The sequence below is a fragment of the Chenopodium quinoa genome, unplaced genomic scaffold (genome assembly GCF_001683475.1).
Source record: "Chenopodium quinoa cultivar QQ74 unplaced genomic scaffold, ASM168347v1, whole genome shotgun sequence".
NCBI classification, from domain to species: domain Eukaryota; kingdom Viridiplantae; phylum Streptophyta; class Magnoliopsida; order Caryophyllales; family Amaranthaceae; genus Chenopodium; species Chenopodium quinoa.
The window spans coordinates 4,604,838-4,661,399 of record NW_018743175.1 but is presented as its reverse complement, the minus strand read 5'-3'; the positions used below and the strand labels follow the sequence as shown (position 1 = coordinate 4,661,399).

Here is a 56,562-nt window from a genome sequence, read left to right as displayed (position 1 = left end):
TATATTATATATTGTTAAAAACATTAAGTCAATGACGACCTATAAATAGTGGAATTTTCCAACTCTAGCTTATAAAAAAATGGAGAGAGTACTAATTTAGGAAATATTTTAAATATTTATCTAACGCTTCGGGGACATTCGTTAGCATGATCCTAATATTAATAGTATTTCACCAACATTTATAAATGTATAACAGTATTGAATTATTGATGCATTTAAGTTTCTTGTTTCTAAGGGCTCATGTTAAGATTTTAAAATAATTAGAAACACCTTTTTTTTTTTGAATAATGGAGCAATTTATTGGAGAAATAATAATTTATGAGCCCACAAAACAGAAAAATTGATTGATTGATTTATAAGAGAATCCAAATTATTGAGCTTGAGCTAGTCCAACCCAATACCCAAATACGAAGTATTACAGTACAGCAGTTCAAATCATAGACGTGCAAGTTTTCATTTTATTAACAATTTAAAGATATCAAATGTAACTATTAAAAAGTGACGGAAGAAGTAGCTAGTAATTAGATCCACATTCTTTTCCCTTGAAACAAATTTACACCAAATAATACCTTGTAGGAAATTTGAAACCTTGCTAAATAAGCACTCATATTAATGGTTGAAGTCATACATTAAGGGTTCAAGCCTTAGTGAATGACTATAACTAAAAAGTATGTACACTATTTGGTAACTAGATCAGAATCTACAAAGCTATGCCGAGTGAGGAAGGCGAAAATACAGTAATAAAACCTTAGTTGAATCTAAGAGCTAAAATTGAATAGTTAGTGCTCTCTTGGTTAAGCAGCTTTCAGGAATTATCCCTGATAGTGATGCTCGTACTGGGAAGATTGCACCTCATGATGATGGTAATAATTATAAGAATGAAAATCATGATCGTAACTGTAATATTGAGGCGGTTGTGGAGGAGAGGAAGCAGAGATTTCTTCTACTTGAGTTGGCGGGCTTGAGACGTGTGCTTGGTTCTTGTCAGCCCGAACTGCATCAACTTTGACCTCATCAAACTCAACTTCCTCAAAGGAATGGAAGATTGGATGCAAATATGCATCGGCGAGGTAGGGCTTTAGGGCTAGTTCAGCTCCTTCGGTGTGCTCCTGCTCATCCTTTTCTGTCGCTTCCTGTACAAATATTTTTAAAAAAATAAAAATAAATTCATTCATGTCGGCATTTCAATCACCAATCAAAGGAACCCACAAAATTAAGTACAGTAGATAATACACTTATAAAGTGGAGAAATTGACAAATGATGCTTGGTAATCAAACTAAAACAGGGAAATCAACGGGTGAACCCACAAGAGAGTTTTATCGACACCAGTAAATCATTATTAAATAAAGTAAACAGGAACCATAAAGGTGGGTGATGAGAATCGACCCCAAACTTCCTAGGAAACGAGAGGGAAGCTCTAACCACCTGAGCTATCCCTCACTCTCACTTTGGTCAATATCTTTTATACACATGAATCCATTTTTGAGATTCCTTAGAAAGATGAAGGATTGGCTCTGCTGCTTTAACACTGAATAGTAAATCAGTCCGAAAAGCTATATAAATTGTCGTCTTTAACTCAATCAAATAACCTTACCTCAAGAGGGTATTTGTTAAATGCAGGCTCAAAACGACTCTTGCAGTATCTGTGGAATGCAAAGGTCATTATTGGTAGAATGATAAGAAATGGAGTTGAATTCGCAGCCTTTTTTGTGCTGAGAAGTCCCATCAAAAGCAACTGTGATATCAAAAGGCTAGCAATAATGCGGCTGTGAACATGAGGCCAAAATGCACCAGCACTTTCATATCGTTGATTGTACACGTTGATTATCTGGACAATGACATAATATTAGATATTATATGGGCAAATAGTCATAACAATTAAATAGATTAGACATGATAAATGATATGTTAAACCCTCAACTAATGGACAAAATAACCATCTGTGAGAATTATATCATAAAAAGAGGAAAATGTAATTACCTGATGACGGTATACGAGGAAAGCAAAGAGAAAGAACACGATTATAAATGGCAGTAGTATGGGAGTAACCACAGCGTAGACAACACCAAGAAGGAAGTAAAGCTGCAGGGTCGGAAGAGTCTCTGGAATATCGATACTACCAGGATCCATGGCCCTATCTTTATCTCGCTCAGTTTTAACTATAAACATGTTTTTCAAATGGAAAATGACAAGTGGCTTCAATCGGAGAATCTCACTAGCAATGCCAGCCCAACCATCCACCATTATATATGTAATGAAAAAGGTAGCCTTCATTGGTATTGATACGCCAATATTTCTTGGAATCCTGAAGAACGAGACACATATGGTGTGAACAACCTAAGTGTACATATTTAGCATCAAAGTACGATATGTATATACATCTTCTTTTTCATCATGTTGCTAAATGTTGCTAGGCATAGATGAAAGTGAGCAGTCAAGTCAATGACTAATACAAAATGAATGAACCAAGGGGGGGGGGGGGATTCAGAGAAGGAAAGTATTACTGGCTAGGTGGTTGGTGGATGAAAGCATCAAGTTGCCCGAAAGCTGTTCCAGTCACTATGCTTCCCAAAAATACATTCACCAACATGAAATAGTAGTACTTTGCTGCAGCTCTACGCTCTAGTTTAGAGTAAGCCACATGTCCTTCTATCTTTGACATAAGCATCAAAAGAGCTGGAAGAATGTACAAGAAGATCTTAAGTGCTAGACCAGGAACGAAACCCTGTAGAAAAGACTTGATGATTTTCCTGCATTTGATGAAAATGACTAAGGTTATAAACAAGTAAACAGTAAAAACAATTAATAAAGTAAGCTCTCAAAGGGGTAGGGAACTAGGGATAGATAGCATATTCAGAGGTCATGGAACAAGAATATGAATAATCTTGTCAAGAAATGGAAAAGGATAGATACAGAACGTAAGTATATGCCAAGACTTGTTGCCATAAAAACATCAAGAACCTCAATATCATGTACTTACATTTCTATGACAGGCCTCAGGAAAGGAACAACTCTTTCCAGAGCTTCAAGATTTGCAAGAGATTGCACAAAAGCAATGGGAATCATGTAGAAAAAAACCAAGGCAAAAACAACTATCCCAATCACAAGTTTACGAATTGTGAGAGAAACAAATGGTATGGCTAGGTTACGCCAATAAACATCACGAGGCTCAGGTGCCCAGCTAGTCAACCACAATGTAGGATTTTTACTTTGTTCTGTCTGTGCACATACTGCTGCACCCCACCGTGAATTGAAAGAAACAAAAGCAACTGGCAAGACAGACTTTTGATGTTCGAGAATTCTCTGACGCTCCATTGTCATCTACAAAATTATTAGAACAAAATATGAATATATTTCAAGCATTTCATAGCCATTTAGATCAATTTTAACCATTACAAGGGTCCTATACCTATGTCAATAACTGGCACATATATATTCCAACTTCATACTTGTCAGGAAAAATTTTATTCCAAAGAAAGTACATGTAATAGATAACACATTGCGAATTGAGAAGGTAGATTTAAAAAAAAAAAAACTATCGCAATCCCCATACATGCATTAGAAGAGTTAGGTAAATTAAAATGAATATTGCAATGACTCACTTTTTTCTCTAACTGCTTCAATTTCTCTTTGTAATAGTCAATGGAATCAACTTTTTCTCCCCAAAGACCAAGAAATCCTGTCTGAATATAAAGGCAAAATCAACTTTATTAGTTTCAAGGCATAAACATTCGTAATGCCAGCAGCTTATACATATCAATACAAAGCTCAATCATGATCTCTAAATTGATATGGCATAATTGCTTATTACCTTGGTCGTTGGCCTTTTTTCTGGCATTCTTTCAAACTTAAGCTGGTTGTAGTCAAGCCAATTTTTGAGTTTATCTCGTTGCCTCACAAGTTTGGCAAATTTGTTTGCATTGTATACAGCCTAACAACAATAAAAACTACTAAATAAAAGTGCATTGATAGCAAACGGAACCCTATTTTTTCACAAATTAGCAAAAAATGTTGAATTTAAATATGTGATACATCAATATGTCATATAGCAAAGAAAAGGTATGTTACTCATTGAGCAGCATCAAATGAGCAAGGCAATAAGTTTAACCTGGTGACAGAGGTAGGTATTTCGATGATTTTTCTTGAAAAAACTATCAACAGAATCTGAGATTGAACGGCCTGAAGCACGTGGCACATTTCTGACTAATACCTGAACAAACACAATAAATCAATTCAAGGAAATGGTAACCATAAGACCACTGAATTGAATCATGTTTCTCTACAAACATGTTCATGAGCAACGGTCAAAAGAACTAAGGGCATCATACTAGAACTGCTTGGTATACAGGGTTTTGTTAAAAAAAAAAATCAGGATGTAACCCACACAAAGAATATACAACTCTGACGAACAAAAATAGCAGTACTCATCAATGAATAAAGGTCACCAAATAGAAGTATAATAAAACCAAAAAACAAAAATCCAAAAAGAGAATTAGCAATAGGTGATTTGACTTGCTGCATGCAGGGAGATGAAGTGTCTGCAAAGTTTACAGACTGCTTCAATTTCGTAGCAACTACCTACACAAACTCAATTAATAAAAAATAATAAGGCATTTAGGTCAGTATTTACACAATGAACCTAGAACAAGCAACTTATCTATCTTCTTCACATGTTAACAATTTAAACTAGTGACATATTGCTCAAGGCCTCAAGATTTCATAAGATTTGGCATAATGCAAGACATTGACATCAATTCAATAATACAGAGAATTTTATCGACATAATGCAAGATATTGGCATGACTTCATAAATTTTCTCTCTTTCGGAGGAGTGAAATGGTGGGGTAACCAAAATACATAAATAATGAATACTGAAGAAATATCACCAGTATGCAATAATACGTAAAAACTCCAAACTATTGCAGCTTTAGTCAAGAGGGATCTAAAAAAGAGACACATAGTGGAAGCAGCACATAATAATGGGTTACAAAAGATGTGGTTGTCACTAAAAGCTAGCAAAGGATGAGGCAAATAATACCGTATACTGCTCTGCACGCCTTTGCTGGGAAGCCAAAAATTGTAATCTCATGGATGCAACTGTATCATATTCCTTGTAAAGCATGAAGCAAGTCCAAAACGTAAACAGATATTGCATTGCAATATGCACAAAGAACCTGGAATTTACGAAATTACAGCTCTTGTCATCTCAGTAGATCAGCTCACTTTACTCATTAAACAATTGCATCAACAGAAGCATATTATCATCTTTTAGTTATAATCATGATTTTCAGGTCGTTAGTCCACTAAATTGATTTTGGGCAAGGCTAAGGTTCACACCGGGCAACAAATTGACAATAATGAACACTCACCTATATGATCTAGGAGGCACATTTGATATTGAAAGCTTGTCAATATCACTCGTGACCAATTCTTTCCGCAGAAAAAACAATGTTCCTCCTGATACATTGACTGGTACAAGTACCACAAGTGCTAAAATCATCATAGGCAGGAAAATTTTCAAGCTGTGGAGGAAAGAACGGGAACAATATTAGCATGATAACCACAATCTTGGTTAATCATTTGTAACACAAAATAGTTGGCAGCACCGTGAAAAAGTCTAATCAAAGGATTTAGGAACTGAGTTGATCATTATAATATACTAGTAAATGAATTTACTTGGTTCAACGCAAAGTTAGTACTACGTAAATCATATTGTATTAGGAGACGTAACCATTTACTCCCTAGAAATTTGAAAAGGTCTAAAACTAACATTACATTCCCAAGAAAACCAGAAATTTACACATTATACTCGAAACACCAAATTTCATACTTCCAAAGTTCTCAACAAGTCAGCAGTATAAAACGCCAGTCACTCCAAGATTCATCCATTGTCACTTTTCCAATGCCAAACAAGCAACAAATTGAAGCTATACATATTCAAACTAACACTTAAGCCGAAACACCAGGAAAAAGTGTCTGAATTCATGTCACTTTTTTTTTTTTTTTGCTGGAACTTTAAGTCACTCTTGGTAAAACAATAATCAATCTCTATTACAGCAAAAATGTAACCCTTTCTCAGTAGTCAATTACAACCCACAAAAACAAAATAAACATAAATGTATTATTAAAATAAAAAAAAAAAAAAAAAAAAAAAACACGCACCCCACTAAAAATACGAAATTAATCAAGCAGAAATTTAGTACTAATTGCAAAAACAAAATTCAATCTTACTACTAGCATTACATTAAAAACCCAGAAACAAGCATCAAATTCGGTTAAATTAAACACCCATCAATCACTATAGTCAAGTTCTAGAGCAAAATAAAATCAAACCCACTAATAATAATCCAAAATTACAACTAAAAAGAGTAGAATTGTGCAAAAATAGGGGGAAAAAGAGTTACCCAAGAGTATAAATCCGGAGAAAAACAGCAGAATCAAGGCCAGCATGTTCAATAAGCGCAGTTTCAGACAGTCTGAGAGCCTCAGGCATCCAATTGAGAAAAGTAAAATAAGTTTTGAAATTAAGATTAACAAATTTACCCACAAAATTAGTAGAAGCAGGATCTTTTCTTTGGCCTTTAAAATACCATTTAGGGAAGTAAACCCTGTCATTTATGGGTTGAATTCTGAGAAGTGCAAATGCAAGCAAGAAAGCAAAAGCAGTGATTATGTTTATGAATGCTGAAACTGAAATGTCTGAAAGTGTAGCCATTGTTGTTTGTTTTAAGCTTCGGAAGAAGCAGAAGAAATTGAAAAAGAGGTGAAAAAAGTGAGAGATTTGGAGAAAAGGAAAGTGAAAAAAGAAGGCTTTTTTTTAATTTTTGGGTGTGTTTTTTTTTTTTTGAAGTCGCAGGAATTTGGAAAGATGGAGACAAGCTGTTGAGGGAGTATAACAGATACAGAAGGGAAAGAATATGGTTTTTTGGTTTTTTTTAGGGTGTCAATTTTTTATATGAGGAGTCATTATTACTCCTTCCATTGACAAAAATGTTATTGAAACCCGTGAAGGATTGATAGATAGACCTCGTGTGAGAGGGATGTAGTTACGGACTTACGAGTCCGGCGTATGTTATTAGGACTCGGCTAGAAGCATAGGTGTAAGTCCGGCTTATGTTACTAGGACTCTGGCTAGAAGTATATTAGTAAAGGTTATAGTTCACGTGTTATGTGTACTCCATTGTACTTGTATCATTATGTGGAATTGTCAAAGGAGTGTCCAATATTTGAGTTAAATTAAAGTCTTGAAGTAAATGTGACTTTTTATTCGATAAAGAAGTGAACTTTTACTAGGTTAACCCTTAACGCATAGCTGCTATTTGTTAGCAAATAAATAGGATGGAAAAATGTACCACTACATGCATAATAGGTGACAGGTGGTAAGTATTTTGGGGGAAAATATTCAACCTATAAGATGATAAAAAGTACCACTACATGCATAATAGTACACAAAAATTACTATTAAGACAACTTATACTTTAATGGTACATTATACATGCATAATGGTACATTACAATGTACCACTGTAGAGTCAGTTTTTTTCATTTTTAATTCTAAAGCTTGCTAAATTTACATTTCTGTCATCCTGTATGCATTGTAAACGCATAGCAACTATGCGCTGAGATGCACTTTGTTTACTATGGGGTGACCAAGAGTCAAGGGGCATTATGAGACTGGTATGTTCATGTTATTAGGTTGCACATACACTTCATATGGTGGATTGTGAGTCCAACTTTGACCCTAAGTAATTTAAAAGTGAATTGGCCAATGTAATTCAACAAAGGCTTCAACTTCCCATTGCTTTGTTAATGGTGGCTATTTTTCATAACCCAACCTAGCATGTCACACAAAGTATCTTGATGATTACTCTACTCATTGTACATTTGTATTGTGCACATCCCCCTTGTATTAAGGGAGGCCGAGAGTTAAAATTAATGAATTTGACTAAATTTTGTATTTTATTCAAAACATGTGGCTTTTAAGGTATAAATCAGAACTAGCTTGAAACTCAATAATTCGGACAACTTAATTACACATGGATCAATTTTGCTAGTATTACTAAATTAGTGTATAGGTGAAATTTTCTTCTCAATGTAATTAATAAAGTTTGACATAACATAACATTAGAGGGGCACTTTGGAAGCTATTAAAATAAAAGGGGTCTTATTGGTCCTTTGCAAGAAGTAATTGTAGGATCCCAATACCATCATAAAAGGAAGACAAAAAGAAGCGACAAGATTATGGGCAGAAGAAGCAAGAAGGAATATATTATCCAATTTTTTATTTACATTCCTATCCTTTTTGTAGATGTTTAGTGCACTCTTTCTTACATAGTCCTTGGTGTCTTTCCTGTTGATCACATGCTGTGATTTTCTAGTCCATAGAGCACTTCAAGTTCAGTATAGCCACATAAATAAACAATCGAATATGTCACATTTTTTAAACATCAACTACTCACGTTATAAAGGCTCTGTAAATAAAATGCGTCTATGATACTAGTACTCGATCAACCATTGTATATGCATATGATCCCATTAATAATTATCATTACCATCTTTTGTGATTAATCACAATCGGAGAGTAATTGTAAGTCTTTATTAATATTACCATCATTTATTATCGGTCTTTTACTTGGGCTCTTTCTAGGACAAAAATGAAGGATCCCAATTGTCCAAAACGACTATTACTATCAAAGATTAGTACAAAGAAGGATAAGATAGGAAGAGAAAAAAAAGGACGCGTAAATAAGGAAAAATACTAAAAAGAAGGGATTCTTTTGGATTCCAATTTCAATCCTTTATAATTTTATACTTCGTATTTTGTTTCACAATTTGTTTGTTGTTCTTTTCTTTCCTGTCATAATTGACGTGCACTTGCAAAAAATTCGGTTAATTGCCCCTCACATGCAATACATCAATTAGAGACCCTGTTTTACTCATTGCCAATTTCATAATGAACCTATTTGCACCAAAAAAAACAAAAAATCATAATGAACCTATGATTTAATAACACGTACCAAGTACGGCATAATTATTTGTTTCATTTTTAAAAAAAAAAAAAATATTACTAGGAATTAGTGGGAAACGATGGATTAATTTGAGATTGCAAGGGGAGTAGCCATTTTTTTTATAATAATTGGGGTGTCACAATAGCCTGTGAAAGTAAGGTCTCCCCTTCTTCATCCGTAGTATCTCCCCGGAACGAGCCCTGTCCTAAATCGCTAAAGGTTACGTGGGAAAGAAAGAAGCTTGTTCTATTTACGGAGCTAACGAACATAATCTTATTAATATCATATATGATGTTCTTTCTTATTGGAATGGAATTCAATCTTGAAAAGGGCGCTAAGATTGACTTGGTTGTAAGAGAAGAGAGAGGATGGGAATTGCTGATTCTATTCTAAGGCATTTCTTTTTGTGTGGGACGATGTCGCCTATTTCTTAGGCTCCAGGGCGCAGGGAACTGCGAGTTCCAAGAGTCGTCTAAGCACATCCATTCTCTTAGGGCTTAGGGGATGCCAAAAGCTAGCCTCACTTGACCAATTGGATTTTGACGTACCAATAGGTACCAGAGGAGATCGCTATGATCGTTACTGTATCCGTATCGAAGAGATGCGACAAAGCCGAACCTAATTAGCGTAGATAATGAATGTTAACCCCGCTTATCCAAGAATAGGGTTTCTCGCTTCTTCCTTAATGGGCCCGGAAACGAAACAAAGTGCATTCCCTTTCGTCAAGTAGGTAAAGTAGGCATAGGAACCACTTTAGCGCCTAACATCCCCATTTTGATTATGGAGTATTAATATGTTTTAGTATGTTTGTTTTTTCTCTGAAATTGTGTTTTACGCTTAATTTGTGTTTATAGGGCAAGTAAATCAAAATGGAGTATATTTAGTATGTTTGACAATTGAGGTCAACTCAACAAAGTCGAAACCATTACTCGTATTTCGTAAGAGAGAATTGTCTTGTTATTATAACGCAAACAACTTTAAAGAAACCTAGCATCACATTTTTTTATTTTTTTTTATTTTATTGTTATACCTTATTGTTAGATAATAATCATAGGTGTATGGGAGAAAACACTTTTATGACATTGATACATCAAATTTCTCTTCTCAAGCATAATTGTTATTCAATATCTCATAAAATCTTTTAAGGAGTATTTGATAAAAACCATAAGAGTTGTATTCAAGACTTGGGATCAATCTCAACATCTTTGGCCTTCAAAATACTTTCAAAAAACTCAATATTTTACTCATATTATGCTAATTAAATACTGAAATTGCAATAATGGCAATGAATTAATGATGTGGTCCACCAACTTTGTCAAGAACATTTTCATTTTCATCTTTTTAAAAAAGAAGTCTAAAAGTGCTCCTCATCATCTTTTCGGGTGGTTCCTTTTCAATTAGTACGACTGTAACCGATTAAAGTAAATACTCCACATTTTATCAACAACATTTGAAAAAGAAAATCATCTTTTTTGAATAAACATTTGCTAACCTTTTCACACCATCCATAATAATTTTCAGAAATACAAAACTGAACCACAAAAGTTATTACGGAGTAGCGTTTTTTATAAAGGATTTGGTTAAGGCCATAAGTTATTATAGTATAAATACTTAATAGAGAAACTATCAGCAATGAAAAGGAACGAAGGGAGTATCTGTAAGACTGTAACAAGGTATTTTACGGGGTATAGAGTATAAATTAAAAGACAGGTCACTCGTACAATGTAATACTCCGTATTTTTGAAACATATTTTCTAATCAATTAATTAATTAATATTTTCTAAAAAGGGTATTTTAGTAATTTATTTACTACGTGAATTTTGGAGCCAAAATGATATTTGAATTTTGGCGCCAAAAGTATTTTAAAATTTAATTATTATCTTTGGATTTTGGATAAGATTTATTATCCATTTATTTTATTTTAAAAATCAGATTATTTATATTTATTTCGGATATTTTAATTAAGCAAAAAAATTATTTTTATTATTTAATTAGGAGGTCTGAAAATTCCTAATGATTGGCTATTAATTTCGGATTTTCCTAGTGAGGAAAATCTGATTTACTTAGTGAATAATTGGTATTTTCTTAATTAATTATTTTATACAATATATATTATTTACAAAATCATTTTTAATCCTTAAAATCTAGCAAAATAACTTCCTAAAAATTCTACTAAAGAGGTCCGAAAATTTGAGCTAAGGAAGCTCAAATGTTTTGGCCATCTTGATTGATTTTGGGGTGATTGATTTTGGTAGTTTGTATTTTTAATTATCACTTTTCCTTAATTCTTAATATCCATCTCCTAAATATTTGATCATCTTATTTTCCTACCTTATATCATCCTTGATTATTCCCCAAGCAAAGTCATTTGCCATATTTTTTTTCATGACAACACACTTTCCATAAATTAATTATTCCTTAGTCACCTTAATATTAAACTTTCCATAATTCTCTATGAGCTCTCTTCTCCAAGTAATTTCCTTAATTCTTTTTACCATAATTCTTCCTACATTCTCCTACCATAATTCTTGCATAAGCTAGCCTATAGATACCCCTTGAATCATAGCTAAACACTCACACCAAATTCTCTAATTTCTCTCTTAATCTCACTCTAATTCTCTCCTTTTTTCTCTTGCTTTTACACGGCCACCACCACCAAACACCACCTCCACCGCTGGCTGCCACCTGCCGCCGACGCCAACCACTGCAGCCACCTGCCAGACGGTTGCCACCCCTCCTTGCCACCACCTTTCTTCCTCTTTTCCTTGGTTTTCAACCTCTTCTTTTTTTTTCTCTTCTCTTAATTAATTAATTATTATTATTATTATTATGGGGGTTTTATAAAAATTATTATGAGTGTTTTTAATTAGATAAAATCAGTTTATTATTCAAGTTTATGAAAAGTAATTTATTAGGTTCATGTACATATAGTTGGGAGTTTTATTTTTAATTGTTGTGATTATTTGTCAACCTTATATTGATTAAGGTTATATTTATTTGTAGGGTGTGTTTGACAAGAGTTCTTGAGGTCCCTTTTTGTGTGTTGCTAAGCAAGGATCAAGGTACGTTTAGGTGGCTCGATACCTTTGAAATCGATTGGATTGAATAAGCATGTTTTATATAATTTTTATGATGATTGAATTATGATTTATGAAATAAAGTATGTTTAAATAATTGATTTTAATAAATAAGTTTGAAGGAATGATTTTTAAATCATGTTTTGAATGATTAAATTATTTATCATGTTTTAAAAGGTTTGAGTTTGAAAGCTTGTTGAATTAAATTTTTTAAAAAAAAAAGGAGGTTTTGAATTGTTTTATTATAAAGATTGGAATTGTTGATTTAAAGAAGATTTATTGAGTTATAAAAGCTTTACAAGCATGAATATTATATTAATCCCACTATGCGGATTCATTGAAGACTATGGATAGTCTTTCCTATGACCTAGTCTTTCCTCAAGGATAGTCTTTCAACATAAATGTACTAGCTTGGGGGGTGTGCACACTTAGAGATAAATTGAATTTTTGAAAAGAATTGATTTTTAATAATCACTATTATTGAATTATTGAGTATTGGAATTATATTTGTGTATATTGAGAATTGATTTTTAAATCATGAGTTTGAAATTATTGAAATTGATTTTAAAAGCATGTTTGCTAATAAATTGAATTTACTTATCTTGCACTTATCGTACTTAGCATATTTTGCTAATTTGTATTTCCTATTTGTTTTGGTTCGCTCTGTTTACCTTAATAGTAAACAGTGTTGACTATTTTTAGGTGGAGTCAATAAATGAGCATATTTTGGGAGTCCCGGGATATGCTTCACCTAGATCTAGGAATATTGGTCCTTATTTCTATTTTGAGTACTCATAACATTGTTTACTATTTTTATGAAGTATTAATAAAGAAAGAGTTTGAATTTCCGTTGCGAAGTTGTAATTTCAATTAGAAGTTTGAGTAGCCTTGCGTAATCATGCCAGGTAATACGCCTAAGTCTATCTCAACGGTATAATTATACATATTATACTAGTATTTCCGTAGATGGAGATTTGGGGGTGTTACATACTACTTATGTTATGTTGCAATCCCTCCACAGCTCCACCTATAAGAAATAAGCATACTACAAAATCATTTTCTCGCTTATTGAATATATGATGCATGACTTAGAAGACCAGTCCAATTAACCGCAGAAGCAAATACTAGTTAACTTCAACAAAATGTACTCAGAAGCCACAAGACTGCATTTAGAAAACTATCAAGTACAAACAACCCAATAACAGTTCGATTAATAATACTTTAAATCCCTGCAAAGGCAGAACACAACCTCTAACTTCTAACTAAGATACCATGCGCTGACACCAAGCAATCGAGAAATTTCAAGCTAATTTTGATGCTCCAATCAAGCATCAACATTACTCTCATGACCCAATTACATACGAAGTATCTGCTTTTGCAAGCATGTAAGGTCTAACATGGCATAATCAAATACCCACACATCGACTGACCAATTACACAGTAATAGAAGTGAATTTATACGTGAACTACATCCGAGACAATAGAAGTCTCACTGTACCAACACAGCAACGCATAAGTCAGAACAAACATTACTTTGTTATTAATAACAGACATTTACATGAGGTACTGTCATACTAGTAAGATTGAAAACAATTCCAGATTAAAACATAATAGCATACACGATCAAACCTCATGATCTTCCTCCTCGTTGGACTCCATTGTTCCAAAAGGCGAAATGAGACTCTCAACATAACTTATTTTTACCTTAGGAATGTAAGCATCTTCCTAGGATAGTTCTTGAGTATCCTTATGAAAGCCAATGATCTTAAACTGCTGGCTATGACGTCCCAACAAGAACTTCCCGGTGGGTGTGAAAATTTTGATAAACCTTTTGTCTTCAACATGAAAAGAAAACGCTTTCTCCCAAGAACTCCAATCATCATGTTTTCTCAATGTTCAAACATCACGATTTTGACAAGAAGAACAACAAAGCAATGACAAACACCCATTCATTACAAAAAAAGTTTGCAGCATCGTACTGATTCAACCAATCCATGAATGGAACTTCTTTCAATTGCTCATCAACTAAATCAAAACCAATAATGCTCTTGGGTATCCACAAAGAGCGAGGATTTTTAGGACTATTAATCAGGATTATTAATCTCGCAACACACTTTTGTAGCATGATTACACACACAGAAGACAGGACAAAACTTATTGTATTCATCAAACATAACAATATGCCATTTGAACTACCAACAATGTACAATGTTTACTCCCCGCACATTTCGATCAAAACATAGAGAATAACCTAAATCTAAAGGGGTTTTTAGATTGGTGAGCTCATTGTAAGGCAGTAACAATAATTGACGATCATCATTAATTTTATTTTTAATCAATAATAGGAATTGACCGGAGGAAGACGATGAAGATAAATTGAGATGGGATTTAGCAAATTGACGATTAGAAATTGTAGAAAGCCATAATTTGAAGCGAATTAGGGATTTTACCGGAAGTCTTGGGAGAATTTGATCAAAAATGAGATGTTCTGGAACGAACAGTCACAGTATTGGATGAATCTGCTTCAATTTCAATGTTCTGTAATTTCGACATAGCTTACTTGCCTGATGAGTTCAAATTTGGAGAAATTTTCATGAGATTTTTTTTGAAGAAATTGGTATAATTTCGCAAGGTTTGCTAAATATCGCACTCGAATTTCCAACTAACAACCGCAAAATAAAATATATTTTACAAATTTACCCTTATATTTAAAAAAAAATAAAAATTTACCCCCCCCCAAATCCTCACTCCCTCTTCTCTCTCTTAAAAACAATTCTCTCTCTAAACTACCACCACCACCTCCTCTTTTGACCACCCAACACCACCTTCCTTTACCTCCAGTTTCTCGATCTACACAGTTAGCCGCGGAAATGACGAAGAAGGACAAGAGGAAGGCGGTCACCGGAGACAACTAATAATAATAACAACTAATAACAATTATAATTCTAACAACGCACAACTAATAATAATAATAATTCTAACAATACACAAGTAATTATAATAGCAAACACAAGTAATTATAATAACAAACACAACTAATATAATCAAAATAACAATAATAACAAATACGTGAAATTCAAAACCAAAAAGAAAATAATAATTCGAAATTCCCAGGCAAAAGCCTAGAAATTTCGAAAAACCTACGCAGAAACGCCTAGTTTTTTCGAAACTGCCTAGGGTGTTCGAAAAAATTAGGCGTTTCTGCCTAGATTTTTCGAAATTTCTGGGCGTTTTCCTGGGTATTTCGAAAACAAAACAATCAAATAATCATACCGATTCCGCACGGTTCGATGAGCCTCCGGCAAGCAACGTAGGTGGTGTTTCCGGTCTTTCGTTGTCTTTCATGAGATCCAACGAATTAGGTTTTGCAAAATTTAAATTATTTGTTTGATTATGAAAATTATATATGGTGGTTGGTAGTTTAACGTGATCGTTGGTGGCCGGTGAACACTAGAGAGAACGGTTAAAATGTTTTTGTAGGGTAAAAGTGTTAAGTTTAGGTAAAAATAATTATTTTAATAATAAGGCTACGTACGTCATTTTAGGTTATTTTGCGGGCGTTAATTAGATATTCGAGGGCGACATTTAGCTTTCCACAAAAATAAATATAAATCTTACGGTATATTGAGAAATTATATGACTAAATATTCCCACCATCAATTATCTCCTAGATTTAAGGAAACAATAATAATCACCAAGTAAATATCTACTAAATATACCATGATTGTCCTAACATATGTATTACGGTGATATATAATTATGCAATCTTCCCTTAAAAAAAACAATCTTTGGTTTAACCAAGATACCCTTCAAAAAAAGCAATCATAGACTTAACAAAGATAAAGAAGTAAATATTTTGCATATATAAAAATAAATATAAATCTTACGATATATTGAGAAATTATATGACTAAATATTCCCACCATCAATTATCTCCTAGATTTAAGGAAACAATAATAATCACCAAGTAAATATGTAAATATACCATGATTGTCCTAACATGTATATTACGGTGATATATAATAGTAAGTAATATTATACTTAACTTTATAGTTGACTCACTTTTGGTAACAAACAATTAGTAGTTCGGTTATATACTATTATGTCTACATTTTATTTTAATAAAGATGATGACTATATAATCAATTATGCAATCTTAGACTTAACAAAGATAAAAAAAAATTGAATAAATTTAAGAAAAGTCAGTTAAATCATGCAATATTCTTTTTATCTTTTATTTTTATCTCAATTTTTCCAAAACATAATACCTAGCCATTATAAAAAATATTAATCTAAATTTTTGAATCACAAACTTTAAATGTTAATTCTTCTAATGGCACAAAATTATACACTTATACAAAATATCAATCCTTCGAATGAAAATATTACTATACAAGTTAGGGTTATCTACTTATGGACTATTCCATCTTTTAATAATGCAAATGATGTACATTCTCTAGAGATGGTTCTACAAGATGAACACGTATATAATCTAATGTTTGTCATCATTTTTTATATATGTGTATAAGTTGTGCTAGCATTTTATGGAGTTTCAATATTTATGTTATTTTATATTTATTATTATTTTTTTATATATAAATTAGGGAGGAAAGATCCAGCCTTCCGTAAAAAACTCCTTGTGATATTTCAAACCAATCCCGCGGAGGGACAAATTTATAATATTTCAAAATTTGGAGTTGGATTTAATAATGGATCATATAAACCCACGGGACATGCGTACAAAATTCTTTTTAAACACTTAACTACAGTCAATCAAGTGGAAGTAACAAGCATTCCCATTCGTGGTTTTGATTTGAAACCTTACGATTCAATAGTTTCAAACAAGCTGGACACTAATATTTTAGTTGGTATGATGAATTAAGTTTTTTTAAATAATATATGTTTGTCTTACTTTATTTTTACACATAATTGATTTTTTGTTTTTAATCATGAAAATAGATTATATTGGATATCTTTCCGGAATATCATCAACCAATATATTTTTAAGAGATGGTAATCAACAAAAGATGATCAACATCCAATTGGAGGATTTGCAGTAAGTAGAATATTTTTTTTTCCCCTAATAAGTACATTATTTTTAGTCATATCCTATCTTGCAGTATTAATATTTTTTTTTATTTAATACATGACACACCTAAAATTTTTATTTTGTCTGTTATAGAAAAAATGTATTTAGCCGAGCATCCAAATCGACGAGTTTTTATTGTCATTCAATTTGCAAAAATCAAGACTTTTCAAGGTATATTTACTTTTAAATTTTTTTTATTCCTTATATGATTTATTTTCACTTTATATGTGTGTGTTTTGAATTCTTTCTCTACAATATAAGTGTTGTCAGAATATCGAGTTCATTGTTTGTCACTAAACTTCATATGAATTCCAACATTATTGAGATAGAAGAGTTTTGAAACAGAGGTATGTAATTTTTCTATGTCAAAATTAAATAATAATATTCTTATACAGCTATAAAATGACTTATGTAAATAATTTGAATAAATTATCATTCAGTTTTGATGGTGGAGGAAAGACTTCTCCGAAAATGGTGGCACAAATAAGTAGTCATATCTCTCAAAGACAAGAAAATGAGTTCTTGAACAAGTCGGAGAGGAAACTTATTGATGAGATACATGAAATACATGAAGTAAGCAAATACTTCAATTACATGCTTATATATATATATATATATATATATATATATATATATATATATATATATATATATATATATATATATATATATATATATATATATATATATATATATATATATATATATATATATAATCATAGTGCTTAAATAACTAAGATATTTTAATTTTTTTTTTAATTTGCCCATAGGTTTGTAACTGTGTGAAATTGGCTACAATTGACTCTATTGATCTTGAAAATGGTTGGTTCCACCTCGCATGTACGAAGGACTATAAGAAAGTTTAGAGTACGGTGATTAATGAACTTACAAAATTTTGGTGTGATAAGTGCAATAATTATGTAGAGCCTGTTCCAAGGTATAAAGTACAAGTTAGAGTTGTTGATGAATCGGGAAGTGCTTTGTTTGTTATGTTTGATCGACAGGTGGAGCAAGTTTTATGAAAATTTGCTTTATACATAAGAGATGGTCAATTAAAGGTATACATAATTTGTTTAAATTATTACTATATTTCATACAATAGATGTATATAACTTGATATAATTTTTATCAAATAAAATTTCTGAAAAGTACGAATGAAACATGCATTATCATAAGTCTAATAATCTAATTTTTTTCATGATACAGGATGGAGATAGTGATTCAATACCTAAAGATTTAGAAGAACTCTTGAAAAGAAAGTTTTTGTTTAAGGTTAAAATTACAAATTATAATCTTAGGCAAAATTCTCCTTTATTCAAAGTGACTAAATTGTCTGATGATATGAACCTCATAAAACTATTCGAAGATGCAGAAACATTTTATTGATTTATAAAATATATACTATATATGTATTTACCATTTTCTATTGACATAGTTTGTGGAGCATAAAGAAATAGATGTGACTTCAAAGTCTATCAATATTTGCAAGGATCCCATCCAAAATGAAAAGATATTGATATTATAGACTATATACAAAGATTTTCTTCTGTTTTTCAAAAAGATATCCATTTTGTTTTTGTTTTTTTTTTTATGAAGAAACATTTTGTTTTTTTTAAAACGTACTTTATTAATTATTATTTCAATTATGTAGGATAATTCTCTCAATGACAATGAGAAGACGGATGATAATGGTTCAACTATCTGTATTACTCCGAACAAAAAGAGAAGCTTTGAAGAGATTGAGGATGCATGTTCAGAATTATCAGAAGGACATCTCACATCATCTGAGTTTTCAACTAATAAAACTTAAAAGAAGATTGTTATCAAGACAGAGAAGGAATAAAGGAATAACTCATGAAGTACTTAAAATCCAATTGAATAATGTTATTAAGATAGATAAGAATAAAGTGATTTTGTCTTCAAGTAGTTTACGTAAGGTTTTTGAATAATTTTTTAATAATACATCAACTGTGATTTTTTTGGTTTGATGATGTTTTTCTTATTGGTTAATAAAAGACTTTGATTTAACTATGTTTTTTTATACTAATTTGATAGTTTTGCCTTTATTTTTGATCAACTGTACCACATTAGCCCGCCAATTATAAAGTATTTAGAAGAAAAGTGACCCAAAAATACCTTAAGCTAATTGATGTTGTAAGTTATAGCCACCATAAATCACACCTTCGTACTCTATTAAGTTAAATTAAAGAAGTATTAAAATAATGCATATAGTATTGATTGATTTCGTATCTTTCGAAGATTCTAATGTGTTTATGTCTTACTAATTAAGAATATTGAAATATTTATTCCCTTGATACATATATTGTATATATGTATTTTATTTTATCATCAAAAGCATTTGAACAATTTTATTATATATCATAGTCTAGCTAGGTTGAGATTTTATCATCAAAAAATAACCTCTTTTTCAATCAAGTTAAATATCAACTAAGATATTAGTAGTTGTGATAATATTGTCATCTAAAATTATACTCTAGTACATTAATTTTATTTTTTATGAAATTTAATAAATGAGATTTATGTGATTTGATCATATCGATCTAAGTCTTCCTCTTAATTTGGTTGTATTGTTGATGACATTTTGCATCTACTCATGAGTGTCATATTGTTTCCTTCTCTTCTGTTAAAGGGAAAGGGGTGCAATAGAGTTGAGATTTACTTTTGATAGTTGATATGTGTGGCTGGAGGAATATCCTCAAGACGACTTGGAAGCCCTTGAATAATAAAATGCTAACTAAAGGTTCAGTATATCACTACTATTTTTTATTATATCAAGTAATATATATATATATATATTATTTTTGCTATGATTTTATTATATATCATAATTATATATATATTTTTTTTGAAATAATTATATATCACAATCATCTTTAACAAGGAATCCTAATTTATCTTTTAATATATATACAGATCATATATATAATGCATGTATAAATATACTTGACTCGCTTTTTGGTAATTTGTAGTGCAGTTAAGCATATTGTGTAATGCATATATTATTGATTGATTTCGTATCTTTCGAAGATTTTAAAGTGTTTATGTCTCACTAATTTAGAATATTAGAGACACCAAAAAAATGGATCAATTGCTTACAAAAAAATGCAAGAATGAACCAATTAACAATCTTAAGAGTAAAGCGAGCGCGACTATCATATGAAACACGAACACCAAGCCATTCAAGAAGACCACTAAATGATATATCAAATGGTAGGTCTGATCCTTTTTTTTTTTTTTGTTTGTTTGTCAGTAGCCAACATTTGTTTCTAAAATGATATACTCCATAATAATAATAATATTATTGTGTGTCATGGTAATTAAACCTCAATTTTGTAGTTTACCAAGATTATGGTGAATCATCTACAAGGAAATTCAAATTCGGGCTCCCAACGCAATAGCAACATCATTTGGATATAATATCAATGGGCATATGAATATTGATGGTGAAAATAACTCAAATTTTGACTTAGAAAGTATAGGCCAAGCATTAATTCTTATTGACTACATTTTTTTTATTTTTTTTTATTTTTTATAGTTTGTTAATGTACTATTTTCATAATAGAGTATAGGATCATTGATGATAATGATGAACTTAATGAGGATGACATAAATAATGACATTTGTGTCCTTATAATTCAACAAATTTGTAGACTATTGGGACATCGGAGATCCAACGTATAATTACCAATACTGTAATGCAATCATGTGGTTTGAAGAAAGAGCAAGGAAAGATGGAAAAACAAACCCAAGATTTTCTCAGTCTTGCATGCAAGGAAAGGTTCAAATTCCTAAGCTTCAAGATCCACCTCAAATACTTCGAGACCTATATATAAATCAAGATGCTAGGAGCAAGAATTTCCAAGAGAATACTCGACCATATAATATGATGTATGCTTTTACTTCAATGGGTGGCAAAATTGATTCATCTATGAATAGAGGACGAGGTCCATTTACCTTTAGATTGTAGGGTCAGAATTACCATCGAATAGGGAGTTTATTGCCAATGACAGGGTCGTCTCAAAAGTTTTCACAATTATATATTTATGATACAGAAAATGAAGTATCTAATAGAATTCATGCTTTCAGGTATGTATCTTGTGATAATCGTAAATTTATATTGAATATGCATTAATATTACGTATAAATTATAGTTAAAATTAATATAGTAGTAGCACTTTTTATTAAAGTATCGTAAAGACATGAATCATAAAGCAAATGGTGAAAACTATCAAGATATAATGTACAGGCATAACAATTGTAATCATCTAATGCATTATTTCTAGTATTACTGGTTGTGATAGATATAATGCCCAAAACTATCAAGATGCCATGGCTATTTGCAAATGGTATGGATATCCTGATTGTTCATCACTTTCACTTGCAATTCAAAATGGCCTGAAATCCTAAGATATGTACAGAAGATAGGTCTTAAACCTGAAGACCGACCCGACATTCTTTGTAGAATTTTCAAAATCAAACTAGATCAGTTGATTCGTGATTTGAAGGAAGGAAAAATATTTGGAAAAGCACAAGCTTGTGAGTATTAACATCATTTTTTAAAGTCAATTTTTTTTTTGGAAATATTGTTACCACTATTACAATATCTTATGCTATTTATTGAATAATTGTTACCATTAAAATATTATATACGACAAAAAAAAATAGTATTAGACACATTCCTACAAGCTGTAAATGCAAAATTGGAAACAAGCAATAAGATTTTCGATTATCTACTATTATGTATTACTACTATATTTTAATAGAGATGACTATACAATTAGCTTAGAGAAAGTGAATTATTATTATTATATTGAATAAATGGAAACATGCATGAAATCATATATAGTATTAATTGATTCAAAGATTTTTAGTATTACTGTAGACAAGTAGATGAAATGATGAATTATTTTTTTATAGTTTATATTATAACGATCACGCTCATATGACACCATTATGTATACCAACCCAAATCACTATAAGAATATATAATTCAATTAATAGTATAATTAATAATGCTATACATTTCACTTATCTTAACTCTAAGGTATATTAATTAGTTTAATAATTAAATTGATAATGAAGTTCATTACATGTGCAGTGGTCTATACAATTGAATTTCAAAAACGTGGTCTACCTCATGCTCATATCGTATTGTTTTTGCGCCAAGAAGACAAGTTTCCTAATGCCGATGACATTGATAAGGTTATTTTTGCAGAAATACCTGATCAAGAAACATACCCAGATTTATATTTAACTTAGTTAGAGACTCTATGTTTCATGGTCCATGTGGTGCACATAATATCCGCTCACCATGTATGAAAGATGGAAAGTGCTCAATTCATTTTCCCAAAAAATTCATTGAGAGAACCACAGTGGATGATTAAGGATGTCCTATGTATAGAAGAAGGAATAATGGTAGAACAGTTGAAAAGAATGGAGTTTTGTTGGATAATCGGTATGTCGTCGTCCCTTATAATCCTTCATTACTCGTGAAATATGGAGCTCATATAAATGTTGAGTGGTGCAATCAATCCCGTGCTATTAAATATTTGTTTAAATATATTAGCAAAGGACATGATCGAGTAACCGCATCTCTGAGTCAGACAAGTGGAGACGATGGAAATATTCATGATAAAGATGAGATAAAAGCATACTATGATTGCAGGTAAATTCACTATAATTAGTTACAAGGTTTTTGTACTTATAATTCATACTTGATATGTATTTCTTTATTTTTTTTTCCAAGTTTATATCTATTTAGTATTTTACTTTCATTATAACTATATAATCACTTAATAAGTGGGAAAAATATAAATAGGTACATTTCTCCATGTGAGGCGGTTTGGAGAATTTTGGCTTATGATATTTGTTTCGGGGTTTTTTGATGTGTCCTGCGGGAGAGTTACAATTCCAAGAATGCCCTTCGACGCCTGTGCCTGCAAAATCACGAAGACTCCTGGGGGTAGGAGCTCCGCCTCCGACGATCAAGTTAGTAAAGATACGGGAGGTAGAATGCACGTAATGTTGAAGTTACTTCTCGCGTAATGGGAGAATTCCGCAATTGATATTGCTCGGGGTAGGTGTTTGTTTTTATGAGGAGTATTCAATGTGAGTAATAAATGTTCCCGCCCCCATTAATGAGGGTCCTTCCACTATTTATAGTGGGGAAGGGATGGTTCCCCTTTTAGGGTGTAGAGGACACGTGTCAGCAGAGGATTGGAGCCCTGCTGACCAACGGCTGGGTGCCACGTGTCACTAGGCCATTGGGCCACGTGTTTAGGGTATTTTTACCCCAAACAGTTGCCCCTCACTGGTGTTGACGTGGCAGGGTGCCACGTGGCGCCGGTGAAAGGTTTTTTTTTTTTTTTTTTTTTTTTTTTTTTTTTTTTTTTGACAACTCTTCAGATTCTTTTTGAAGGATGGAAAAGCAGAAGGCGAAGAGTCACGACTCTTCACCTTCTGGGACAAATCCTATAAATAGGAGAAGATGCCCCCCGAGCTCTCATTTACAAACTTTGCCAAATTTCTGAAAATTTGAGAGTTGAGAGCATTCGGAGTTGATATTGGTTGAGAACAACCGGTCTACAGACCGTCTGGGTCGTTGCAAGCTAGCCAAAGGTTTACGAGAGGGTAATCAGAGAAACCCAGCCGGATTTTGAACCGCCTGCGTCTTCGCAAGCATCCCAAAGAATTTCCAGATTTTCTTCTAGGTACCGTCTCTATTCTTTCTAGCTTTTTCATGCATTTCCGTTTGTCTTTTACTCGCATTTTTGTTCATTGGTCCCATAAGTAGATGGACCCCTTATACCCATACCCGGAACCTAGCTGTGAACTCAGCCGGTTTATTAGTACGGCTGAGTCTAGAACTGGGTCTGCCGCCTCTATTCTTTGGGACAACCCTTTTTCAACACCCATATCGACCGACTCTGTGTCTGTGCAGGACACAATGGCCAGAATCCGGTCTACTGCCAGAGATCCCAACTACAGAAGTGGGAGCTCAGATGAGCAGCCGCCTGAGGTCCCAGCTTCAGGCGGTGAAGTAGAGCAAGGAGAGGTAGAGCAGAGAGGCTCACCCGGGGGCGCTCCTAGCACCCCGGGTGATAGCATTTTAAATGAGGAGACTGCTCCCCTCCAGGAGACCAAAGAGCAGGCAGGCTCTGATAAGGAGGTCTCCAACTCCCCAGCCGGCTCTGATGCCGGTCGCGTTCAAAGTAGCAGTAGCAGCTACTTAACCGAATCTGAGGATAGCGAGGAGGCGGAGAGGCCTTCTTGGGATAATAGGAACGATCCTCTCATGATCGCCGTCTCCTCTAAGGACCGCGAGCTCATGCGGGCTGCGCTGCCAGATTTTATCAAACGGCGGCCGCTAGGGGGTGACTATACAATAAAAATCCCGGCTGCTCTGGGAACAATATGGTGGGAGGATGGACAACCGAACGCGAACGCTTGGTTCGGGTGCTACGAGGCGGCCTTCTTGGCCGGAGTCCGCTTCCCCCTCCATGACACAATAAAGGCCATTCTTAGGGGGTATGGCCTGGGTCTCTGGCAATTGACCCCCAACTCATGGGTAAACATTTTAGGGTATATCGCCGCCTGCGAGATGCAGGGCCTCAACCCCGGCTGGGAGGCGTTTTCCCATATGCATTATCTGAGTAGGAGCCCAGGTGGCTGGAGAGCCTGGTATACCTTAACCACCCAGCCCAAATACCTTATGACCTTGGACAAGCCATCCAAATGGTCGGACTGGAAGCACCGATTCTACTTGGTTAAGGCCCCAACTACGGTAGAGAACAGAGAATTCCGGATCTACAACCGGAAACCAGAACTCTTGGGGACCAAGTGCCGCCTGCCCCCTGTCCCGGAGGATGATAGAGAGACCATCCTTGACTCCGGGTTTTTTGAGTTAGTTCCTGACACCCTCTCATCCGGAGAGATAATAAGGGTACCTAGAAACTGGGTGCCTAAATATGAATTTTTTAGGGACGAATGCTTCTTGTCCGCTTGTGGTCTAAGCAGCATGTTTAAAAAACGTATGTATTCGGAACTCAGCCGGTTTCTTTCGAACCGGATGCTTTTATTTCCTTGCTTGTTTATTATTCTAACCGTGTGCCTGCCTTTGCAGAAGAAGCCAAGAAAATGCTGCCCACCGAGAAGACACCGGCTAGGTCGGCTGCCGACATCCGGAAAGCCAATCTCGAGAAAAAACTTGCTGCCCAGGCGGCGAGGAAGGTATAACCGTCTGATCCTTCTCATTGACTTCAATCTTTTTATCCCATAACTTATATTTTTCTCGTTTACAGGACGGGAAGCAGATGCCCCGGTCCCTTCAAAAACAGGTCAGGCCTCCGCCGACCCAACAAGAGTCTGCATCCAAGGTGCAGAAGACAGCCGACCGGCCAACTACCGGCGGCAAATCAATAAAGGTCCCAGGCGGGCCTGGATCTGCGGATGTGCTTTCTGCCATCCCATTGAGGACCGCAACCGGTCCCTCTAAAGGCCGTTCGGGCCGCCAAGGTAACTTCGACCTTACACTGCTTGACCTGCCCATGCGGGTCAAGTCTTATTCACAGTCTCGATCGCAGCCGGGGGATTCTCCAATCAGCCGGCAATCTATAGGCAGAGCATATGCGAGTTTCTCACCGTCTGTTTCTGGTGCAGATAATTCTCCCCGCTGGCCGGACGGGGCACAATATGCCCGGGCCATGCTGAAAGCCGTCCCCAGGGACGAGAAGGAGGCGATCCCTGGGATCAACTCCTTTAATGCCGACCGGGTGCTGGTCGACCTGGCCGACGTATGCTCCAAAAACCATGCGGTAATTTTCTTGACGTGCATTTTTAAATATGCAGTATTAACCGGCTGTATTTTTGCAGGCTATGCTGCGCGTAGAGGGGCTCAAACGAGCTTATACCCGCAAGTCTGAAGAGGTAAGGAGAAGCAAACAGGCTCTTGATGACGCCCATAATGTTGCTGACTACTCTTTGTACATGCATGGCTTAGAATCTAAATCTATACGCATGGAACAGGCGGAGAAGACCAAGGCCCTCCAATAGCAGATTGATCAACTGAAAAACCAAGTTGACCAACTGCAGGCGTCCCTGGATGATGCCAATAAAAAGTTGGAGGAACAGAAAGAGCCCCTCCAACGGCTGAGCAAGGCGGAGACTGAAAATGGCCGCCTTGCCAAAGAGAATGAGCGCCTGCTCAAAGAGGCGGCTGCTGCCAGTAAAAACTTCAAGGCCACCTTGGAGTCGGAGCAGGAGAGGCTCATTGAAGAGAATGAGCATGACTGTGCAAACCGGATGCAACGGGCGTTTTCCCTCATCCACCCGGGGGCGGACTTCACCATCTGGGAACTCGCCTTCAAATATTCTGATCTTGCCATTCTGGCCGAGGAGGCGAATGAGCCGGGGCCCGGACCCTATGACGCTTGGGTTAGGGAGGAGATTGCGCGACGGCAGGCGGAGGCTGCTGAAGAGGAAGAAGTTGTTCCTGAAGCCGACGCAGCCGCTCACCCTGATCCAACCCAGAACCAACCGGAAGAGGACCGGCTCACTGTTCGCCTCGAGTAGCAACTACCTCCCGGCCTGCGCGCCTTGCATTATCTTGTAATAGCGCCGGATGAGATGGGCTACTCGGCTGTAATTTTTTATTTTGAATATTAACATTTTCACCGGCTGGGTCGGCTTTTGATTGCACTCTGCTTTTCATACTTTGGCTTTTGAATGCTTTTAATATTTCTGCACTTCAATGATAGAATTCTTGCTGTTATTTTTTATACATCTTTCTGAGAGGATAACCAAAAGAACCCCGCCGGTAACACTACCGCTTGGGTCTTCGCAAACAGCAAAGAAATTTGCAAGGGTTGCCAAGAAGACCCCACCGGTAACACTGCCGTCTGGGTCTTCGCAAACTAAGCGGAGAAATTTGCTAGGGTTGCCCAGAAGACCCCACCGGTAACACTGCCGTCTGGGTCTTCGCAAACTAAGCGAAGAAATTTGCTAGGGTTGCCCAGAAGACCCCACCGGTAACACTGCCGTCTGGGTCTTCGCAAACTAAGCGAAGAAATTTGCTAGGGTTGCCCAGAAGACCCCACCGGTAACACTGCCGTCTGGGTCTTCGCAAACTAGGCGAAGAAATTCCGACCCAAAACCAAACCGGATGGCGTCTGGGTAATTGCTAGGGTTGCCCAGAAGACCCCACCGGTAACACTGCCGTTTGGGTCTTCGCAAACTAAGCGAAGAAATTTGCTAGGGTTGCCCAGAAGACCCACCGGTAACACTGCCGTCTGGGTCTTCGCAAACTAAGCGAAGAAATTTGCTAGGGTTGCCCAGAAGACCCCACCGGTAACACTGCCGTCTGGGTCTTCGCAAACTAGGCGAAGAAATTCCGACCCAAAACCAAACCGGATGGCGTCTGGGTAATTGCCCCTGGATAGCGGTCTGGGTCTTTGCAAGCCAGGCGGCTATCCATATGATATAGCACGAATATATACACTAAGTGCCAACATTAGATTCGGGAGCCAGTCGGTTTATACTGAATTACCGGTCGGGACTTCGCAAAAGAATCACGCCAGATTAGGATGTCCATTCACCGGTTGGGTTTTTGCAAGCATACCCCTGAATGAATTATGGCCTAGACCAAATGTTTTTAGGCCTGCTCTTAGGGAGTCAGGCGGCGATATTGAGTACCGACTGAATTTTGGAAACAGCCTTTAGTGGTACTTCCAAAAAGTGAGCCGGCTGCAAGTTTGGGGTTGCTAGCCTGCCTTTTTTTTTGGTGCGAGGGATCGTCAGGCGGATTTGTCCGCCTGTGTGATCGCTTAGAACAATTTACCACCCAAATGGGAGATGTTCTCTTCGATGAATTCACCCGTATGGGTGTCACCGGATGCAAAAATTAGTTTCTAATGCCGCTTGTGGTAGGCACAAGACATGGCGAATGTATACAAAATTTGGAATGTAATTCTCAATCATTGGAAATTTACAAAAGATGTACGACACTTAGAAGTAGTATTTTTTGAGGTTATCTACATTCCAAGTTCTAGGCAACTTTCTTCCGTCCGGAGTTTCCAGGCGGTAAGTGCCGTCTCGTACCTCTTCAAAGACCCGGTAGGGTCCCTCCCAATTTGGGGTTAATTTGCCTTGTTCATTGGCCCTACCGGTTGCCTCCATTTTGCGAAGCACAAAATCTCCTTCTTTCAAAGGTCTTTTACGAACCTGCTTGTTGTAGGCTCTAGTCATACGCAGACGGTAGATCTCATGACGCAAGGCAGCATTCCCCCTTCGCTCTGGAAGAGCGTCTAATGCCAACCGCATGGCTTCCCAGTTAGCCTCTTCATCATATAACATAATGCGTAGAGTAGGCTCATAATGTTCAATGGGAAGAACTTCTTCAGTGCCGTATGTCATGAGAAATGGGGTCTCACCGGTTGCCCCCTTTTCGGTTGTCCGGATAGCCCAAAGGACATGAGGTAATTCCTCTGCCCATAGTCCACCGGCTCTTTCTACTTTCTTCTTTATCCCGTCTGAGATCAACTTGTTAAAAGCCTCAACTTGACCGTTTGCCTGAGGACGGCCAACGGATGCAAAGCAATGGGAAATTCCTTGGTCTCCCAACCAGGTCTTCAGGACAGGCGTTTCGAACTGCGGTCCGTTGTCGAAAACCATGGACATTGGAACCCCGAACCGGGTGATGACGTTTCTCCAGATGAAAGAAATCACGTCTTTCGTTTTAATCCCTTTTACCGCCTCTGCCTCAACCCATTTGGTGAAGTAGTCTACTGCTACAAGAATGTAGCGGCGGCCGCCTGTCGCAGGCGTATAAGGTCCCAAAATGTCCATGCCCCATTTAGCAAACGGAACCGGACTATGGATTGCCGTGAGATCTGTTGCCGGTTGATGTATCAACTTAGCGAATTTTTGGCACTTGTCGCATCTCTTTACTAGATCCATGGCATCCGCTTCAAGAGTGGGCCAGAAGTACCCTTGCCGCCTGGTTCTTCTGGCCAAGGACCTGCCGCCAATATGCGAGGCACAAAACCCCGCATGCAGATCTTCCAAAACTTCTCTCCCCCTATCCGGGGTTACGCATTTCAAAAACGGCTGCAGGTATCCCTTCCGGAGGAGTTCCCCTTGATGCATAACAAAACTTGAAGCACGCTTCTTGAGCGCTGATGCTTCTGAAGGGTCATCCGGCAAGGTACCATCCGTCAAAAAAGACCGGATGGGATCCATCCAGGTAGCACTTCTGTCCAGGACTCCAATGGGATCATTCTGAATACTTCGTTTTTCAATGACTTCCCAAAAGACCGTCCTAGGAGCATCACAGGAGGCTGATGATGCCAACTTTGAGAGGGCATCCGCCTGATTGTTTTCAGACCGGGGCACCTGTCGCAGATGAAATTCATCGAAGGACCCAGCCTCCTCTTTGACCGCCTGCAAATATTTGATCATAGCCGGATGGGTGGCTTCGTAGTCACCAAGGTATTGGCTAACGATCAGCTGTGAATCTGAGCAGGCGTCGACCTTTCTTGCACCGGCTGCCTTACACATGCGCATTCCGGCTAGCAGGGCTTCATACTCTGCCTCATTGTTGGAGGCTTGGAACTTAAACTGTAGTGCATATTCAAACTTATCCCCTTCCGGGGAATGACAGATAACACCTGCACCACAGCCGTTCACCGTAGAGCTGCCGTCTACAAATAACTTCCAGACCTGATCAGGGTTTTCCGGTTGCACCGGCCTAGTCATCTCGACAATGAAGTCGGCAAACGCCTGACCTTTCACTGCCCGCCTGGGTTCAAAAGTTATCTCAAGGCCTTGTATTTCAACAACCCACTTGATCATTCTACCGGATGACTCTATAGCAGTCATCGTACGCTTGAGCGGCTGATCTGTGTATACCACAACCGGATGTGCCAAAAAATAAGGCTTCAACCGCTTGACTGCTACGAATAAGGCCAACCCAAATTTTTCGATCATGGGGTACCGGAGCTCAGCATTTTTAAGGACATGGCTGATGAAGTACACCGGCAGCTGAATGCCGTCTCTCTCAGCGAGGAGAACGGCACTAAGGGCGTGATCAGAGACGGCTAGGTACATGTACAGAACCTCCTGGGGTAGGGGGCTCACTAGCCTTGGCAAAGAATGCAAGTGCTGCTTAAGCCTCTGGAATGCCGCCTCTGCTTCTTCACCCCATTCAAACCTTGACCTCTTCCTGATTGCCTGGAAGAAATAGAGGCACTTGTCACCTGACCGGCTGAGGAACCTCCCCAATGCCGCCAGACAACCGGTCAACTTCTGGACCTCTTTTACAGTGCGGGGAGACTTCATGTCAATTACCGCCTGTATTTTTTCCGGATTAGCTTCAATGCCTCTTTGGTCAATCAAGAATCCGAGAAACTTCCCAGACTCAACACCAAATACGCATTTCTTTGGGTTAAGCATGACCCGGTGCCGCCTGAGTGTGGTGAAGGTTTCTCGCAGGTCTGCTAGGTGATCCGTCTGTAGCTTGGATTTGACTATCATGTCATCGATATACGCCTCTACATTCCTGCCAATCTGGTTGATAAAAACGGTGTTTATCATGCGCTGGAATGTAGCCGGTGCATTCTTCAACCCAAACGGCATCACCGTATAGCAGAATAACCCCTGATCAGTGACGAAAGCCGTCTTCTCCTGATCTTTCTTCCAGAGGGGTATTTGATGGAAGCCGGAATAAGCATCCATAAAGCTCATTAACGCATGGCCGGCTGTTGAGTCGACTAGGCTGTCAATCTTTGGAAGCGGGTAGCTATCTTTTGGGCATGCTTTGTTCAGATCTGTGTAATCCACACACATCCGCCAAGTACCATTCGGCTTCTTTACTAGAACGACATTTGCAACCCAATCCGGGTAGTAGCATTGCCTAATGAACCCAGCATCCAACAGCTTTTTGACCTCAGCCGCTGCCGCTTGAGATCCTTCTCCACCATGATCCCTCTTTTTCTGCCTAACCGGCTGCTTTTTGGGATCTACGGCTAGCTTGTGGACGGCAAGATCCGGGCTGACGCCTGGCATCTCTTCCACTTCAAAGGCAAAGATGTCTTTGAATTCCTTCAGCAGCTGGAGCAAGCCTTCTCCCAACCGTTCGAAGGCTACCGTCCCGACCTTGACTGTTCTTTCGGGACGGCTGTCATCTAGGATGACATCAAGGCAGTCACCAGCCGGCTGAGGTCGTTGGTCATCTGACCTTTCCCCGGCTAGTGATTGCTATTTCTCCTTTTTGACGGGTGCCAGTTGGTCCGCCTTTCTTTTCTTACCGGCTGCCCTTGGAGCCGGGACTGCTGGGTCGCAGTTATCAATATCTATGGGCTCACCCTTGTCGGCTGCACCCATAGTTGTCTTGACGTCAGAGAGATAGCACTCTCTTGCCGTCTTCTGGTCCCCGCTTAGGGCACCGACTGTACCATCATCCTTTTGAAACTTGACCAGCATGAGGGACGGGATGATGACAGCCTTAGATGCGTTGAGGGTAGGACGGCCAAATATCATGTTGTAGGCGGACAGCTCCTCCACAACCAAAAACCTGACTACCATGTGGCGTCCTTGCCCCTTTTCACCCAGCCGGATCGGAAGATCTATGCTTCCGACCGGATGCACTACTCCACCCCCAAAACCAACTAGTGGGTGAGGAGCCTGGTGCATGGTACCGGATGTGTACTTGAGCTTGGTCAAGCACTGATAACTGATCAAGTCAGACGAGCTCCCGGTGTCTATTAGGATCCGGCCAACCTTCTGGTTGGCAACCTTGCATTCGATGACGATGGGGTCATCATGAGGCCGCCTGACCTTGCCCCGCTCCTTTTCAGAAATAAGGACCTCAGGAAAGATGTCTTTCGACGCCTGGCCCTCATCCACTGAGTTGACCAGCTTCCTGATGTTGTCTTTGGTGCCCCGGATGGTAGGACCCCCTCCGGCAAAACCGCCTGCTATTGTGAAGATGGTCTCTTCATCCGTCTCGGAGTTTACTGGGCCGGTTTTTGCCGCCTGCCCTTTCTTGGCCTGGGTATTACCCTTAGCCTTGGGTAGGTAGGATTTTAGGGCCCCCTCATCTGCCAGACGGTCCAATAGCCGCCTGAGGCTATAGCAGCCATTGGTGTCGTGGCCGACATCCTCGTGGTATTGGCAATATTTGCTCTTGTCCCGTTTATTCACGGGGCTTTTCATTTCAGCCGGTTTGTCGAGAGACATCCGGTCTTTGATTTCCAGGAGGATGGTGGAGCAATCTTTTGCGAACTCGTATTTGGGGACATACGGTTCTGACTTCCGCCTGATCTTCTGGGCCGGCTGTCCTGATCGGTCAGCTGCCCAGACCCCTTTTCTCTTTTCTTCCTCTCTTGCCGGCTGATGCTGTTGCCGGCTCTCTTTTTTGTCAGACTTTTTAGAATCTGACGGCTGCTTGACAGCACAAAGCTCCGTCGCCTGTATATAGGCTTCAGCTTCAATTAACGCCTCTTGGAGGGTAGCAACCCTCTTCCGGACGAGGTCAAACTTAAAGGTCGACCCATCCTTCAGATCTCGAAAGAAGTCTGTATAGGCCACTTCGTCTGATAATCCTGGAATCTGAATTCTCATCAGATTGAACCGTCTGACGTATGACCGGAGGCCCTCCCGGTCGCCCTGCTGTATTGCCCCTAGGTCGAGGCTAGTCTTTTTGGCAGGATTATTCATTGAGAAATTTGACGTAAACAAGTACGCCAAAGTTCGAAAGCTGTTGATGCAACCGGCTGGTAGGTTACCAAACCACCGCTGGGCTATGCCCTTGAGGGTAGCCGGGAAGCATCGACACCAGACGGCATCATCTAACCCCTGAAGGTACATGAGGTTAGAGTAGGCCATTAGATGGTCTTCTGGGTTGGTGGTGCCGTCATAGGCCCCCACCAAAACATTCTTGATCTTAGGCGGCTGTGCCGCCTGGGTTATCTCGGGTGAGAACGTCGTTGGCTGTTCCCCCAAATTTAGCAGGCGCAGCTGCCAGTCCGTGGGTTGGTACGGCTGCTGCGCTTGCCCACCGAAAAGACCCGGTGACATAAAAGGGGATCCACCCAACCCATTCGGTGTGCCGAATAGGCCAGGCTGGATCACTTTGGGTCCAGACCGGGCAGAAGCTTCGCCCGTCTGGCTCCCAGGGTTCGTTCCCGTACGCCTGTGTGAGACGTCATGGAAACTGTCCGGGAAGGTCGACGTTGAGGCCGACGCAGACGCCTGACCTCGCTTCTCTTGGAGAAATGTGCGGGCGTCTGAGAATGTTTTCTTGGAGCCGTCCGGCTGTACGTGCCGGATGGCCTTTCGCAGCTCCCCTTGAGGAAAACGGAGTCTGCTCGGGTCAAACCTTAGGCCCTCCCCCTCCTTTGGCTTTGGGTGAGGGGTAGGAACTCGTTCTTTGACCGCCTTTTTTCCAGAAGGCTTCTTGGCCGGCTGACCCTTCTTTGGAGTAGCTGACCGGATGAGGCTCTTGATCTCACCCTTGAAACTATTCATGAATGACATGAGTTCGTTTCTTGTAACGGGAGCTGAGCCCTCCACCGTCTGGGTAATTCCAGCCGGTTGCCCGGCTGGGTTGCTGGGAGCAGCTTGGCTGATTTCCCGTTCTCTTTTATCTTTAGCACGAGTGTGCTTCGTTCTGAAGGACCCATCCGGGGCCACATATGTTTCAATTTCGTCTCCACTTTCATGGTCCGTCTGGACCTCAGGCTCGACCACAGGCCGTTTGCCCTGATTCGGTGACACAGTATCAGAAGTCATCTTAGAAGTACTCTCCCCACAGACGGCGCCAAATGTTTCGGGGTTTTTTGATGTGTCCTGCGGGAGAGTTACAATTCCAAGAATGCCCTTCGACGCCTGTGCCTGCAAAATCACGAAGACTCCTGGGGGTAGGAGCTCCGCCTCCGACGATCAAGTTAGTAAAGATACGGGAGGTAGAATGCACGTAATGTTGAAGTTACTTCTCGCGTAATGGGAGAATTCCGCAATTGATATTGCTCGGGGTAGGTGTTTGTTTTTATGAGGAGTATTCAATGTGAGTAATAAATGTTCCCGCCCCCATTAATGAGGGTCCTTCCACTATTTATAGTGGGGAAGGGATGATTCCCCTTTTAGGGTTTAGAGGACACGTGTCAGCAGAGGATTGGAGCCCTGCTGACCAACGGCTGGGTGCCACGTGTCACTAGGCCATTGGGCCACGTGTTTAGGGTATTTTTACCCCAAACAATATTCATTATAGAACTCCATCAGTTGAAAGATTGAGTTTTCATCTCCCCGATGAACAAAGTATTGTATTTGACGAGCCACTTGAAGACGTCATAAACAAGTCGGGGATCAATAGTTCAATGTTTTTAAAATGGATGGATTGCAATAAAAAAAGTCTCAGAAAGTAAGAAATTTAACTTATTGTGAGTTCCCTACAGAATTTGTGTGGCACCAAAAGGGAAGGAAGGAATGGAGGGAAAGGGATCAAAGATTTTCTATTGGAAGAATTTATTATGTTCCTCCCGGAAGTGGAGAGCTATACTACCTCATCAGTTCTTTGTTGAATATAGTTAAAGGTCCAACATGTTATGAATATATTAGATCTGTCAATGGTGTATTGTACTCAACATTCAAAGAAGCTTGCTATGCTCTTGGACTACTAGACGATAAATAGGAATACATTGATGGTATAACTGAAGCAAGCTTTTGGGGATCAGCACAATATTTAAGAACCCTATTTGTGACTTTATTAATATCAGGAAGTTTGTCAAGACCCGAATTTGTGTGGGAGCAAATATGGAAATTCCTTGCAGATGATGTACTTTAGACAAAGAAGTATTCTTCAAATTCCTGGTACGACATTAGTCCAATGTTTTTAAGTTGTTTGGTTTTGTTTAATAATGTTATTAAATTTTGCTTATTTCATTAGTCCAATATATATTAGTTAGATATATATGATTTACAAGAGATACAAATATTTCACGTTTAAGTTAAGGATGTAATACATAAAGATTATTCTTTGGCCATATGGAAAAAGAATCATATAATTATTCTATATAAAATTGGTGAGTATAAAAAAAAAATCCTTTTTGCAATATTCAATAAGCAATTCTTAACATAATGTATGCATGAATAAAGGACACGTGATTTTTTGTGAATTACCAATAGATTAAACCATTATGATATTTCACATGTATCCAGGTGGATTTTTATTTATTTATTTATTTTTATTTTTATTTATTTTTTTTTTTTTTTTTTGTGAATTACCAATAGATTAAACCATTATGATATTTCACATGTATCCAGGTGGATTTTTATTTATTTATTTATTTATTTTTTTTTTTTTTTTTGAATTACCAATAGATTAAAACATTATGCTCAAATATCACTAGGCTACTGTAATAAGTTTTGTGTAAGCAAACATGTTTACTTTTTAAAACTTCAATTATTTTATGCATGCAAATAAAGTCAGCCCGTGCTAATATTACAATTTACTTTTGTTAGACTTGATGTTAAGTGAAGAGCAATTGAAGGACCACACTTTGACACATATAGAGAATTTATTGCAAAGTAACGGTCGTAGTCTTTCACAATTTTCTCCGATGCCATTGCCAGATCATGATTTGGTTTCTCATGGGCTTAATAAGCTTATTCAAGAAGAATTTGTTACGATAGAACGTCCATGGATTTAGAGCATAAAAGACTATTTTCATGTCTAACTGATGAACAAAAAGGGGTGTATGATGAAATAATGAATGCTCTTGCTGGAGATGAAGGAGGTGTTTTTCTTCCTTTACGGCTATGGTGGCACAAGAAAAACCTTCATGTGGAAAACACTTTCTGCTGCTATACGATGTCAGGGCAAAATTGTACTTAATGTTGCATCAAGTGGAATTGCATCTCTTCTTCTTCCCAGAGGTAGAACTGCTCATTCTAGATTTGCAATTCCAATAATTGTAACTGAAAATACAACTTGTGAAATTAAACAGAGATCCCCGTTGGCCAATCTTTTAATCAAGACAAAACTTATTATTTGGGATGAAGCTCCAATGGTTCATAGGTTTTGTTTTGAAGCTCTAGATAGAAGTCTGAGGGATATTATGAGATTTTCTAATCCAAAAAGTATGGATCAACCATTTGGTGGCAAGATAGTTGTTTTTGGTGGAGATTTTCGACAAATTTTACCGGTTATTCCTAAAGGAAGTCGATAAGATATTGTATTTTCAACCATCAACTCTTCATACATATGGGATTATTGTCGTGTACTATTATTAACTCAAAATATGAGACTTCAAGTGGGAAGTTCACATTTGAATTTAATGAGGTCAAAGAATTTTCAGAGTGGATATTGAGAATTGGAGATGGTGAAGAAGGAGAACCTAATGATGGGGAGGCGATTATAAAAATTCCTGATGACATATTGATTAAAGATGAAGTTAATAGTTCAGTTGCATCTATTGTTGAGAGTGTGTATCCTTTCATATCATATAATTTGGATAACGCAAAATACTTTCAAGAGAGAGTTATTCTTGTGCCAACAAATGAGTGTGTAGAGGTGGTTAATGAGCATCTATTGTCTATTATTCCCGGGGAAGAGAAAATTTATCTTAGCTCAAATAATATTTGTGCATCAGATAGAAATGTGAGGGGTAATCAAGATTTACATCGGATTTCTGAAATAGCATCAAATGTTCAGGACTTTCGAATCATACCCTGAAACTGAAGATTGGGGTTCCAGTTATGTTACTTAGAAATATAGACCAACCTAATGGTCTATGTAATGGCACTAGGTTAGTGATTACTCAACTGGGTAACCATATAATTGAGGCTAAAATCATATTGGGAAACAACATTGGACATAAGGTATTTATTCCTCGCATACTTTTAACCCCGACTGACATAAAATTGCCTTTTAAATTTCAACGAAGCAATATCCATTAGTTGTTTGCTTTGCAATGACTATTAACAAAAGTCAGGTTCAATCTCTTTCACATGTTGGCCTATATCTCCCAAGACCGGTATTTATTCATGGTCAACTATATGTTGCGGTTTCAAAAGTCACAAAGAAAAGTGGACTAAAAGTTTTGATATGTGACAAAGAAGGAAAAATATCTCATACTACACACAATGTAGTATACAAAGAGGTGTTTCAAAATTTGCATAATGAGGTACGTAATTTATCTTTGTGTAAATTTAAAGTTTAATTTATTTATTTCTTAAATTTACTTCCTTACTTATTTCTTGGTCAACATAAATATGAAAAATTATTATACAATAATATCATGGAGAGCATGTTCCTTCATAAATCTAATGAAAGAAGGCATTTAGTACTTTTATGCCGCATAATAGAAATTTGAGATATTTGTTTAAAATAAGTATCATGATCACATATGCACTATTATGTAAACATATCCCCAAATATGTAAATTATCATGCTATGCAAAATTAGTATAACAATCATTCCTAAATATAATTTAAGCAATTCAAAGATTTACACATATAATAACGTAAAAATCTCTCATAAATATGTTAATAATTTATTTTATGTATATCCTATCTATACTATATGAGAAGTTATTACCTTAACTTAGTATAGCTTTTAATAATTTTATTACATATATACTATATAATCTTGACATATCATTTTTTTAATAAACTTTTCAACTGTACATTTTATAATTATTTTATTATGTAATTTTACATAAGATATACTGATCTTTACCCTTTTTATGCAGTGATCATATGTAGACGGGCGATCTCATTCAATTGCTATCTTCCTTGATTAAATAATAATTGTTCATGTTTCTAGAACAACTAATGGAGATGAAAGAAATAAAAGGCAAAGCAAATGATAACACATGTGCAATTCAACATTATTCTTTCTCTCTATGTTTTTGTGTTTTAATTTATTTCTTTAATGATTTTTTTTCTTGATAAATACTTTATTATTAACAATAATAAAATGGTCATTGCAACATTACATTACGTCAACTTTTTGTTTGTTCACGGGCTTTATATTTTATGTGTATGTTTTGTTAATTTTTGAATAATTTTTAAATAGACCGTGCATGGCACGGGTCCTAAACTAGTTTGTTTATATTTTTCATACCAAAACTAACAATAAAATATTTTTTTAAAACAAATAAAACATATAAAAAAAAATTGAGCTCATAGAAAAATTGAATGATAAAAAGGGTACTTGAAGAAGAAAAATTGAATTATTATTGTTAAAGAGAATATACTGTTTTTCAGAATTTGATAGTAATAATAATGTAGCTGACCAAAATTTTTAATTAAATAAAATAAAAATCACAAAATGATGATATTATTTATAGTTTTGGAGGGAAAATTTTTAATCACAACATGACATGTGTCTAATTTTAAAATAAAATAATTTCAATGATTGCTACTTTAGTATTAGTTATAGAAGATTAGGATTGAAGCCTACCATTAATTTAGAGCTGACCAGAAATTTGAGCTGGGCCCTAACATTATATTTCGTGCCCAAATCCCCAAAAAAGTAGTGGGCTTTTTGGGCCGTATTTTACCTTTGTGAGGTTGTACACTTGCAAAAGTTGCAAGAGTGGATAGTATCATAGTGATACCTTTGAACACTTGCAATAATTGATGGTAAAAGTCATAGTCGTACGCTCATACCCGTTGGGCATACGGGTCATTTTCGAGTCGATTAAATTTTTGATTCATGATATTTTCAGTCAGAGGATTGAGATGAGGGGAGCCAAAGAAGATAAAACAATTTGAAAAAAGAAAAAATAAAAGCTCAAGACAACAAACAAATGTCTCGGAAAAAGGTGTTCTTATTAGGTAGGAATTGTAATTTGCAACAAGACATAAATACATTCCAAGATTCTATGTAGGTTTACTAGAATATTTATAGTTCATGCATAAATCGATAGCAGTAAAGGTAAATGGTTTCTTAAGGGACAAGAGTAACTAGGATCTTGGATATTGAAGAAATGCGTAAAATCCAATATTTGAAGCCTGAAGGGGAACTTCATCGCCAAAAAAGAAGGCAGTGGTTAACAAAAACTCTTTTTTCCACTTGATTGTTTCAGAAATTTGAACAAAAGTTGAGCTTCTTCATGACTTTTGCATAAGCTGCGGGCACAATCTCGGGTTTTCTGAGTCTTCTCTTGGACTTCTTTGACTGCATTAAGCAAGGAACTCATTTAAGTATGTTTTGTATTCAGATTATATAACTACTAAGAAAGTCATGCAACAGCTCAAAAAATTGCAGAATAGGTAATAGTGAATGACTACAAAGTAGATCATAAAATACAGATTATTTCAGAATTATCGTATTTTCTCTTACTCTCTAGCCTATCTATCCTAGTAAATCTTGTTAGTTATAAATACTAGGAATAATGAAAGTAAACGGCAAGAGAAATTATTAGAGTACTTGTTAAAATTGTACTGCAAAAACAGTTGATGTGATTAAGAATGAACAAGTAGTAAGAAAATCTAGGGCCCAGCCCCAAAGTGCATGTGGTGATGTGAGAAAGGATTTGTTTTTCTTTTTTTTCCGTTTTCCAACTTATTAATCGACATTCCAGGTTAGAAGAAAAGATAGATCGAGGGTAAAAGGGCTAAAGTAAGAGCTCATAATTTTCCCACCATTTGCTACCAAGCAACCAAGCAGTAATACCCCAAGTTTAGCTGTCTAGGCTTAATCCATAACATAAGATAGAGCCTGTTAAGGATAGTGGACCAGCAAAATAATCTATCCTAGTAGTCGATTCGCAAAAAGAAACCTGACCAGGAAATAGGCAAAATATTTAGCTCATCTTTACGGTTGACAACCCTCATGAGAACCAAAGAAAGAAGTCATAAAAGCATTAGAGAGAGAAAATGCAATCAAACTATTGCAGTTATGACACTGCCCAGTTTTCTCTATGACAATTGCCAAGACCAAGGGTTGATAAATCGTTCTTCAAAAAGTAGGACTTTAATAACAATTCAACTGCAAAAACTAAAACCTAATAGTCTAATCAAGAATTGGCTACTCTCAATCGAATGATCCAGCTTAAAGCATATTTATAATGTTTCAAGGCTTTCCCACGTAGTAGACTTTCTAGAAAAATCATTCATTTTAGAGAAACAAAACCTTAGCAGGGCAGAGTCCAACACAATCAATTTCAAATCTCACAAGGGGGGAGGGGGGGGGGGGGGATCTTACATGGACTTGCATGCTTGAACTGCACACGTACAAATCTTAGTACCCAGCTAGAGACTAGCTTGAAACATAGATGCACTATGCAGAGCTTGTTCAGGAATAAGATACAGGTTGTGCGCTACAGAGTACATATCAAAATTGAGAATTTCACTCTCTGTCATCGACTAGAGGATAAAGAGACTATTGTTGGTTCAGTTATCTGATACTTATTCTATAATTTTGTGCAAACCATGTTCTAACCATGTTGGTTCAGTTATCTGATACTTGTTCATTAGAGGACTTGTTAAAATGGCACTGCAAAAATAATCTTCTAAATATTTTTAAGACCCCTTTCATAGGTTAACCATGTTGGTTCAGTTATCTGATACTTGTCCATTATACTTTTAAATTAAATAATTGTGCAAACAGATGCTTTCCCTGTCAGTAAGTAGCAATTGAGCCATTGACAAAGTGTTAACACAAAATCACCTTTTAAAAATCACTCCACTTCTCTTTCCTCCCTCACATATCCATACACTGCAACACATGTATTAACCAGTGATATAATCTGTGCTTGTTTTGGTTGACAAAAAATATAAATCAGAAAGTAAAAGTTCCTAAGAAGTGGAAAACTCTAAGTTGGTTGACATAACACAAGAACTATCAGTTCTTAGAAGTTCTTGGGAAGGCCTTACTTCCTACAATCAACCAAACAATTGTTTACACTTGCTAGGAAATAGAACTTCATTGAAATCATATTTTTCCTGGGAAGAGCATCTTACAGCAGGCAACAAGAAACCACTAAAGTCAATCGTCCCCTATCTATGTTTCTAGTACTTGTTCTTGGTATATAACACTGGGACCAACTGATTTGTGTCCATTTGCAGATATATCAAGTTCAAATGACAAGCTTAAACCCTAGGTACGAGGGCTGGCTTAAATAGTCTTGGATCACAATTCACAACTCCCTACACAATCGCTATTATAAAAAAAAAAAAAATTAAAAAAAAAAAAAACATTGGCAAACCTATTGTAGCTTTAGAATACAGTCCATTATGTGCAAGACATAACTAGAATCATCTATGAGCCTTACCTATACTCAAGAAGTCTCTTCTTTACAAGGCTACAACAACTGCACTTCTACATCCTCTATTCTAAACACCATGTTTATTACACTTCTAAGGATTCGAATCTAAACATTTACTATATCATTTCAATGGCTACAATTCTCTATAGTCTACCTTGTTCTCTATGGGCCGGCTGACAATTCTATTCAATCCATGAAAAAAGCCTAGCAACACCAGTTTTCAGCAACAATTGTCAAGCATAAAAAAATAGACGACAAATTTTTACGAATTGTGAACAACCCATAGTCAGGGAAGCATATATTAGATAGAGCTGCATCACACTATTATCAAGCTCATTTTCTTATGCATATAAGCTGAAGTTAATAGCTTAACCAAATAACCACCCATAAGGGTACAGCCATACCTTCAAATGTGCATTATGCCGCTTGCCTTCCCTCCATCGCCTAATTGTCCCGTCATTCAAAGTCTTGAATCTTCTCTTGAAAGACCTAATCGAGACAAATCAAGACCATTTATCATTGCAATAATCTAAACATATTGTCCACAAAAGGAAAACAATAAAGAACACTAGACAAGGTTAACCTACGAATAACCCTTAATTTTGATCTTCTTGACTCTTGAAGTAGCTGGTGTAAGCTTCTTCCACTTCTTCTCCTTGGATTTAGCCGAAAAACTCCTCACTTGCACATACTATAATCCACATAATATTACATACAAAAAAAAACTCAAATCAAATACTCATCCATTAAGAAGAAAGCATAAATAAAACCAGAAGATTCTCAAATGTAAAATTAAACATTCATAAACACAAACCAATCTAAAAGAAAACCCTCATCAAATTTCATGTGTTTTCCCTCAATTTACAATCAATCATCTCAAAAATTAGTCTTACATCAAAATTGCAAAAACCCCACATTAGATTTCCTATCATTCATCAACGCAGATTCATAAATAAAACATTAAATAAAAACCCAACATTTAAAAATCATAACTTCCCCAAAATCAACAAATTAACCCCAAAAAAAAAACGAAAAGAAAACTTACTGGAGGAGGAGAGAGTAAAAAGGAAACCCCATTTGTAGGAAGCGGCAGATAAGCAGAAGCATTGAAATGGGAGTGTAATTGGGAAGAAATTGTTGAAAATGGTGAAAATGGGCGCTGAAAATTAGAGGAAGACTGGTAGTAAAAGCGATGAATTGAAAGAGAAGAAGAAGATGAAGCTCTAATTGTTGTTGGGAGATTAGCCAAAGTTCGAAGCTTGGAACACCATCTCTGCATTGTAATTGATCTTAGTTTGCCTGCAGTATTACAGCACACTTTCTCTCACCTCACTGCTAAAACCTATCGATGGTTTGTGCTTGAATTTGCTGGTTATAGCTGTTTGGGTTTGTGTGTTCTTCTGGGGTTTTAATGGGCCTGTTTATGTAATATGGTGCTCCAACCCAAGTTCAATTAGCAAACTCTACCCGAGGACCTTCAGGTGCAGTGGCTCAAGGGTCGCCTTTGCATCCTTGGAGTGCAAGGTTCTATCCTCATCATGAACAAATCCTCTTCTTTTACTCCTAGGCCAGCCAGGTGTCATGTGATACGAGTTTTCGGCAAGGCCCATATAACCATACCATATTGTTAAATAAAAAACAAAAAAAAAAACAAACTCTATCCAAAGGGTGAGTTGAGTTTACCTTCTCAATAACAAATTAAGCTATATTAAATACCATATTAAAAAATAAATAAATAAATAAGCAAACTCTATCCAAAGGGTGAGTTGAGTTTACCTTCCTGATAACAAATTAAGCTATGGAGTAAGTTTAAGGTTTGATGATATCCCGAGTAACAATATTTTCATGAACTATTCCCTCCCAGTCTCCAACCCTATTTTGACCAACATTGGTTACATAAGCAGATAAGCTAAATATAATCTATGTGAATACTTGTTAAAATCGTCTCAAATCTAATTTTCAAATATCAAATTTTATACTTTGTAATTTATACTTATTATTTCGTAATAGAATACTCCGTAATATAATATTAATGATCAAAGTTTCTCATTGACAAATATATTGGTCAAATTGGGGCATTTATTTTGTAACAGGATATTTTTTTTTTTTTTTTTGTTGATGATACTCTTTGCGACTTTTAATAAGTGCTCCATTTCTTCCAGGCACACAGTACATTCAGGCTTTGTTTGATTCAATATTAGTATAGGAAAAGAAGAGAAAAGAAGGGAAGGGAAAGATGATTTTATTTTCCAATATTTGGTTGATGAAAGGAAATGAAGGGAAGAGAAAGGAAATTCGTAATGTATTAACTTTTATCTTTCTCTTTCTAGTCGAATTCCTTCAATTTTGGGAGGAAATAAAAGCTAAAAAATTATAAATGGACTTTCCTTCCACTACCCTTCCTTTCCTTTGAATTCTTATATCATTTATTCAACCAAACATGGAATATGATAAAATTCATTTCCTTTCTTTTCTTTTCCATCCAAATTCCTTCTTCCAAAAAGGCCTTCCATGATACAATAATGTTCTCATTACCTCAACTTTTTTTTTTTGAAAGAACTCATTACCTTAACTAATCTAATTTTGAAAAAAAAATTGAAATAGTTTCAAATATGATGAAGAAGAGAGAAGAAACTTTTAATTCATTGAACGAGTGAATTTCTTGCAAAGTTGCAATCTTGAATACAGCATACTGATTCCCATCACATGAGAAATTTGGGTGCTATTCCTCTGCTGCTAAGTTCTTGCTTCATTTCCCCTCATTTTCTTTCTCCTAAAATCCAACTATTTTCCACTTTACCCAGATGGAATACAAGCACCAGCAACGTCAACATTACAAACCCAATTCTCATTTCAATGGAAAAATGCTCCTCCATGGCAGAACTCAAGCAAATTCAAGCTCAAATGATGCGCAAAGGTCTAATCTTTCATGTCTTTCCTGTAAGTAGAATCATCGCTTTTTGTGCTCTTTCTAATAATGGTGACATGAATTATGCTCGTTTGATTTTTGATCATATTCCAAATCCAAATGTTTATATATGGAATACCATGATTAGAGGTTATTCTAGAGCTAAGAAACCTTTAATTGGTCTTTCAATTTTTCGCAAAATGGTTAGAGATGGGGTTGAAATGGATGGGAGAAGCTTTGTTTTCGCGCTTAAGGCTTTCGGACTGTTTTCGGGTTTTCGAGAGGGTAGGGCAGTTCATTGTAGCATTTGTAAAGTGGGTTTTGAATCAAGTGTGTTGGTGCAAAATGGGTTGCTTCATTTTTATGCTGATGGTGGGTTTTTGAGTTGTGCACGCCAAGTGTTTGATGAATGTCCTATGAAAGATGTCGTGACTTGGACCGCGATGATTGATGGTTATGTGCAGAGAGATTCTCCTGATGAAGCTTTGAGGGTTTTTGATTTGATGGTGTGTGGTGGTGAGACAGTGCCTAATGAAGTTACTATGATCACACTGCTCTCGGCGTGTGCTCTTAAGGGGGATTTGGAGTTGGGAAGGAGGATGCACTGTTATATAGAGAAATATAATGTGAGGTATACTTTGAATCTGATGAATGCCTTGTTAGATATGTATGTTAAGTGTGGTTGTTTAATGACTGCGAGAAGACTTTTTGAAGAGATGGAGTGTAGGGATGTATTCTCATGGACTAGTATGGTAAATGGTTTTGCAAAACATAGTGAATTAGATATGGCTAGGAAGTATTTTGATGAAATGCCTGTGAAAAATGCGGTGTCTTGGAATGCAATGATTGCTGGGTATTCTCAGAATAATAAGCCGGAGGATGCCTTGGATTTGTTTCAAGGTATGGTGAAGGGAGGTTTGGTTCCCATTGAGGAGGCTACTTTGGTGCCTGTACTTTCTGCTTGTGCTCAATCAGGCTGCCTGGATTTGGGGCAATGGATTCATCACCATTATATACACCAGAAGCGAATTGAATTTGGTGCATCTGTGGGAAACGCGTTGATAGACATGTATGCGAAGTGTGGTAGGATTGATATGGCCGAGGAACTCTTTGATGAGATGCCAAAGAGAGACTTGATATCATGGAACTCCTTGATTATTGGGTATGCAGATCATGGGAATGCCAATATGGCTCTAATCCTCTTCGAGAGAATGAAAGATCAGGGTATTAAGCCTGATCATATTACTTTTATCGGCATTCTATCAGCTTGTAGTCATGCTGGTTTAGTTGCCGAAGGGCGGGAGCACTTTGCTGGCATGCAGCACCAATTTAGATTGGAGCCTAAAGCAGAACACTATGCCTGCATGATTGATTTACTTGGCCGTGTTGGATTGATAGGAGAAGCCTATGACATGATCAGAAAAATGCCTATGGAACCCGATGAAGCTGCATGGGGTGCTTTGCTGAATGCATGTAGGATGCATGGATATGCTGATCTTGGCACATTTGCAGCTGACAAGTTGATAGATCTAAATCCAGAAGATAGTGGTACGTATGTACTATTAGCAAATCTATGTGCTAGGGAGAAAAGATGGGGTGAGGTAAGGAATGTTAGAAGTATGATGAGAGAAAAAGGTATTAGGAAGACTCCGGGACATAGCTTCATAGAGGTGGACGGTGACTTCCATGAATTTTCAGCTGCAGATGATTCTCATCCTCGATCCATGGAGCTATACAAATTATTGAAGGATATATTTGTCATTACAAATCTGGAAGAAGATGTATGCTCAAACCAGTCAATAGATTGTTTACAGAAAGAAGATTATTTGTTCCTTAATAATGGTTGAGTCTTACATGCAGTAAGGAATATTTGCAATCCGAATCACTGTTTTGCTGCGTCTTCCAGAAACTTGAAGTACGTGCCTACACTCTACAGGGCTTTGCCTTGCAAGAGGATGTTCAAGATTAAGAAACAGGACAGTGAATAATAAACAGAAAGGAGCATCCATGCAAAGTTAGACAAGCAGAACTAATCTGAAACCTCTACCATGTGAACTTTTATGGGGGTTTATCTAATCAATTTGTTCTCTTTTCAGGACTAATAGGGTGGCATGTATGGGTTGTGTGGGCTGTGTGCAAAATTTGCATATGACATTCACAAATCACAACAATGAAGTTGGAGTTTCTCATCTTCAATTCCTTGGGTAGGGTGGTGATCATGTCTTTGATTGTCGAAGTATGTGTTCTGCCTCATGGTTGACCATTGTATGGACTGTGCTCTCAAATGGAAAACTTCAGCTTAGATGATTGGTGAGAGAAATATCAATTGAAGAGGCACATTGTGATGACATGATAAATACATGATTTCTAGTAGGACAGCCCTGAAGATCCTTGGCTGATGAAAGGTCTGTCAGGAAGCAAATATCAACCGCTGTGATAAACTGCGACATTTCACCTTTGCCTTCTCTTACAGAAATCATTATGGAAAGCTAAAGTTTGCCAGCAGAAATGCATGTACATTCAGGTGGGGCTATATGATGCAGAATGCTCAAGCTAGAAATGCATCTTTGAACAGGATATTATTGAGAAACTAAACTATGAGTTGATTTCGTTGAACACGGTATGGAACTTGCAAGAGCGAGACTAACTTGTTCTGATCTAGCATGTTTATACATCTAGTCAATGAAGAGAAGTCTACATTCATCCGTAAAACAAGAAAGTGTTCCCTCCATCAACAAAGTCTAAATTCATAAACTCCAATTACTTGTCACCTTTTCTAAAATATTTGTTATTTATGAATGATATTTGTATAAGCATTTGAATTACGGATATAGGAATAATACAATTATTACAAAGGACGTTCGTAAATTCATGTCACGAAGTACATATGTCGTATATCTTAGTTACAAGACTTTAAGAAAATGTCACAACTGATTCTGAAAGTAGGGGAGTAGAAACAAGTCACTCCATTGTAATGTTCATCGTATGTGCTCCATAAGTTCTATACCACAAGTTATACTTACTCTTTCTCAGCATCATTAAATTAAAATTTAAACATATTTCAAATTAGATGTACATTGCAAGAGTCTCATCACTTCAAGCTGTATGTATAAATTATTAAAATTCTAAATTCTATAATGTTGTAAAAAGAATGAATGCGCCGGAGGCTGAATATGAGTCCAGTTCCTATTTCCTACTCAGTGCAATTTTGCCTTCCTAAAAAGAAGCTAATGGGGATAGCAAAAAATAAAAGGCTAATGAATGTTCCAGAACAAGTAAATTTGATTTACAATTACATAGTATGTCCTTGGAAAAGGCTGCATGAAAAAATTGCATGCACCACCAATTAAGCTCATCTTCGAAGAAACCCCATCGCCTGGTAGACATTATTAAGAGTACTATCTGCTATATCCGTAGCTTTAGCTGCACCCTCTGCTAGAACTCCATCCAAATAACTAGGCTCAGACATGATTTCCTCATAACGTGCCTGGTAAGAATGGTGACAAGCAAATGAGTCCTTATGATGAAGGCTTCATAAACACATACTGTCCAACAAAACATCCAAGCAAAATTTTAAGTATCATAACCGATTGGAACAACCATTCAAATCATACTAGATTCGATTATTTCTCTGTCTTGGCACACCCTTCCTTCTTTGTTGAGTCACCCCACCCCCACCCCCACCCCCAAAAACCACACACACACACAACACAATGACACAAAGAGGAATTTATAAATAAGCAATAGTGTTTTCACTGATAGTTTCTGCTTGATCATTTACCTGCCAAAACTATAGCATGATAACAAAGAAAGAATAGAGAACACAACAGAAACTAGAAGATAAAAAAAAAAAAAAAAAAGAGCTCCCATCAAGCTTGCTATATCGTCCAATTATTCTTACAAGGAAATAATTTTGACTTCACTAACCTGAATGGGTTGTAAATGAGCAACCAATGCGTCTGTAACAAGTGGTTTGAATGTTCCCCAGCTCATATTTTGACATTCTTGAGCAACCTCCTGCCAAATCAAAAATAAAGCAATCAGATTAGCTGGGTTGGTGTACTTCAGATGACATTTACATCAAATATATACAACAAAAGCACACCAATGAAGACTGCTTAAAGTTTGTATATATAACAAAGTTGCAACTAATGCTACCAGCTATTTCCTCCCCTTTTCTCCCTTCCCCTTCCCTATGACAGCTGCTGTTCAAACACAAACTTAAAGAAGTAACATTGCAGACTTGCAGTATTGCACCATCTGTGTCACATTAGAAAGTTGTGGTCATCGACATTATTATTATTTGTGCCTGGCCATAGCAGGTGTTTGATTGGAGAAGCCCTAGAATTTTATAAAATAAAGCAACACTTACAGCCCATGAATCTAATATGGAATAAAGTGTCCTAGAAATCACTTTAGGCATTGGGCAAAAAAGTCTTAATTAGAATTACTTTATTAATAGCCACTTACAACCAATCAATCAATCAATCAAAGCCTTAATATCATAAGCCACTTACAACCAATATATCGAATTTAAAAAAAATAAAAATAAAAAATAAATGGTTAGGATCAAATGTGTCACTAAATTGTCCTTGACTTCTAATTTATTGAGTTGAGGATTTGCACTTTAAATCACAGGTCTAATGAAAACTTAGTACATCTGAAATCCCCTTACCCTGCCCTAGGTAGCAGTCTTTCATCCTCAAGCTTAACCAACAATATTACTAGACATTATTAAATGAAGATAAACTAAAGTTAGCAACAGTTGCGAGATCGTGTGCTGGTTGGATTTTTTCCCACTGCACCTTATGGATAGAACACCAGCCAAAACCTCTGCCTAAGCGACAAATATGGTCCACGGTACATTTTAGGCTGATGTCTGTAACCTTTTAACTCCTCATCCTCTTTATACACTGCTATTCGTATTAATAATATTGGCCAAGTTCGGGGAGCCTATGTTTGAATTTTTCTAAGGGGACATTCAAGCATAAAAAGGAGCCAATGTCATATCATATGTTTGGATTTGTGATGGTCCATTGAATATTGTATTACCTCCTTTGTTTTGCCTGATACAAGTTGATAAATGCAGAGAAGGTTATTGCATTCAGGTCTGTCGGGGTTGTCAAATTCCAGCCTGCATCATGAATTAAAAAAAAAAAATTATAGAAGCCACTAAAATGCATTCATCTTCAACCTTTTTTTTTTTTTTTTTTTTGGTGGGTGGGTGGGGGGGGGGTAACTTTTAATGTATAAGCAAAAACAAACCATGTAAATGAATCAGTTTTGCAACGTTTGATCTTATTTGCAATAACCTGCATGTATGAACACGAGAGTTAAGTCAAAATGAGAATGAGAGGATAATTTCAAATACAGGGGAAGAAGAAAAGCAAAAAAATATATATATTTTTTTTTAATTACATTTGTATCACAGAATAGGAATACTGAACATATTAACACAGCAATTATCAACTACAATTGAGACAGTCATATTAAGAAACATGCAAACACGGAGTAGGCAAGATTATAAACAATACTCACATCCTTTGGGTCCAACAGATTAATTCGAGACTGGTCGGAAGGAGCTGATTTAGACATCTACATAGGAAGAGAGACAATTCATTAGAACAATTAAGCTCCAGCATTCCAGTAAAGATAAGCAGCAGCAATAAGACAAATGACATAAACATTTCTAACATTAATGGATTGTACATCTTGTTGAGAATTAATAGTCCAAACATGTAATGAATAGCATCAACAAGACAAGAGGAGGATCTTTCTCTAACCACAGCGACTTTTCAGACTACTAAAATGCAGAAACTCTTAACAGAAGAAATAAATTTGTAATAGTTCATGCATCACAACTACACAAGTACACTTTTAGAATCTATCTTGTTAATTAAGAAGGTAATAGGACCCTTGGAGGCTTCTGGGGATCCTCTTAAAAACCCAATCAAATAAAGTCAAACGAAACATCATTTCAGAATAATTGTCTACGGAACAAGAAAACCTGAATCTTTGAGATGAATAAAAGACAGAACAGAAAAAATATTGCTACTTTGCTAGTATATTACAAACAATATGGTATGCCTTTATTCTCTGCTGATTTGATCTATGCTATGAAAATTTGGAGATGTCATTCCCTCATGAAAAGGAAAACAAGAGATAGAAAGGAACAGAAAGATGTTTAAGCCAGCAAGACATAAGCAATTGGCCACATCTCGCCCACAATCCCAACAACTTGTGATTAAATTTCAAAAAAATGCAATCAAGCATAGAGCTAGTCAGGAGGACTAATTGTACTCAAATAACAATCACCTTTGAAAGACCATCTGTCAAAGACATCACCCGAGCTCCAGTTGGTGGAATAAGTGGTTCAGGTATCTGGTCAAAAAAATTATATGTCAACATGGCATGATAAACTACCAAAACCTTCAAATGAAGTAAGAAGCTTTGAATTTAACCAAACATCCACCTTAAAGATTGAGCCCCCTCTCCTACATCCAAAATATGTAAGATTTGTGAGACGTCAATGGACTAACCAACTCAAAAGAGATAATTTACAAAACTTCACAGCAAGATGTTGTGATCATGAAAAAATGTTTACCCTCCCATTTTCTTCCATTTCCTTCCTCCGTACAAATTATTCACACGCTCAGCTAGCTGTCTTGTCAATTCAAGATGTTGCTTCTGGTCATCTCCAACTGGTACAAAATCTGACTGCAAAGGTAGGCTGCCATAGCATAAGAATTATGCCAGTTCAGGCTAATAGAACACACTAAAGTTCTAAGTTAAATAATAAGAACTTGAGAAAACTAACATAATATATCACAGGGTTCACTATTCACAAATGCAATACTCAGTATAAAGCATAACTGAGGCGGTAGAGAAAATTAACTTATTGAGATCAAAGTTTCCCAAACCATATGAAATGTAGGCACACTTCAAGAAACTAGTAACCAGTATCACCCAAATTATTCACCCATGCCCTGGTGTGGTACACTGTACCCTCCTGACTCCTCTATGTTTCCATAACAATTCCAAGAGCTAGTATATGCATGTTTTAGGAACAGGACTGTAGGAGGTTAAAGCTCCTAGCATATCTAACCCATTAGCGAGGAACTTGAAGGATGGATCTAATCACTTTCATTGGTTATGCCCAAAAAAACTCTACATGAAGACAAACTATATTATGAACTTCAACTTGGCAAATTTTATATATACAGTAATATAAAATCCTCACCTGATATAATAGAATATCAGCAGCCATGAGAACAGGATACGTCAAAAGTGCAACCCCAACATTTTCATCACCCTGCAGGGGGAAAAAAATCAAATAGATCACAAGCAAGCAAACGTAGCAGTGTCATTAAGAGAAACAGTTACCAGAGAAGACATGAAATAAATAGTTCTAGTTGCTTTTAAAATAGATACTTAAGAAACCATATTCTTGCAGCTAACACTGTGTAAAACCTGAGTCATTATTATAAGTGGATCAGTGGATTTTATACTTTCACAACCATACAATAGGGTACTATATGGAGTATCAAAGTTTCAAAGTTCGTAACCTTACTGAATGTCGATACTATCCTAGTTCACAAGATTGTTTAACTATATAAAATGAGGGCATAAGGATACAGCACCTTGCACTAGATGCCAATAAATGGGAGCAGAGAAAGTTTGGAAGAGGAAGTATACCGCTTTACGTGATTTCTCCTTAAATTGTATCATTCTATTAAGCCAGCCAATTGGTGTGGTAGAACTCAGCAACCACATAAGTTCTGCATGTGCTCGGACATGAGATTGTACAAAAACTGAAGCCTGCGCCCACAAGTTTGAGTAGCTGTTTCTTAACTTGATAAAAGATAGGGCACTAAATCAAAAGTTTTAGCATCTAGAACTACTTCTTTCACCTTCGAAATGTCAACGCCACATGCCAAGTAAATAGCTGCTGTATCCTTCGTTGCTTTGGATAAATCCTTAGTTTCATAAGGCAACGTTACCTGTACGTTAAAGAAATCTAATCTTGTAAAGAAACAATATTGGATGGATCAATTTGTCTGCCCAATTTCTGTGAAAAAATCACTTTTGAACAAATATTTTGGAGTCATTTCAAAATAAATGAAATTTCCAGAATACCCTTCAAGGCTTCAACTAATCAAAGAGATATAAGACCAAGTCACTTGTTTCAAAATGAATGATAACAGAATTTTATTTTATTTTTTGTAACTAAATCACTTAACATAGAATGGAGATGTAATAAAAACTTGTTGAGTTTTGGAGAGATGAAACAGAAGACGTTAGCATGCTCAAAATGAGGAAACATGGCTGCAAGCATTTCCTTAAAACTATATATTAACAGCCAAAATATTGCTTCATCCCAATCAGGATCAACATAAACCTTAGAGAGAAGGTCAAACAGCATGAAGGAAGGAAACATTACAAGCAGTAAATCCAAATTCATAACCAACACACAATGACAAACCTTGAAAACTATATTTGATTCTATATTGAACCAAGGATATCCACCAATAAAGAAAAGACAAGCTGAATTGCATAATCCAATTTGTATTCAGTTAATTAATAGATGTACTAGAGAAATCTAGTCAGGCAAATGCATGCTATCCATAGCTTATCAATGAGGAATGTGTTTCCCTACAAATAATGCTTAACACAAGAAATATACTACACCCTGCAATGCTAATCATCTGCCCTTTTAATAAGGAAATATACTGAAAATATACCGCATGAAGATCAACAATGAAGAAAAATGTTTCATAGGTGTCCTGCAAATAAACAATAGGAAAAAGTGTCAGAAGAGCCAGGCCGCACTGTTGTTTTTTTAAAAGACTATTGGCGTAAAACAATAAGAGTTTGCTAGCCCATAACAACAAACAAAGGATAAAAAAAAATTTAAAAAAAAAAATAAATAAATAAAAATATTATTCCTTTCAGCAATAGATTAAAGAGAAAGAAAAATTGTAGCCCTGGGAAGTGGGACTGTATAAGAAACAAGAAACAGAAGAAATATCAAACACTTATAAGACACAAATTGTATTTTTTTATCATACAAAACCAGATCAATACCGTTTTGGATTCTTTTAATGCCCTACCTGAAGGAAAACAATCCTTATGGACATATAGTTTTATTCAACAAAACCACAATAATATTTAAATCAGGTCCTTTACCAGATAGAGACCATGAATCCTATTAGCTGAATTCAATCAAAGAAAGGCATATAATTATGTTCTATCAGACAGCTATATTCAGCAACAATTTATCAACATATTCCATGTTAAGAGAATAAATGGAATTCACTACACCCACCTGAAGTGAAACCCAGTTTCTTATGGCACCAAGATAATTCCCTAAATGTAGAGCTCCGGTTGGCTGGACTCCAGAGACAACTCGCTTCCTGCTGAGCAACAAGTTCATTAGGTGAAGTATGAATTAATGCGACCTTAATCTAAAATCCAATACTCTATAAACCAACCATATAAACATTGAAGCCACAGGAGTGGTCCATAAACCTATAAAGAGCAACACTAATAAACCAAAATAAATTCCAATGTTCATCGACTTTCAATTACAACAGACCAACTCATATTTCAACAATCTGTACTTGTTACAATTACAAAGTTATTTTTATTGAATTTATAGATGGCCGTTTTATAACAGTTTAACAATTAGTCGGTCAAGAGGAACTGGTGCATTTTTACAATATGGGATATTGGGGTGAAGTTGCATAAATTTAATCCCTCTACCATATTGTGGGCAGGAACCTTTTCTAAGGCATTCGAGTAATATCGATGTCGGTGATGTTCCTCAATATACACTAGATATAATTAATCAAGTCCAGCATACACTACAACATCCTAGTTGAAAGTCATCGTTACGATAACGGGACCGGTAAAAGGAACATATGCTTTTATAACTACATTGAATGTAAACTGCAATACTGCATTACCCTTTTAGTAATAAAAAGTTTCAAATGCAATGGGCACTAAATTGAACACCAAAATCAATCAATTTCAATGATATTTGATCAAGTAGTTTCTAATAATCAAACACACACCCATAACAAAGCAGTAAAAGTCATAATCACAAATAGATAAAGGGAAGGCGGAGATTACTTGAGCGGAGGCGGCGAAGGCGACGAGGTTTCAGGATGCGAAACAACGGCGCTAGAGCAACAACGGAAGGTGCATTGAGAATTCCGCTTCAAAATTGGACCAGAAATTGCCGAATAAGAGCTGCCCCAACCAAAAAACACAAAATCAAATTGAATGAATTGAAAGATAAAGAAAAGGAATCAGAAAGAGGAGAGAGAATATACAGTGAAGAAGTGAAGCGAGGAGAGGAGTTGGGAAGTGCGAAGAGGTGAGAGAGGAGAGAACGGCTCATTGTCCCTCTTCTTCGTCTTCTTCTTCCTTTCGACAGTGGATTGTGAGCGCCAACTAAATGTTTGTTGCGATTGTGTCTCCCAACTTGTGTTTCACTTTGTGTCCTTTATCCAATTATGAACTCATAGTTTGAAGACTTTAAAGTCACGGGGCGTTTCACGAGGGATAGAATAAGGAGTATTAAAAGTTGGGATATGTATAAGGAATTAATAAGAGGGATAGGGATAAATTTGTTATTTTCCTTTATTTGGAAAGAATAGGGAATAAGATTGAGATATTGAATAAAATTACTAATATACCCATTTATACTTTTATCCTTTCTTTTTATTCTTTCATTTTTATTAGGAAATTTTCACTTTTGGTATCACTAAAACACCACCGTTTCACTTTTGCTACCTCTTAAAAATTTTATTTTATTTTGCTACCACCTAAAACCACATATGTTAAAATTTGCTACCAGTTGACGAAATCCGTTAATATTGCCGTTTGTGGGCCCCACTTTAGCCAGAAGGAAACTCCAGCCAACGCAGCAGCCACGCAGCAGCAAGTCAAGTGCAGCAGTCAGGTTCGCAGCAGCAGGCGGCAGCCATGAACAGCTTCCAGCCACCACCACGCTGCAGCCTGATTCCAGCCAACGCGCGGCCTCAACGATCGCCGGAAAAACGCGTGCCGGCGCAACCACCGACGGCCTTTGAATGGCGCGCAACCCTTACACGCAGCCTCCTACGGTGCCGTGACGAACATGAGAACAAAAACATCCCAAAATTCGAACAATTTCGAATTAAAATCAGGAGTTTCTAGCGTTTGATGTTCGAATTCAATCCCAAAACAAGATTTTGGTATCAATTTTCAATCTTATTGAATTAATTTGATGATTTTCATTCAAAATCAATTTGGGGAAAAAGTTAGGGTTTATAAGAACTTTTGAATCAAACTCTTTGATTTCAAAACGAAAATAACAATTATTTACATGATTTTGCAATTGAAATCTAAAGAAAACAAAGCCCTCAATCAATTTCGACACAACTTGTCGAATTAGAGGTCAAAATTTTTCGATTTTCCCCTTGTTCGAATCGACCCCCCTACAATCATACAATCATCATCATCGTCGTCCGTTGGTGGGGGAAAGTGTTTGGGGTGGGGTCGCCGGCGTTCGCCCAAGCGCCGGCCGCCGGAAGGGGGGAGGGTGGCTGACGGGAGGGGGGCCAGTTGAGGGTGGCTGGGGTTTTTTTTTTTTTTTTTTTTTAACATTTTAATTTATTTTTTTTATTTTTTTATTTTTGAATAAACTTAACGGAATCCGTTAGAATTCCGTTAAGTGGTAGTGAAATTTAAATTATGTGATTTTAGGTGGTAGTAAAATAAAAAAAAAATAAAAAAAATTGAGCGGTAGCAAAAGTGAAACATGAGTGTTTTTGTGGTACCAAAAGTCAAAATTTCCTTTTTATTAAGAGTAAGGCCTGTTTACTTCACCTTAATAAAATATTCAGTAAAAATAATTTTATTTAGTAAAATTAATTTCAGTTCAGTAAAAATAAGTTCAGTTCGACAAAGTTCAGTAAAAATAAATTCAATTCAGTAAAAATCAGTAAACTTAAAGAAGAAATATAATAGAAAATCAGTAAAAAATAATTTCAGTTCAGTAAAATTAATTTAAGTTCAGTAAAATTTATTTAAATTCAGCAAAAATAATTTTAGTTCAGTAAAAGTAATTTCAGTTCAGCAAAAATAAGGTGAAGTGAACGGAGCTTAAAAGAGTGTTTTTATAATCAATTTTTATCCCTCTCCC

At 36.6% G+C, this 56,562-nt stretch overlaps 4 protein-coding genes and 1 pseudogene across 4 annotated transcripts; 2 read left to right on the top strand and 3 right to left on the bottom strand.

Moving 5' to 3' along the window:
• Positions 1–576: 576 nt before the first annotated feature.
• Positions 577–6,716, bottom strand: LOC110732639 (CSC1-like protein At1g32090). The gene is made up of 11 exons (XM_021912604.1): positions 6,406–6,716; positions 5,371–5,523; positions 5,040–5,175; positions 4,110–4,211; positions 3,813–3,932; positions 3,604–3,684; positions 2,982–3,322; positions 2,506–2,751; positions 1,982–2,306; positions 1,596–1,829; positions 577–1,133 (listed from the first exon to the last, which is right to left on the bottom strand). Exons 1-11 carry the CDS (start codon positions 6,714–6,716, stop codon positions 813–815), a joined length of 2,370 nt encoding a protein of 789 aa, XP_021768296.1. The 3' UTR covers positions 577–812.
• A 14,182-nt stretch (positions 6,717–20,898) lies between these two features.
• LOC110732198 lies at positions 20,899–37,408 on the top strand (annotated as a pseudogene).
• A 1,594-nt stretch (positions 37,409–39,002) lies between these two features.
• Positions 39,003–42,981, bottom strand: LOC110732638. Its single transcript, XM_021912603.1, has 4 exons — positions 42,510–42,981; positions 42,052–42,155; positions 41,869–41,953; positions 39,003–39,372 (listed from the first exon to the last, which is right to left on the bottom strand). Exons 1-4 carry the CDS (start codon positions 42,741–42,743, stop codon positions 39,277–39,279), a joined length of 519 nt encoding a protein of 172 aa, XP_021768295.1. The 5' UTR covers positions 42,744–42,981; the 3' UTR covers positions 39,003–39,276.
• A 529-nt stretch (positions 42,982–43,510) lies between these two features.
• On the top strand, positions 43,511–47,270 carry LOC110732633 (pentatricopeptide repeat-containing protein At2g22410, mitochondrial-like). The gene has a single exon (XM_021912599.1). The coding sequence runs from the start codon at positions 44,171–44,173 to the stop codon at positions 46,217–46,219; it is 2,049 nt and encodes a 682-aa protein (XP_021768291.1). The 5' UTR covers positions 43,511–44,170; the 3' UTR covers positions 46,220–47,270.
• A 174-nt stretch (positions 47,271–47,444) lies between these two features.
• On the bottom strand, positions 47,445–56,014 carry LOC110732637 (tryptophan--tRNA ligase, chloroplastic/mitochondrial-like). The gene is made up of 15 exons (XM_021912602.1): positions 54,707–56,014; positions 54,504–54,623; positions 53,698–53,785; positions 53,114–53,155; positions 52,283–52,372; positions 52,068–52,190; positions 51,613–51,684; positions 50,977–51,089; positions 50,845–50,866; positions 50,688–50,753; positions 49,911–49,967; positions 49,638–49,684; positions 49,425–49,506; positions 48,300–48,389; positions 47,445–47,859 (listed from the first exon to the last, which is right to left on the bottom strand). The coding sequence occupies exons 1-15, from the start codon at positions 54,772–54,774 to the stop codon at positions 47,725–47,727; spliced, it is 1,215 nt and encodes a 404-aa protein (XP_021768294.1). The 5' UTR covers positions 54,775–56,014; the 3' UTR covers positions 47,445–47,724.
• Between the last annotated feature and the right edge of the window lie 548 nt (positions 56,015–56,562).

What these genes read in the sequence shown, in the direction of transcription:
- LOC110732633 (XM_021912599.1), top strand. Translation starts at nt 44,171, where the DNA reads ATGAGAAATTTGGGTGCTATTCCTCTGCTGCTAAGTTCTTGCTTCATT.
- LOC110732639 (XM_021912604.1), bottom strand. Translation starts at nt 6,716, where the DNA reads ATGGCTACACTTTCAGACATTTCAGTTTCAGCATTCATAAACATAATC. An exon ending in GGCGTGCAGAGCAGTATACG is followed by an intron (nt 4,212 to 5,039) that starts GTATTATTTGCC and finishes GTGTTTGTTCAG; the next exon opens with GTATTAGTCAGAAATGTGCC. An exon ending in TTAACAAATACCCTCTTGAG is followed by an intron (nt 1,134 to 1,595) that starts GTAAGGTTATTT and finishes ATATTTGTACAG; the next exon opens with GAAGCGACAGAAAAGGATGA.
- LOC110732637 (XM_021912602.1), bottom strand. Translation starts at nt 54,774, where the DNA reads ATGAGCCGTTCTCTCCTCTCTCACCTCTTCGCACTTCCCAACTCCTCT. An exon ending in AGGAGAAATCACGTAAAGCG is followed by an intron (nt 51,685 to 52,067) that starts GTATACTTCCTC and finishes TTCCCCCTGCAG; the next exon opens with GGTGATGAAAATGTTGGGGT. An exon ending in AAAACTGATTCATTTACATG is followed by an intron (nt 49,507 to 49,637) that starts GTTTGTTTTTGC and finishes TTCATGATGCAG; the next exon opens with GCTGGAATTTGACAACCCCG.
- LOC110732638 (XM_021912603.1), bottom strand. Translation starts at nt 42,743, where the DNA reads ATGCAGAGATGGTGTTCCAAGCTTCGAACTTTGGCTAATCTCCCAACA. An exon ending in TTTTACTCTCTCCTCCTCCA is followed by an intron (nt 42,156 to 42,509) that starts GTAAGTTTTCTT and finishes TGTGGATTATAG; the next exon opens with TATGTGCAAGTGAGGAGTTT. An exon ending in ATCAAAATTAAGGGTTATTC is followed by an intron (nt 41,954 to 42,051) that starts GTAGGTTAACCT and finishes TGTCTCGATTAG; the next exon opens with GTCTTTCAAGAGAAGATTCA.